Source organism: Olea europaea, chromosome 3 (assembly GCF_002742605.1).
Source record: "Olea europaea var. sylvestris chromosome 3, O_europaea_v1, whole genome shotgun sequence".
NCBI lineage: Eukaryota > Viridiplantae > Streptophyta > Magnoliopsida > Lamiales > Oleaceae > Olea > Olea europaea.
The window spans coordinates 19,065,897-19,127,788 of NC_036239.1; the positions used below are offsets into that span (position 1 = coordinate 19,065,897).

The 61,892-nt window shown below is 34.4% G+C and overlaps 3 protein-coding genes across 5 annotated transcripts; 2 read left to right on the plus strand and 1 right to left on the minus strand.

The window, feature by feature from the left end:
• The first annotated feature begins 21,172 nt into the window (after nucleotides 1-21,172).
• On the plus strand, nucleotides 21,173-25,501 carry LOC111388667 (nuclear speckle splicing regulatory protein 1-like). 3 transcript variants are annotated; one of them, XM_023013437.1, is made up of 4 exons: nucleotides 21,173-21,378; nucleotides 22,464-22,731; nucleotides 23,570-23,655; nucleotides 24,756-25,501. In XM_023013437.1, the coding sequence occupies exons 2-4, from the start codon at nucleotides 22,484-22,486 to the stop codon at nucleotides 25,322-25,324; spliced, it is 903 nt and encodes a 300-aa protein (XP_022869205.1). In that variant the 5' UTR covers nucleotides 21,173-21,378; nucleotides 22,464-22,483; the 3' UTR covers nucleotides 25,325-25,501. The 3 variants fall into 3 exon arrangements, with proteins under 3 accessions (XP_022869205.1, XP_022869199.1, XP_022869212.1); XM_023013431.1 differs by having other exon boundaries at nucleotides 21,176-21,378; nucleotides 23,595-23,655; XM_023013444.1 differs by having other exon boundaries at nucleotides 21,332-21,378; nucleotides 21,476-22,731.
• A 476-nt stretch (nucleotides 25,502-25,977) lies between these two features.
• On the minus strand, nucleotides 25,978-26,650 carry LOC111391808. The gene has a single exon (XM_023017074.1). It carries the CDS (start codon nucleotides 26,598-26,600, stop codon nucleotides 26,283-26,285), a length of 318 nt encoding a protein of 105 aa, XP_022872842.1. The 5' UTR covers nucleotides 26,601-26,650; the 3' UTR covers nucleotides 25,978-26,282.
• A 6,484-nt stretch (nucleotides 26,651-33,134) lies between these two features.
• LOC111388684 (vacuolar-sorting receptor 3-like) lies at nucleotides 33,135-43,072 on the plus strand. Its single transcript, XM_023013459.1, has 12 exons — nucleotides 33,135-33,691; nucleotides 34,305-34,997; nucleotides 35,074-35,162; nucleotides 35,281-35,350; nucleotides 35,423-35,506; nucleotides 35,595-35,671; nucleotides 35,741-35,822; nucleotides 40,365-40,447; nucleotides 40,536-40,602; nucleotides 41,393-41,521; nucleotides 41,599-41,708; nucleotides 42,539-43,072. Exons 1-12 carry the CDS (start codon nucleotides 33,385-33,387, stop codon nucleotides 42,635-42,637), a joined length of 1,890 nt encoding a protein of 629 aa, XP_022869227.1. The 5' UTR covers nucleotides 33,135-33,384; the 3' UTR covers nucleotides 42,638-43,072.
• The last annotated feature ends 18,820 nt before the right edge of the window (nucleotides 43,073-61,892 follow it).

The following is a 61,892-nucleotide window of genomic DNA, read 5'->3' on the forward strand; positions in this document are numbered from 1 at the left end:
TTATTTAGAATCTTGAATAAGTGTAGGAACTACACTTATCATATTTCATGAGACTTGCAACTTTTCAACTATTTTTTTCATCATTTTTTATTAAAATATACTAAAATTTTAATTTTAGTCCCCACCAAAAAAGGACATAGTGGAAAAAGTCTTTAGTGCTAGGGTAGATGAGAATATGAGATTAAGCCTGTTTGATCCCCATTTTTAAAACTTATTTTTCTCTTAAATTCAGTTTCTATCATAAATTTTGTGAGATTCATATTTTTTATCAACTATTTAACTATACATTTTCCCCCATTTGGTAACCATTTTTTCAAAAAAAATAATTTCATACTCATTTTTAATCACATTCTTACAATAAAATATTCTTCACATAAATCCAAAAATTTTCCTACTTTTCTAAACACTAGTCTTTGCCCATGCAATGCACGGGTTTGATTATATTGAAGTTAATGTTAGTGTGTTAAATGTGATTATTGTGAAGTACATTCTGTTTTTAAACTTTCGAAAAATGAAATGGGGAAATAGGAATAATTATAACATAAAAACCCTTATAATGAAGTAAGAAAGAGAAAGATCTTTAGCAAAGTTACATATCCTATCTCCTACATCACATGAGAATAACTGGAGCTCTTACCAAACAAAATTACTTTCACACATGGGTGGAAATTAAACTTTGTCAACAGCATTTTCTAAACTTTCTCCTCGATTCAGAATTGACTCTTGGATAAAATTGATGCAAATTGTTAAAAAGAAATGTCCAAGTGTAGAAGTCATAGGACACGATGTTTTAAAATTCCTGCATTTTAAAAAAACTTAAAAATGAATTGAAATTTGAAGATTCCAATATTGGTCAAAGGACAAAACAACCCTAAATTTACAATTACTTCAGAAACCAAAGCAATGCTAACAACAAATAGAAACTAAACAAAATTAACAACATTTATAAAATGATTCACTTAATTTACCAAACTAAACACTAACGATATCACCATTAGTTTCAATGGCCTCGAAATTAGCCTTCTCCGCTACCAATTTTGTTACCCGCATTTGCTCCTGCTTTCTCATAACCTCAAAGACCTTCAAAAACATACATAAAACTTACTTTTAGCTACTCCAATTCATCTTTATTTTCTTTAAATTTGTACAAATGACGTCAATGATGTATAAACCGTATAAAATAATAAACTAATTTACACGTTATTTGGGAAAAATAACAAATATATAGACACTTAAATAATTCACCATCTAAGATTAAAACGGATATGAGTAAGGAAGATAGAAATTGACGACATTGGATTATAATAAGCTATAGTGTATGTTGACCTAATGGTTGATTTCTTGTTTTGATTATCACAAATAAATTGCGTTTAATTCTAACAAATTAAATTTAAGTGATTGATAATGATTATTGCAAATTTATGACACGAAAGATCTAGATCAAGAATCATGCAATCTTGACACAAAACGATAAACACACAAGCAAGATTGAAGACTTACGAACGAGGAAATGGAAATCGAGCTTTCACGCACAAAATTGCATTGGATGAAGAAATTGAAGACATTAGCTATAGATGCATTTCTATACTCAAATGTAAAGGTAAAACACTTTAATATTTTGCATCGATTATAGCTCAAACAATTTTTATGCACGAGAATTATCATGACAAACTTTACTTGGATAAAAATTATTTTTAAAAGATAAGTAATTTGATTTTCGCAATTAAATCTTTATGAAATTACTTATCTATATGAGGTATATAAGAAAACCCTACAAGTAACTTAAAGAACATTTTTCACGAAAAAGGAAAAATTCGATGGGCAAAACAATTGCCCGTCCGGACGTCCGGATGGGGTGTTTAACGGTCATATTTTTTATCGTTTGGCAAACGGCTAGTTACCCATCCGGATACTAAGCGAACGTTCGAATCATTTGTCCAGATCTCCTGTTTAATGGTTATAATTACCTCCCTTTGTACCTCTTTTAAGACAAGAATTTTAGAGTATTAAAGAGAGTTATTTATTGATCTTATCTACCTTGTTTTTCAATATTTAAGAAATCAAAATATTTATTTGTTGAAAAACTTTTTGAGGGAGTAACTTTTTAAAAAATCATATATCTCAATAAAAGTTTTTCACACAACACTTGAGCCATATTCTTTGTGATTTATTGAAGTGTTGTGCTTAATTCTCTCTTAATATTCCATTGTGTTCATATCGTTTGTTAAGAGAGAAGTTTTTCAATTGTAACTTTAATTTTCTTGTTCATTAAATTGTGGGTCGTGTTGAGGTCCCGAAAAACTCAACGTGTAAAAGGATCGGCGCTCCTTAGTTGTAAGTCACTGGAAGCGTTGTAAGGGTTGGATTGTACCAGAAGTCAATCAAAGATAATGAAAAAGGTCTTACTCGTGACGGAGAGCTTGGTAACGGGGGACGTAGATCGTGATTGATCGAACCTCCTTATTACATCGTTTGCACTCTCTTTTCCTTCCTCTTATTACTTTTGTATTATCTTGTTTATTCATAATTATTTGCTTAAATTTGCGTTTATTTTCAAAAAAGTTTCAAATAATCAATTCACCCCTCTCTTGGTTAGTTGTTCTTGGGCTTTCAATTGGTATCAGAGTTTGGTACTCTTTTTTTTTAGGATTCTACAATCTTGAGTAATGGCTAACCAATTTTTTAAAAATATTGAGGGCACTCTACAAACCGGCCTCCTTTCTTTGATGGTACACATTATAATTATTGGAAGGCTAGAATGATGATATATGTTCAATATATTAATTACAATATTTGGGAAGTTATAGAATATCGTCCATATGCTCTCACTAAGACTATTAAAGTAGACAGTAGACCGGATCAAACTCTCCCCAAATCTAGAGAAGAGTACGATGATGAAGATAAGAGAAAACTATCATTAAATGCTAAGGCTAAAAATCTACTTTATTGTGCATTTGATAGAAATGATTTAATCGAATTTGTACATGTGATTCGGCATATGATATTTGGCATGTTCTTGAAGTTACTCATGTTGGCACAAGTAAAGTTAAGGAAACAAAGATAAATATGCTGGTTAAAGAATTTGAAAATTTCTTTATGAAACAAAATGAGCCTATTATTGACATGGTTACTCGTTTTATCGATATTGTAAATGGTCTTAAAGGTTTTGATCGTAAATTTACTAACAGTGAACTTGTGAGTAAAATGCATAGGTCCTTATCGGAAGAATGGAGTCCATTAAGGATGTTGATCGAGAATACTAAGAATGTAAATACATATCCTTTGGAAGAGCTCTACAGCACATTATTGACCTATGAGCTAAATAATACCGAGGTTAAGGAGAAACGAGAAAAAGGAAGGAAGAATCAAAGGAGCATCCTAAACGACAAATTGCATAAAAATCGGCAATTGAAGAAGGAACATCAAATGAAAATATGAGCGATGAAGAGCTTGATTATTTGGTCCTTCTTGTCAAAAAATGGAGAGGTTCTCGCAATAATCGAAGATTCCAAAAGAAAGAAGAAAAGGGGGAAGAAATGAGCAAAAAGGTCATTTGTTATGATTGTGATAAGCCGGGTCACAAGAGAACCGAATGTCCCAACAAAAAGAAAAATTTCAAGAAAAAGGTACTCCAAGCCTCATGGGATGATAGCGACGACGAAGAACAAAATGGGTATAATAATGAAGTGGCAAATCGTGCTTCATGGCAATCGAAGATGAGGTATGTTATTATGATGAACTTTCAAATTCATATGATGAAATGCTTGAAATTTTTGAAAAACTTGCTTTAAATCATGCTATCCTTAAAAAGAAAAAATCTATTTTAAACGAAGAGATTAAGAAGATTTCGGAAAAGCAAAAAGAAGATATTGATCAAAGTCCCTTGATAAAAGAAAACATTTCTTTGAAAGAGAAAATTAATGACTTAACAAATATTATTCATAAATTTACCGAAGGAAAGAAAAAATTTGATTTGATGCTTGGTAGTCAAAAGTGAGTTTTTGATTAAGGGAGAATTGGATATAAACCCTCTCTAAAATAAAAATTACTCAAAAATATGTTTGTTAAGGCTTCAAATACTTCTTGTAATTTTTGTAATAAAAGTGGACATGTAGCCTTCAATTGTTTAACTAAAAAGAAATTTTTCTTTGAAAACAAATACAAGTAGATAAAAGAATCCGCAAAAACTAACTACCAAGGACCCAAGTTTAAATGGGTACCAAAAATCAAAACCTAAATTGTCTTTGTAGGTACCAAAGAAAATAAAAAGCAAATGGTTCTTGGATAATGGATGTTCGAAGCATATGACGGGAGACCGATCATTGTTATCAAACTTCCAAGAAAAGGATGGAGGCCATGTGACTTTTGGAGATAATGCCAAAGGTAAAATAATAGGCTTTGAAAACATTGATAACCACTCATCCCTCTCTATTGAAAATGTTTTACTTGTTGATAATCTTAAACATAATTTACTAAGCATTAGTCAATAATGTAACAAAGGTTATAATATAAAATTCGATTCTACCAAATGGCTTATTAAAGACGCTACATCTAAAGATGTGATTTTTATAGGAAGCCGAAATAAAGATGTTTATATTATAAACATTGAATTGGAAAATAATGAAAAATGTTTACTTAACTTGAAAGAAGAATCATGGTTATGGCATAGAAGACTTGAACATGTAAACATGGATCTTCTTTCAAAAATTTCGAAAAATTGTTTTGCAAAAGGTTTACCAAATTTGAAATTTGAAAAAGATAAAATTTGTGATACTTGTCAATTTGGAAAACAAGTAAAAATCTCTTTCAAATGAAAACTTTTTTACTTCAACTACAAAACATTTACAACTTCTCCATATGGATCTTTTCGGACCTTCTAGGACGGCTAGCTTAGGAGATAAACATTATGCTTTTGTTATTGTCCATGATTTTTCAAGATTTACTTGGGTTACATTTTTAAGCTTAAAAGAAGAAGTTTTGAAAACTTTTAAACATTTTTGTAAGAAAGTTGAAAATGAAAAAGGCTATTCTATTTCAACTATTAGAAGTGACCATGGTGGAGAATTTGATAATGTTGGATTTGATGAGTTTTGTAAAGAACATGGATATGAACATAATTTTTTGGCTCCTAAAACACCTCAACAAAATGGTGTAGTAGAAAGGAAGAATCGTACATTACAAGAAATGACTCGAACTATGTTAAATGAAAATAAATTGCCTAAATATTTTTGGGCCGAAGCCGTTAATACCGCTTGCTACATTATCAATAGAGTGTTTGTAAGTAAAAGGAAAACTAAAACTCCTTATGAATTTTGGAAAAATAGAATTCCAAATATTAGTTATTTCAAAGTTTTTGGATGTAAATGTTTTATTTTGAATACAAAAGACAATTTGGGGAAATTCGACTCCAAATCCGATATTGGAATTTTCTTAAGATATTCATTGACTAGCAAAGCATATAGAGTTTTTAACAAATGAACTCTAGTCGTTGAAGAATCCATGCATGTTACTTTTGATGAAACTAACTCATTTGATCGAGAGAAAGGTAGTGATGATGATGTAGGTTTGGAAGCTCCTTTTGAACAAATGAAAATTCAAGATCAAAATAAGGAGGCACCAAATGGAGATATAGAAAAGTTAAATGCTCAAGAAAATAAAGAAAGACAAACCGGAGAACAAAGTGATCCCTTGTTACCAAAATAATGGAGGTTTGTTCCATCTCATCCTAAAGAGCTAATAATTGGCAATCCATCAAAATGTATCACTACTAGAACCTCTTATAAAAATCATTTTGGTAGTTGTGCATTTATTTCTCAAATCGAACCTAAGAATTTCAAAGAAGCTGAGTTTGATGAGTTTTGGATTCTAGCGATGCAAGAAGAATTAAATCAATTTGAAAGAAACATTGTTTGGGGGTTTAGTCGCTAGACCAAACAATCAAACCGTTATTGGAACAAAATGAATTTTTGGAAACAAAAGAGATGAAAATGGAATAATTGTGCGTAACAAGGCTAGATTGGTGGCCTAAGGTTACAATCAAGAAGAAGGTATCGACTTTGAAGAAACATTTGCACTCGTAGCAAGATTAGAATCCATTCGGATGCTCCTTACATTTGCATGTTACAATTGTTTTATACTTTATCAAATGGATGTTAAAAGTGTATTTTTAAATGGTTTCATTCAAGAAGAAATTTTTGTTGAGCAACCTTCCGATTTTAAAGATTACAAGTATTCGGATCATGTATTGAAACTTAAAAAAGCTCTTTATGGTTTGAAACAAGCTCCTAGAACTTGGTACGAAAGATTGAGCAAATTTCTTCTCTCAAATGATTTTTCGAATGAAAAAGTGGATACTACACTTTTTATAAAAACTCATAAAGAAGATATGCTCATTGTTCAAATTTATGTTGACGATATTATATTTGAAGCTACAAATATTCATCTTGTGAAAAATTTTCAAAATGCATAAGTAAAGAATTTGAAATAAGCATGATGGGTGAGTTAAAAAAATTTCTTAGCCTTCAAATTAAACAAATGAAAGAAGGAATTTTCATAAATAAAAATAAATACATATTAGACATGCTTAAGAAATTTGACATGCATGATATCAAGCCTATGAACACACCAATGAGCACATCTCTAAAGCTTGATAAGGATGAGCAAGGTACATCCGTGGACGTCACAAAATATCGAGGTATGATCGGATCCCTTCTTTATTTAACTGTTAGTAGGCCCGATATTATGTTTAGTGTTTGCCTATGTACTCGCTTTCAATCTAATCCTAAAGAATCACACTTAAAGGCTGTAAAAAGAATTTTTTGTTATCTAAGTGGTATGAGAACTTTAGGGTTTTGGTATCCACAAGGCACTCATATTGACTTAATTAATTATTCGGATGTCAATTGGGCCGGATGTAATGTTGATCGTAAAAGCACTAACGAAAATTGTCACTTTCTAGGCTTTGTACTTGTGTCTTGGTCTAGTAAGAAACAAAAATCCGTTGCACTATCCACCGCCGAGGCAGAATATATCTCGGCCGTTAGTTGTTGTGCACAAACACTCTGTATGAAACAAATTTTATGTGATTATTATTTGACTTACGATCATATACCTATTTTATGTGATAATACTAGTGTCATAAATTTGTCTAAAAATCCCGTTTTACATTCACGAACTAAGCATATTGAGATTCGACATCATTTTCTTCGTTATCATACCCAAAAAGGAGATATTGAATTAGAATTTATAAAGAACGAAGACCAATTGGCTGATATTTTTACAAAACCTCTAGCGTATGACTGATTTTCTTGTATTCGAAGAAGTTTAGGTATTCTTGACAAAAATGAAGTGAACTAAGCGTTAAATCATTTTTAATGCCTTTTTATTTTTTAAATTTCTCAATTCCATTTAAAAAATAAATAAAAATAAATAAATAAAAACTATCCGGACGCACTTAGAGTATCCGGACAAGCTTGTCCGGATTGACAGAAAACATTCCAGTATGTTCAAAATTCCGCCATCCGGACGTACGGAAAAAATACCCAGACATCCGGATCCTGAAACAATCTTTAAAATCGCGACCTATGCGTTCTTCTTCACCATTTCTTTTCTCTCTTCACAAATTTCCTTCCACAAGTTTTTCAATTTACTTTACAAAACAGCATATATTCTCTATTGCATCAAATTTCCTGGTAAAACTTGACATTTTAGCAGTCAAAAATCCGGATTTTTGCCATAGAGCTGAAACCGAATTTCAAGTTTTCGAAGGTAAGATTAACTTCACTTCCCTTGTCATATTACATTTTCTTTTGGGGATTTTTCGCCCAAATCAGATATATATTAATAGGATATCAATATCCTCTCAATACATTGAGATTCCTCTTCAAAAATTCTCGTTTTTGGCCAAAAATTTTCAAGCCCTAGAACTCAATTTTCGACTTTTTTTAGGGATTCTCCATTTTTCTCAACCATGTCGGTTCTAGACCTGGAAAACAGGGAAGAAAAATTGTACAACGACCGCCTTCACCATCAGATGAGGAGATGAATTTGGAGCCAAAGGAGCCATCGAACCCTTTTGAAAAATCGCCCATTTTAATCAGTAAGAATATTGATTTTATGGATTTTACAATCGAAGCTTCCGCTTTTCATATTGAAGAATGTTTTGAACGCATGGGATGGATAACCATGGCCACAATGGAAGAACACACTTGTCCACGCCTCATGAAAGAATTTTATCAAAAAATAAATTTTTCAACACGTTCCAACGAAATCACTTGCTTTGTTAAAAATGTTCGGTTTACAATTTCAAAAGCATTAATTCGTCAACTACTTAATCTCGAGCCTTGTGACTTAGAAGTGTTTTTACATAAGTCTCCACCAACCATAGAAGGATACAATCCTTCTGAGGCATGTCGTCGATTCACGGGGAAAGAATTCGAGAACATCACGAAAATAAGTGCACATCAATTAACACTTCCATGCAAGGTTTCGCAAAACATGATTGCTCACGTTGTTTTTCCCCGCAAAGGTCATCGAGACGAAGTCAATCACTTCGATATCTTTATTTTGGATTCTCTACTAGTCGGGCGTAAAATTGATTTTCCTACTATTGCACTTGGTCTTATGAAGCTTGTGCATGCATCACGACACACCAAAGCTTTACCTTACGAGATGCTTTTCACAAAAATCTTTAAGCATTTTAATGTTTCATTGGACGGTGAAGATTTTATAAAATTACGCCCTACCGATACTATTGACATTCAAACTTTAAAACGGATGAAGATAGTAAAGAAACATGGGCAATGGGTGGCTCATAAGAAAGGGTTCGATCCTACCTCTGGTCTATCCACTCTCCCGTTTGAAGATGAAGCTAAATCAGACGAAGAAGAACCTGAAGTTCCTGCTCCCGCATCTGACATTCCTGGCTCGAGCGTGCCTCCTACTTCTCGAGAGCGTTCCACGTTTACCGAGGAGCACTATAATTTCCTCCATGGGCGGATTGATTCTCTTACCTCATCGGTTGACGGTAAGGGTAGCCTACTTCTCCAGATGTAGGCTCAGTAGATAGCTATCTAGGATTGACAACTCAAGATGCAGCAATAGCAACTTGAGACACAGCAGTGCCAGGCTAAGATGCAGGCTCAGCAAACTACATTTTTCACCGAATTTTATGCTAGATTTCCTTCTCCGCCCCCACCTCCAGCCCCTTAGTTTACTTTTTTGCCTACTCTTATTATTATGTTAGTTGTTATCTATTGCTCTTTTATATTTTAAACGGTTGACTTCCTAAATGGTACTGTTTTTTCTTCATGCTATTTAACCTATTATCTCTTTTTGCTTATGCCAAACGGGGGAAGATGAGCAGATGATTATGCAACATAGGAACAACATAGCAAGGGAAAAAGTTATATAATGTTATATGCATGTTGATAGGGGGAATATTACTTGCAATATACAAAATTATGCTCTTGATTATTTGATACCGATTCAATTTGTTCAACATTTATATTGTAAAAATCATCTTGTTTGTCATAATCAAAAAGGGGAAAGTTGTTAACCTAATGATTGACTTCTTGTTTTGATTATCACAAACAAATTGCGTTTAATTCTAACAAATTGAATTTAAGAGATTGATAGTGATTATTGTAAATTTATGACACGAAAGATCTAGATCGAGAATCATGCAACCTTGGCACAAAACGACAAATACACAAGCAAGATTAAAGACTTACGAATGAGGAAATTGAAATCAAGCTTTCACGCACAAAATCGCATTGGATAAAGAAATTGAAGACATTCTATACTCAAATGTAAAAGTAAAACACTTTAATATTTTCATCGATTATAGCTCAAACAATTTTTATGCACGAGAATTATCATGACAAACGTTACTTGGATAAAAATTATTTTTAAAAGATAAGTAATTTGATTTTCACAATTAAATCTTTATGAAATTACTTATCTATCTGCAGTATATAAGAAAACCCTACAAGTACATTAAAGAACATTTTTCATGAAAAAGGAAAAATTTGAAGGGCAAAACAATTGCCCATTCAGACGTCCGGATGGGGTGTTCAACGGTCGAATTTTTTATCATTTGGCAAACAGCTAGTTACTCGTCCGGATACCAAGCGAACGTCCGAATCACTTGTCCAGATCTCATGTTTAATGGCTATAAATACCTATCTTTATACCTCTTTTAAGACAAGAATTCTAAAACATTAAAGAGAGTTATTTATTGATCTTATCTACCTTATTTTTCAATCTTTAAGAGATCAAAATATTTATTTGTTGAAAAACTTTTTGAGTGAGTAACTTTTTGAAAATTCATATATCTCAATAAAAGTTTTTCACACAACACTTGATCTATATTTTTTGTGATTTATTGAAGTGTTGTGCCTAATTCTGTCTTAATATTTCATTGTGTTCATATCATTTGATAAGAGAGAAGTTTTTCAATTGTAATTTTGATTTTCTTGTTCTTTAAATTGTAGGTCATGTTGAGGTCCCGAAAAGTTCAATGTGTAAAAAGATCGGTGCTCTTTAGTTGTAAGTCACCAGAAGCATTGTAGGGATTGGATTGCACCATAAGTCAATCAAAGATAGTGAAAAAGGTCTTGCTCGTGAGAGAGAGCTTGGTAACGGGGGACGTAGATCGTGATTGAATCGAACCTCCTTATTACATCGTTTGCACTCTCTTTTCCTTCATCTTATTACTTTTGTGTTATCTTGTTTATTCATAGTTATTTGCTTAAATTTGCGTGTATTTTCGAAAAAGTTTCAAATAACCAATTCACCCCCCTCTTGGTTAGTTGTTCTTGGACTTTCAGTGTATTGTTATATAATATGACATAATTTGATGCTACATCATATTGGAAAGAAGTGCAAGCATAAAAAATTGAAAAATGAAAAAGACAAAATTTTATATTTATGTAATTTTTCTTACTTATATGTGAATTTACTCATTTTTATCTCCTTATAAGTGACTTCTTACTTAGATATTTTACTAATAAGTATTTATTTTTTTTACTGAATATTTTAACTATCAAGTGCATACTTTTACATATAAGTGATTTTTCTACTTTTGCTTAATTTTTTTACTTACACATAATTTTTTCTCTAAATATTTTTGCATACAAGTGAGCTTTTTCTAAGTAAATTTTTATTTATGAACTATATTTTGGCTTGTAAATCAACTTTTTACTTACAAGTAAATATTTTTAGGAATATTTATTGGTATACAAAGAAAAATAAAATAAATTGTTTATACACTGCACAAAGAAAACTCAACAACCAACAAGAAAAAACTTGTTCTAAATAAGTAATCAAGAAAAACAAAGAAACTATAGAACAACATTTGAAAATAAACACTATGAAAGTACTTCAGTACATATACTTAAATAAGAGAAAGAATAATCGAATTTGTAAAAAAAAAAAAAAAAAAGGAGAAAAAAAAAAAAAAGAAAAAAAAATCGAATTTGTAAAAAAAAAAAAAAAAAAAGGAGAAAAGAAAAGAAATGAACAACGAACTGAAGAAACAAATCTGACTTAAAGAACTTACCCAACAAAGAATACATTGCTGCAGCTGTGAATTCCACCAAAGATAAAATACAGTTAAACACTATGGAAACGAACACAAAAAATAAAAATACAAAGGTTAGTTTGAATATACATAAAATTAAATTCTCAAATTATGAGAATTCTACAACAAAAACTAATTACTTCCCCATAGCAAATAACATCAAACGAACCGACATACCTGGGGTCAGTACACTTGAATTCTTGTAAACGTGAAAAAATGAAGAAGAAAATTAAAATTTAAATACACATTGATGAGTGCTCCATACTCATTATATTTGTACCACTTAATTCATTATTTTGCTACCATTAAGAGTGTTTTAGAACATTTTAATGTGTGCTTTGATGTTGTGATATATGTTGATGATATTGAATGAAATAAGCAAAAGTTGGCGAAATGGGAGAAAATGCCAAATTGTAAGAGATCCAAAGCTCGGGGACTAAAGTAAAAATATTCAAAAGTTGTGTCAAATCTCACGATGAAGATTCGAGAGTGTTAGGAGTCAATTGGATGAAGAAAGATATCAAAGGGATCAAATTTAGTCAAAATATCACAAATCAATTTCCAACCGAAAAATTATGCTCCGAAATTTCAGCCCCATATTTAGACCCATTTTTGACGTAGTAAACGATTGAATTTGAGAATTATATCTAAAGTAAAGTTGTAGCCTTTGAGTTAACTTTCCAACACATTTGAATCATGTCAATCAGATATCGGATGAGAAAGTTATGCTAAACATACTGAAAGATGTACAGTCTGTCGTTTTTGGTCAAAACTTGATTATAGCCAAAAACTTGATATTATGATTTGATTATGTTATAGCTACTTTTATTTAATTTTTCACATATATTTAATTGTGTCTGATTTTAATGCTTTCAACTAACTAGCCACTAATTGAATGATTTGATGTTTTCATATTCGATGTTTGAGAGAGGCAAATTTAGGTACAATCATAAGATTGACACGACATAGGTTTTATGGGTTTCGAGAGAAAGTATAGAATTTATAAAACTTACTCCATAAAAGAATCGAGACTTCAATAAATTCTTGATTTTGATTCGGAATAGAGATATTAGAATTGAAATTTAGGATTAATTTCTAGCCGGCGCTTGAGAGAGGGGGTGAGAAATACATTCGGATTCTTGTTTTTAACATGGAAAATACTGATTAGAATAACTGGACATAATTGAAATGTCATTGATAGTTAGGTGAAATCATTCCCTAGTCTTTTCAATCTTGATTTATTCGTATAATTTGCATCCTTTGAATTCGTCACCAAAATCATCGTTAGATTAGTTAACAATATTGATTTCAAATTCCATTCGTTTAGATAAAATAGAAGCTACCCAATTATAGTAATTGGTAGAAATTAAATTACAATCCATGCGGGTTTGACACTCTTACTTCAAAACTATATTATAAAACTTGACACCATACACTTGCAGTATAAATCACGTTGCATAAAATGCGTGGCAAGTTTTTGGCTCCGTTGTCGGGGATTGTTAATTTGATTTTAACTAATATTATTACCAAGTTATTTCTATTTTAATTTAGATTTTTTTTTCTAGTTTGTTAATTTTTGGTGACCCACCTTGATCTCTTTGGTATTCTTTCCAAGTACTGCTTAATAGTATATGCATGATTCCAACATTGGCAAGAGAGCAGAGCAATTGATACAAGTAATATCGAAATGGATACAAACTATGTACTTGTTGAAAATATCTTTTGTCAAATTTGCTATGGGGTGCATTACACTAAGCAGTGTTGGCATACATCCACCGACCCCCATACAGTAAAGTTTCTAGAGTTCATACATTATTTGAGATGTTGAAAAGAAGCTATTGACAAATCTGATGAAGACTACATGACTTTGGGAGATTATATACCAGTCGATTAAGATGAGGACATCATACTTATGGGAAATGGTCCGCCTCTATTGAACGAGAGGATAATTGTAAAGTATTATAATACACTTCTCAAAGGGGAAGAGCGCAACAGACCTATTGGAAATTGGAAGTACTGGAGTGAATTCAAAAGGTGGAAATACAATCCACTTGAAGGGGTTGAAAAGAAAGACTTCTCATTGTCCGTGGATCTTGAAGGTGGATCAATCAGTCAATCCGAAGAAATTTCAACGATCATAGAAGAGCTTGAAGTGAATGACAACTTGATCACAAAGGAACCAAACGAAGATGTAGAAATCAATGAAGATGAAAGCAATGTACATTCCTGCGAATTCGTTGACTGTATAGAGATTGAATTTGCGATTAAGTCCGATTAGGAGGTTAAAGTCTACATTGTTGAGTTTGAATTGGATTGTATGGAAAGATCCTATTACATTGAAAAGGACAATGACGAGGTTTGGAAAAATAACGAAGAGTGAAGCAAAGCTAATAGAAGAAAAATGGGCAGAGCATCCAAAGCTTTCCTTAAAGTTCCATGATTCAATTGACAAAGTTAAGCTAATAACTATAAACAAGTGCTTCTTGGGCGGCAACCCAAGCTTTCCTTTTCTTTTTTTATTTACTTGCTATATTTTCGATTTATATGATAGTTTAGTTTATTTTTACAATTTACTTAGGAAACATCAGCCATATCCCGTTTTCCCTTAGGTTTATTTTTACAATTTACTTAGGAAACATCAGCCATATCTCGTTTTCCCTTAGGTCTTTGAATAGTTAATTTGGTTATTAGATGTTTGAGTTAAGTAACACTTGTTTCATGTATTTCATATCTAAAATTTGATTTTTCAGGAGCATCACGTCGCTAAATAATCTAACCAACATTGATGAGGAGTAACTGGATAAATATCAAGTTTGAGGGAGAAAATAGAAGAATCATCAATCGAGCCAGCATCATAGCACCTAACCGTGATTGGCAATTCAGACAATTTAGGAAAGTTCTCCTCCTTTTCTTTTAATTTAACATTGTGGACAATATTTAGTTTAAGTTTGGAAGTGTAGCAAAAATTGTCTAATTGTCTACATATTTTATTATTATTTTGTGTGATTTGTGTGCATTTTTTTCATTTTCTTATTTGCGTGCACTGTTAAAAAAAAATCATTTTATATTTTGCATGCTTGTGTGAGTTAGATAACCTTGCCGGCAATGATGTGTACTATTGAGAGCATGTATTGGTTTATAGATTATGGATAAATTATATGTGTGAGTTAGACTTTTGCTTATCTGTGTGAAATGGAAAATATTAATGCACGAGTTGATTGTGGCATTGTACATGAGCAGGTTGATTCATATTTATTGGTTAGATTAGAGAACTTAGATATTAAACCCAAACAACCTTAACCATTATTATACCCTTAAACCAAAAATAGAATGTACGGTGATTGAGCTGTTGTAGGGAAACTTGAAGATAAATGTAGATTTCGTGTGTGCTAACTTTTTGTGTAGACTTTCTGAGACTAATATAATGAAAATTGGGTGAAAACCTTAAGTTAGAAGTCGATTTTCGAGAATATGTATTTAATAAGGGGCATTACACTAATCACTAGTCAAAAAAAGAGAAAATATCTCAATGAGGACAAATTCAATAATTTCGTTGTGAATCGTCTCTTTGTAGGCTTTATGACTCGAGTGACTAAGTTTGTAAAGGTTTAAAACCCGATACCCTAAAATCATATAATTTGGGAATCATCGACCTAAAACTCGCTATAGGAGTCATTTAGAAAGTTTAAGGGAGTGACGTCTGCACAGAGGGTGATTAAAGGATTAAATATGTAGAAAAAATTGATATCAAATACCTTGATTAAGCCCTGAACACTTGTTTTAGAGGATTAGACTTTTGATTAGGGGTTAGTAACTAGGTTGATTCCTAGAAGTTGAAACAGTAAAAAAATAGTGAGGAGAATCCTTATCTATTGATATGTTGAACTACAATTAGTAAAATCTAACCAAACTTGAGCGGTACAAGAAATTAGTATTGAAAATCCACATTAGATTACACTGTTGGGAAAAAGAAAAGAAAATAAATTTGGGTGCGTGTGAATTCCACAAGCGAAGTCAAGAAATATTTGGCTTTTGAGGTCGGGATTTGAATCAACTTATCATTGTACAATATTGCACTTAACTTCCCACGCACACACCCGTTTTGTATGGAATGTGTGAGAATTTAGCTTTGCATTCTAACTTTGAAGTGATTCATGAAATTGATGCTATGTTTTCTATCTTGTGCTATGAGGCCAAGACATCTAGCACTATTTATTTTAAGTATTTTTGTTTGTATTTATTAATTTGTGTTTGTTAGTGATTTTCTTTAGTTTGGTGTTTACTTAGGGATATAAATGAGTCGAGCCGAACCAGCTCGAGAGTCGAAATTTTAGGCTCAGGCTCGGGCTCGGCTCGAGTAAAATGATCGATCCTTTTTCCGGGCCCAAGCAGGGCCGAGTAAAAGCTCGGCAAAAAAAAAGGCTCAACCTGAGCCGAGTCGGGTAGGCTCGGTGGTTTGCTGAATTTTTTTCTATAAACATAGCAAGCTGGTTGCTGCCTGCCTTATTTAAGGCAGCTGGTTGCTGCCATGTCTTTAAATTTATTTTTTTTGTATTTTTTTTAACAAATATAGGCATGTAAGCCCGAGCCGGCGAGCCACATGGGTCGGCTCAGATTTTGCCTGGCACCCCATAATGAGGCTCGGCTCCAACTTTAGCTCGGTTCTTTCGAGCCTCGAGCAGGGCGGGCTTGAGCTTTTTTCTAGCCAAGTCGAGCCACGAGCTCGATTGCCATCCTATGTTTACTCGAGGACACACGTCCGATGGAAAAATATATATATATATATATAAGAAGAATAAAAGAACATACTGTAGATCACAAAATTTCAGTAGGATTGAAGTTGAAGAATGTAAAAGGTAATGAACAAGATGATGAATATAAAGCTTTTGATATGCTTTCGAGCAGTAAATATGAAGAATGCAGAAGATAATGGGAAAGCAAAGTACACTAATTTTTACACCATATTACCATCTACAGTAATATGCTAAAGCATCCCACTTCCCAACACATAGAGGGCCCTACACATAAAAAATTGGAAAGCAAATGTAGAAAAATTGAAAGCAATTATGCGTAGGATGAAAACTTGATTCAATTGAAAAGACTATTACGCCCTCGTTCTAATAATCAATTTATCACAATTACCCTCAAATTTATAGGTTGGCATATTTTCTTAATTATTCAAGTTAAAGGTAAGATGAGAATTAGTAAATATATATGCACACAACAATTCATATCTATTTGTATTTATTACACACAAAAAAGAAGAACTCGTTGAAAATCGAATAAGTGTGAACGCTTATCACAAATGAACAGTACTCCCCTCATCCTCTCTTTTATATAGAAGCGTGATATATTCTCCAAAGATTTATTATTCAAAAACTCGTTCTTTCCCAAAAATAAATAAATAAAATAAATTATGTCAATCTATAAGTATTTTTCACTCCTCTACCACTCATTTTATTTACTTATAATTTAAATAATTCATAAACACTCCTCAAACACATCTTTCAACTTATGGCCCGAAATAATGAACGACACATAAGTGATGAGGAACTTCTGTTAATCACTAGTGGTAATTTGCAAGTTTTTCACATTTGCATTTGTGTAATTTGAAATGTGTGTCAAAAGTGATAGGTTTACATTAGCTCATACGTGAAATTTGAAATGCGATTCTTGAATTTTATCTAAGGTCTCCACTCCGAATTGGTGAATCTTGGAAGAATTCGCGACCCATGGAGTGGTGGATTTTCACCTCATAATCTTCGTGAAACAGTGAAGTGTTAAAGTAACCATTAACATCAGTGTTGCTTAGCAAAGCTTCGAGCCTTTGTACCTTCATCATATTGGTGACCGCATCCCCAGTTGGCAAGTTACTGTAATTTTTATTTGTGAAGTACATTTTCCAGCATCCTGAAGGGCTCATTGATCCCAAAAATATTATGCCATGAATTGCAGGATGTGCATGAATCTCCTTTACGAATTGAGCTAGGTACATTACTTGCAAAAAAATAAAGTTGGACTCAATTATATGAATCATTTGTTGGAATTTATTTGTTTGTTGTTCAAAATCAAAAAAAGAAAAAAAAAATAGAGGGGCTTAACTATGCGACCGCATGCGGCCCTCCCGAGAATGGGAGGGCTGGCGAAGCTATAACCATGCGATCGCATGGTTATCAAAAAACTAACTGTTGGGTTAGTTTTTTGACCATTTTTTATTTGAAATTGGTGACTTTTCATCCTTGTTTTGCATCATTTCGTGAAAAATTTGTCAAGGCCTATAAATAGGTGATCCAAGTGCAAGAAAGAAATATTGAGTTCCATTGAAATTTATCTCCAAATTATACTTCCAATATTGAGAAAATTAATCACATAATTCTTCCTTTTTTCACTTGTTCATTGTGAAGAAACACATTTGCTTTTTGGTGTTCTTCTTGTCAATGCTTGTTTAATCCTACAAATTATTTGCGGAAAATCCTTAAAAAGCATTGAAAAGGAGGCAAATAACGTTTGAAGACAGGAAGATTAATTTTGTGTTCAAACCTACATTGATATACTTTTATAATTTTTTTCTCCATTGCCATTATTTTCCAACATCATTATTTGTCACCTGTTTGTTCAAATAACGAAGTGATAAAGATAATTGATAAGGAAAACTTCTACTGAGTCTGTCAATGAGAAATTTTACCTGTTTAAGCATGCGGGAGACATCTAGTTCTATAATGCAAATTTATAATTTTGTTGAAGCATGCATGTCGAGTGAAGCCCGAACATAAGGTAGATTTGGTGTGGCATAATCTGCTTCGAGCATAATTCCAAGAGCTCCGCGATTTTTTTGGAGAATGAGTGGTTGAGAAAGAAGGAAAATTTTTCGATTTACGTGTTGTGTTATTTTATAGAAGATTGTGTAACTGAAAATAGGAGAGAGAAAAAATGAAATTTAATTTAATGGGGGTCGAACGGGGGTTAAAAATAACATTATTTGAATAAAATAAAATAAAATCATAAAGTAAACAATTAAAAATTCAGAAAAACGTGTGATGATTCACGCATGTTTTATTACTAATCATGTTTCAATACTCAACGAACGTATATTAGATTTTTATATTTTAGAAGAATATTGGTAAGGTTATTCAACAAGTCCATTCTTAAAAGACATGAAAATAGGCTACTCAATTAATATTTTACTTTTGCGAGTACAATCACGCTAAAAAAAAATGTGTGATAGGACATGCAACATGAATTGGTAGAATTTTTAGAGATGAATATGGTATTGTACGGTGTGCTGAGCTTAACGACTGAGCTTCGAACGATATTTCGAGACTTGACATTTATAAAAGATAGAAGACTTGTGGATGTCGTCTAGCAAATAGATTTATTGGAATCCACTTTTCTACTTAAAGAAATAAATACAAGCAAAGTACAAATAAAGCCTTGCTCTTTTCGTTGTTTTGTTGAGTCTCAATATTGAGATAATGCACAAATTAAGATGAGAAAATAGTTGTTCGAACGAACTATATATGGAAGACGTGGAAGAAGAATGTGGGTTGCTCTAGATAATCCACCAAAAGTAAAAAATAATTTATTGACCTCTTTCAAAAGAGATAAGATCCGGTGAATCGAAAATAAGTAATTAAAACCTCAGTAGCTCAGTGATAGAACGGTCAACTATTAACCAATTCGTCGTAGATTCGAATCTTACTTGGATTTTGTGAGCATGGGTATACTTGCTCTTCTTTTGAAGCTAGCGAGTTTTTTTCTTCTTCTTTCGGACGTACTAAAATAAAATAATTCTTTTATCAAATGGTTCACTTGGATCTATAGGGTTAGTTGATTATTGAGTTGATCCTATTTATTAAGAATATCTATAAGAGATTCTTTAAAATTGGAATGCTCTTTATTTTAAATAACAAATATTGGAGTTAGATCTAATTAGCTCTTTAATTTTATTTTTTAAAATAGAGTGAGTTAGACCATCAATAATTTTATTTTTATTTACCGTTATTGAATTTAATAAGGGATTGTTTGAAAAATCTTTTACAAAAGTATTAACTATAGAAAAATTGAGAAATTTAGCCCCGATTTAGTTTTGCTAAAAATTAAATTTTTAGTAGGTTTTGATCAAACTTCATGAAAAATTGATAAAAATTGTGAATTCCATAAGAGGTGTGTGGTTGAAAATAAGTTTTAGAAAATGAGAGTCAAACATAAACTTAATAAAATTTACAAAACAAACACCAAAAATTGTAAGTTTCAATACCACTACTTACATATTGACATCTTCTAGCTCATTCCTGGGAGAGGAGTTACACTTTTTTTCCCCCCTATTAAATTTCAATTTTTTATTTTCAATTTTGAGCGAGCTGATGAAGAAGGAAATGCAATATGACATTTAATGGACCGTAGGTTTGGCCCCGAGGTTCCACATATCAAGGCAGCCTTCCTCTCATTCTTAAGCCAACAAACTCGAACAATTGGCATACATGAATACTATGACTAGGATGTTAGGGAAATATCCGTATGATCACATCATTAGTGCACTCTTCGGTAAAATAAGGCTCTACGCCTAGTTGTTGCCGATGCCGAATGGAGAGATAAGCATTCTCATTGCATGACATTCTTCCCATTCGAATCCGCTTATGCTCTTTTAACTGGAAGTGAGGTTCACATCAACATTCATTCCTCTCATTGCAAAAATAGTGACGACACCATTTTCATATGGACGAGCATTTATACAGTGCTCTTCGCACATATCGCCTCCGACGCAACATTTACCATATGCCTCCATAAACATTAGTCCATAAGATGGATGACCTCTAGCAGCAGTGCCTCAGTGCATGCCCAAGCAAATACACAATATTCATCTTCATACTCTGCAATGTGCGTTCCACGAAACCCCTTAAAAAGCACATAGGCGCAATCACGCAAAGCCCGGCCTTTTCGTCCTTCTTTCCCCTAGCTTCCTTCATCATGTTCCGCTAGCTTGCTGATCCGTGGCCCAAAATCTTTTCTCTTCAATAGTGCATGCCATCTCCCACAACCAACAAGGCACATTCAAGTAGTCCCTCTAGGATACCAACTTTCATGGACAGCAAGTTTGGATCCTGAAATTTCAAGCCTCAAGGCAATCTTCCCCCTCATTCTTAGGTTGACAAGCTCAAACAGTTGACATACACGCATGCTATGAGTTTGATGTTTGGGAAATACCCGCATATGATTATATAATTAGTTCAATCACTACTAAAAATAGGCTAAATGTCTAGTTATTGACGATCTTGTCGTATTGAATGGGGGAGATGAGCATTCTCACTACGTGACATGACTAGTGACCTATACTAAAAAATTCGGATCGGCTCATGTGCAGAGTGAGACACTCGGTCTACTGGTTAGAGACTATACTTGTAAATCAAATTGTAATAAGGATCAAGAATTCACTAGAGGACATTGTGGTAAATTAAAAATCGCAATTTCCCTTGTACAGATATTTTGTTGCCAGAAATTTTTTTAGATGCTGGTTTGGTCTTTTCTCTTTCTTTTTTTTTTTGGGTCAAATTGTCAAGTGAATTACAAATTCTTGCAGCATTTTTCTTTACACAGCAAAACTGATTTGAAAATATATTACCTTTGGCTTTACTCACGAGTGGCTTTTGTGAGCACCAGTGCACACTCCTGACTTGTATCTATAGACAGCTGAGTGAGTATTTTTCCCCTTTCTGCTCCACATTAACCCTCATGTCGCGTCGAGAAGATCGTAATTTCGACTCGAAACGCCATCGTTCGCGGTTCGACCGGGAACCCAGGTAAACTAAACTCCACACTTTCTTATATTTTTTTATGTTTTATATTTTCATTTTCTGCCTGATGATCTATATTTTTTCATTTTTGTCATTTGTCAAGGTTTCTGCTTTTGAAGTGAAATTAGGTTTTTTCTAGACCGATTCAAGATTTTTCTCTTGTTATCCGATGTAGGTAAACTTGGGTTTTGATGAAATAGATTCATGACAGAACTTCGGTTAAATATGTGAACTTCAAAGTTTCAGTTATTCGTAGATCTGTAGTGAAATATATGAATAGAGCTGAGTTTTTCAGAACTTTTGGATTCTTTGTTTAGGAAAAAATGACTAAAGTACGGGATAATGTCAGTGTGATAATCTCTTGGCCTTTTGTTTCACTTGTTTTGTAATTTTCACGTTGGTAATTTTAAGCTTAAGCTTATAAGCGCAAGCAGCAGTTATAAAACCAGTGGATCGTTGTGTTCTATTTATTCCCAATTTTTTTATTATTAGAGAATTCTATCGCCAGCATGTATGAGTGATTCCAGCAGCTCATTTCGTAACTCCAAAAGTTGTTTTTAAGTTGATTCTCCACGTTGATATGCTCAATAATATTGTTTAAGATGATTGTCTCATTTACATGTGCAATTATATTTTTATCAATGCCATTCATTAGCCTTGGGTTTTGGGTCCGTAGATGGCACTTGTCTGTACTACCAATCCCTTGACACGCGTTTTAGCAATTGCCTGAATAGAAAACATTTGGTTTGATACCTTGGATTTTGTTATAATTTCTACCCTTACTCTGATTATCATTTCATTTGTTCTTGCCTTGCCTAAAAGAGAAAGGAAAAAGGACCTTTCATTGCAATAGGCAGATAGGACTGTCACGGTGAGGAAAAGAAAGAAAAATTCTATGCTTGAACTTTTACTGACTGTTGCATAGTTTTGAACCTGTCTTTTCTCTTGCGCCATGCTTTATGCTCTTGATACATTCTCTGGTATGCAAATGGATTATTCGTTACATAGAATGTAGTTCAAGTATTTGGCCCTGAGTAGTGATTGAATAAATGTCCAACAACATGATCCATTCCCTCTTGCAATCCTGCTAGTCCTAAGAGATCTAGGAGGGATGGTAAACCGGGAACTGAAAGACCGCCTGCTGACATCGATTTCGATAAAGATCATTTGGACCGGGGTCAGAAGCACCAACGTCGACTGCAGGATGCATTGCCCCTTGAGGCTCCATCAGCACAGGGATCTAAGGTTGAAACTCAAGCTGTTAGCAAAGAAGCTGAAAACAAGACTAATGGACACCGTGAAGGAACCAAACATTCTTCTGACCCAACTAAAATACCTCGTTCGGAATCATACTTTCAGGTATTGTAAATAGGAATAGATACTCTTGTAGCACTATAGGAAGTTTTCTTGCATTTCCTTCTCATGCGCATATGAGCTGGTATATATGTTTATCAACTTTTTGTATACCAGCTTCTTTGAACTTTCCTCCTGCCACCATCGTTGATTATCCACTATTTTCTTGAAAGCTGGATGATTATTTGGATCTCATTTTGAAAATGGCCAGCAGTTTCATTTCTGAGGTCTGGTATTTTTTGGATAGTGTAATAATCAATTATTCTAATTGGAGAATATGGGAAGCCTCCATATTGCTGTGATGAATGAGCCACAGTTATGGCAATCTTTATGGTCAAACAGGTACGAAGGCCTCTAATCTCGCATCCAGTGGAATAATTAATCCAATCTTTTATCAGAAGTTAGTTATCAACCAAAAGTAAATGAGTAGAATTAGATTTATGGTTATTTATAAAACTCTATAAATCTTATAAATCCTTGAATCTTTAAAAGTAGTTGAACCATCTAATTTACACTCTGTGTAACTTCTCTGGCCTTTGTCTGAAACATACAAAAAGACAGGAAATTTGGAAATACCACGTAATATATGATAGATCATTCCATGCATCTTTCAGTGTTCAACTTGGTCGTTTGGTTGTTTGTTTACTCATTCTGCTAAACCTTTACCCAGGGCCGATATAATTTGGATTTTGTTTAGCCTGATGACGTCAATTACATTAGTTACTATATTTAAGTTTCTGATGGCATACCACTTCAGGTTATCTATTCATCGTTACCAGGTTTAGAATAAATCTTGGATATTGATGTTTGTAAAGAAAAACCTCAGTTTAATAATCAGAATTAGGCTTGCCTATGCATGCCTTATACAGCACGATGATCGACGCAGTGCTGGGCAAGTTGGGAGAAGCTTCAGTCGCAGGACAGATACTGGTAAGTTTTTAATGATGATTAAATCTTCTAATCTTAATGATGTTCACTCTTTGATATTTAATGGACTTCAATTATGCTTAACGGTTAGAGTCTAATATAAATAATACGAGGTAGGTGATTTCAATGTTACACGTGTATAAGATCTTATATCCAGTGAACTTGATTTTGTTATACGCATATATTTGTCTACTGAGAAGAACTCATAAGAAACTACTCCTAGGGATTTCTATTTAGCAGGGACTGTTGGGGACGTTAAACTGTTGTCAACAGCCTGTGGAATTGTTTCGAGTAAGAAAAGGCTTAACAAGAAAGTGGACAATTGTTTTTCCTTGTCCTATTGGCCACTGGAATTCTTATGGGAAACCACCAACTTAAACTATGCCAATTTATAAGCTTTTTTTCTTTCTCGCTAGAACCAACTCATATGAGCACCCACCTTACAACATGCGTCCCTGTCTTCTCTTTATGCCTTGTAATAATTTACCAGTTTTGTTCAGTTGCTGGAGGGCATCAAACTTTGGGTTGTAGTTTCTTTTATCCCTAAAAGTGGACAAGAATGTGTGATCCATTTTTGCATGCTTCCGAATTGTTAAATGTCATTCAATATTTGATAAGTAAAGCTGACCATTGTTTTTCCTGAGAGTTGGGCATCACAATGTTGAAAAATTTCCGAAATTTTTTTACCATTAGTCGCCAACCTATTGACTTAGTAATTAATTGGTTTTCAATGTTGCATTATAATTGCACAATCAAGCCCCCAATGACTGAAACTCTTCTAACCTTCGTTAAATCATCATGTGGCCCTCTAGGAAACACGCCTCACTTCAAATTTCTGGACACTGGTCCAAGTTGGGAAACAAAACCTAGTTTATAAAGCTGGACACATGAAGGGAACTCGACAATTTAGTAAAGATTTGCACAGTTTCATTCTGTGAGAACTTATTGTGCACACTGTAATGAAAGGTCGATGAAAGTTTTATGTCAAGGTTGTCAAATAGCCTTCAATTGCCACCGGCTGGTGGCTTGTAGTTAATGATCAAACTATATCTTGTTGCATGTTTCTCATGCCAAAACATAATTTAAATCATTTTTTTGTGAAGAACATGGATGGAGGAGAGATCCTAAGGAGCAGCATAGCGACAGGATGGAAAAGAAAGCAGTGTCAAGCGATAAACTGCAAAAGGAAGAGAAAGCTAAAGATAATGGGGAAGACAATCGTGTATGGCGCCATGATGGGTACTTTGAAATGGAGGCTGATCCAAAACCATATGTACGTAAACGGCCTTCCTTTAGAGAGCAAAAGATTCCTGCAGATCCTGAGAAAACTGACAAGGCAATCACAAACCCTCAAGATCTCCAAGTAGACAATGTAAGACGAGGTGAACGAGAGAATGTCTCCCGTAATTATGACAGACCCGAGAGATCATTCATGAAGGAGAGGGAGGCGAAAAGGGGTGAGGCATGGAGGGGTAACTCATCAAGAGAGAGGTACGGTAACAGCAGTGGTTTCAGGGGCAGAGATAGACTCGGTACAAGACAAAGCTATCGTCCGACTGGTGGCCGTGTTGAGAAATGGAAGCACGATCTTTACGAGGAGTCGAATAGGAGTCCGACTCAAAAGAATGAAGAGGATCAGATTGCCAAAATTGAAGCTCTCTTGGCTTCATAAACATTGAGTCGCTTTATTTTAGGATTGCATTACAACTTCTAACTTGAAGCAACATTCCTTTAAACCCCCCAAATCCAGAATCCTCTCATCAGTTTACTGTGGAGTCAAAGTTACGATTATGTTTTGAATTACAATTATTTTGTGCACCAGATTTATTGCATTTTGTTTCAATAGTGACCTGGTTGCTGCAGGCAACACATTGCATTAACTGCATATTTGGTTAAGCATAAAAAGTTTACTTTCTAAACAAATTTATTTTTCAAATAATTTTTAAAATAAAATAACATCTTATTGATAAAATTATTAATAAGTTATTTATTTTTGTATTGAATGAGTTTCTTTTAACAAAATTAATCTGTCCACTTCAATTAAAAAAGAAAAACTATTAATACGCTTGGAAATTGAAGTGGAAACTCACGTGCACATTTATCTAAAGAACAAAAATTATTTTTGCAATTTTTTTAAGGTAAAATTTGGCTGAAAGAGTTGTTGAAAAATGACTATTGCACAACTTTAAAATCATTACGCATTTTAAACAAGGATTTTGCTATTTGTACATAAAAATGGTACATAAACAGTTATCGAAAATGATTTGGAGGGAAAAGATTGAATGAAAAAGTTAATTATATTTTAAACTGACAAATGGTAGAGTGTCATGTAAAGATTATGTAATTCTTAATGTAAATCTTAATGTACATGTTGCATGGTCCTTTAAACAATATGAATCAAATATGTACTTCGTTACAAGAAAATATTACACGATTTTGTACTTCGTGAATCTAAACCTAAGCTTATTTTCAATTTTCAATTCTCCAAAGCATTTCGTCTACGCAAAGTACAATTATGTAATGATTTTTTTTGAACTCACACAATGAACAGATGGAATAATAAACACTATCAAACACATTTCTAGTACTTTAATATCTTCCTCAAATTGGCTTCCACTTACTTTTCACATTTACTTCTTGTAATTAGTGGTAGAAATAGGACCCCTATGCCTCAATCCATTATCAACATTAGAAGGAGAGGACTTATAACCTTTGCTGAAACTTTTCGTGTGGGAAAAGTGTTCCAAGCCCGATCGCTGCTCGAGGAAATTGATGCTCGGTGGCTGAAACTCCGATCGTGTTCTCCGGTGAGACGAGCCCTCGACCGACTCTCCAGCTGCAATGAGCAGGTGGTAGCTGCGGGTGGAGTTCTCGGAGAGGGACCGGTAGGAATGTTGAGGCCTTTGTTTCTTCATGGCATGAAGGAGAAATGGGATTAAGCCTTCCATGTTGAATAATTTTTTTAATACTATGTTTTGTTTTGTAATGAATGTGATGTTGAACTACTAGCTGACATCTATTTATACTAGTAATGGTCAATAGAGTTGAAAAATTAATAGAAGCATGTGGGTATTAGATATTTTATAATTATGTTTATATCCTTTCGTGACATTACAAAGGCGTAATAACATTTTCGAAACTAGAGAGTACGAACACGAACATTTCATTTTTTAGATGCATTTTGTTGCAACTCACGGCTTTCGTCTAAAAAATTGTTACGTTCGCANAAAAAAAAAAAAAAAAAAAAAAAAAAAAAAATAGAGGTTAGATCCAACCTACCTCCCTTCAGCTCCATGAGCTATAGAGGTGAGAAATTGGGTGAACTGAGTCACTTGACTCGCTCTTTGAGATGACTCACGTACAAATCAACGAGTGAAAGTGAACGAGCTAACTCACTCGAATTGCATAAACTAATAGCTGCTCGACAAGCGGTTCACCCGACTTTCCACCCCTATTGAGCTACCATTTGCTATTTGTAATTTTTTATTTCATTGTTACATGTAACTATGCAATAAATTAAACATTTTACGAATGGAAAATTTTGTTTCTAGCAATTCGAAGTAAGGGCCATTCGGTCATTGCAAAGGCAGCGTGTTTATTCAAAAAGACAGCAATTTTTTGACCAAATTCTCGTACTCATCTAAAATTGGTAGTGCCGTAAGCTGATTGAATGCGCTGTCTTTGACTTATTTTTAGGTCAAAAACTATGAAATCCCCAGCTGCCAAAATGCAAAATTTCATTTTTCTTTTTAATTCTCCAAGAACACGCGATCATTTCAACTTAAATTTATCTACAACGAGATTCACATTATATCTAAACAGTAGTTCTTATTACAAGACTTTTAGCGTGTGAAACGATTATCGTGATTTTATCAAAATATTAGTATAGTAGATTGTTGAAATTGACAAACTTAATAAAATAATTCACGATAATCCTAATTTACATGCAAGAGACTCTTTCTTGAAGTGTAGGAGATTATACTCTTGTTTAAAATTGTTCTAAGTTCACGTATTGCATTCATTCTGTTAAAGATAAGATTTAAATAATATATCGATTTTATTTAATGATTTAATTTTTAGATCAAATATTTCGAAATTGTATTAGAGCAAACAGTGGCATATATACAAGCCTTGTTTACGCATTTTATTAAAAAATGTACATGGGTAAAATGTTAATGGAAAATGAGCTCCTTACTAGACGACGTGTTGAAGGTAAATTACTTTTTGGATAAGTGTTTCGAACCCTTCACTCTCTGTCTTTTTTTGGGAGCGGCCCTGAGTGTAGGCGAAGTAGGCGATCGCCTAAGGCCCTACTTTGGTGAGGGCCCCAAATTATGTAAAGTTAATTGATTGGTTGAAGAAAAATGAAAATTATATTTATGAAATTCTGAAAATAAAATTATCGTATGCAAATATAATAAACTAATAAAAATTGAAATACAAAAAATTAATTTAATTTATATTGCTGGTTGAAATTTGACATTTTGTTAATTTTCTCTTCAAATTTGGGGCTTAGTTGTTTGTATTAGATTCTTTATAATTATATTAAGCCCTCTTTGGTATATTTTAATCTAAGTCAAAATCAACAATTAAATTTAACCACATATTTTATGGGTTTCAAAACTTTAAATTCACATATTTTATCTATTTCTATCAAAATCTAGTAAAATTTTGATTTCAGGGGTTGTTTGAGTTCCATTTTTCTTAAAAAAAAAAAATAATACATTTTGAAATAATGTTATGATGAAGAATGCATGATAAAAAAAATAAGAAAAAGTTTTAAGTTTGCATGTAATATTATTTTATTGAGAAATTGTGGCTGAAATGGTATCAAAACGCTGTTAAAGAATGTAATTTGATAAAAAAATGGGGCTTAAACAAGGGCTTAATCTTCATCGGACGGGATAAAACTCTATACAAGGAGACTCAAAATATAGGGTCTTGATTTGAAATTGGCATAAGGATCCAAAATATCAGGGTCGGCCCTGTTGGACAGGTAATTATGCTATCCTGGCCGTTGGATATGCATAGAGGATTCCATCGTTTTAACAGCATTCCCTCTATTAGGTAGCTCTCGTTTTTCTACTCAAGATCCTTCAATCACTCAGTTAGCTAATATTCTCCCTGTAGAATCTTTTCTCGATTGTTTTCTTTCTTGGTAAGACCAAAGATTCCTTTAATTCTTAAAAAATAAAAAAAAATAAAAAAATCCCAGAATTTGACTTGAATCACCCTGTTTTTTTGTGTATTTTGGATTCTACATCAAACGTTCGATCAAACCCATATCGCCATTTTCTCGTTTCTGTTTTACATTTTTGGGTTTCATGTCACCGATAAATAATCGAAGAAAATAATCCCGAATTTCACTTGAATCAGGCTGTTTTTGAGATTTTGCACTGTTCATTTACCATTTGATCCAACCCATATCAATATTTTCTCCGTTTTGTCGGTTGTTTTTTGGGTTTCATTTGATGTTTTTGATACATTGATTGTTTGCATTAATATGGCTTCTTTGAAGAATGTTGAGTTTAACACCAAACGAATTTCTCTTTATTACACAAGAAACTTGTACAATTAATTTTGTGACAAACGCACCTTTACACATCACACTAAATTCTGCTCAAGCAAGCATCTCACTATTTAATTATATCACTCCACTAACTTTTCTTTGCACTCATTCTTTTGCTCATCACAACTTATCACTTATCTCGCCACTCTTCCTGCGCTCTCTCACTCTCTATTCTCTCATATGTACATACTTGACATGGAGCTTATATTTATAGGACCTAATGTCGGATAGCAACTGTTATAAATTAGAGTTATGCTATTGTACAAATTAGTATGACAAATTTGGTTTACAGACCATGTGTTGGCAACATCTAGACCAATAATTTCAAAAAATAATTTTTGAAATCATTGAAAATCAATGGCCAACAATTAGTTTGTAAACGTAATACAAAGTTTGTACAACTAGATTATTTTCGTTTAATTAATCTAATAGGTAAATAAACAATTAATTAATATATTCTAGATTTATCCAGCTTTGGTAGCAATGGAATTCCTCTAGTTTCTTCTAGGCTTGGCTGCAATTGGGAAAATCTGGAAATCAAAATAATGTTGGAACACAAAGTCGGTGATGATTCTTCAATTTTTCCCTTTAGCATCGACTTTTCATCTGGACTCTTTTCTTATTTGTTCAGAAAGGACCATCACCAATCTTGATTTATCTTTTAAATTTGAATTAAATTTCTTTTCTTGAGCTATTCAATTATTAACGTGGTTGCCTTAATATTCTATTTTTCTTTACTATTATACTTTTTTCCTTGTTGGAGGTTTCTATATTATCTTCTATTGATTCCTTTTGTAAACCAACAATTTTTAGCATAATGATCTCGTTTTTTACATACAAAGTACGATTCATTAGTTCGTTGATATCCTTGAAGCAGCTGACATATCTTGTCGCAATGTTATTGAGCGTCCCTTGTCCGATAGCTTTCTTTACATTTATTTTCTTTTAATTCTCTATTATTTTGTTGAAATGATTGACCTCTTCTTTCATAATTATATAATGCATTTTTTTTCTCTTATTTATTGAGATTTCTAACATTTGTCTGGTCATCGCTTCTTGATCAGTCAGCAAATTTTCAAGATTGACTAGTGACGATTGCTTTGGCCAACCTTGTATGCCGTAATAAAACCTCTAATTTCCTTAGGGGCATAGCCCAGTGATGCAAAAGACAGGAGTATGGTTATCTCACGCTTTGTTGGCAACCGCAGTGTAGGGGTTCGATTCCTGAGATATGAAATTGGACTCCTTGTTGGCGCAGTGTACAGATAGCTCTAATTCTCTATCTTATTGGGGCACATCCTGCGATTTACCTCCCTCATAAAGCTCTAGGGGCAGGACGGTGATAACCTTCAAGGTTGACGTTCAACCTTTATAAAACCTCTAATTCGAGTCTCAATTCGTGTATAATTATTCTTCTATTTCCTATTTAAATATCTTTATCACCAATGAGATGCCGTTGTTGCCATTATTTCATGTTAAACATGTCAAACATTTGAAGAATTGGTTTGGTCAACTAATTCAAAGAGACCTATTGGTAAATGCTTGTATAAGTTGGTAAGTGGTCTACACTAATCTAAGGGAAAATTACAGTGTTGGTCCCTAATCTATTCTCCAAATAGCATTTAGGTCCTCAAAATTGAAGAATGAATGAGTTAATATTCAAATTTTCATTATAATTGCACGATCAATCCTCTAGAAAGTATTAAAATCTTTGTTAAATTAACAAAAACTTTCTTAATCAATATGACACTTAAAGGATCACGTGATAATTTAATAGAAACTATTTCTATCATTAAGGAAAGATTGTTCAACTATAGTAATAAGTTGAATAATAAGACTAACTTGCTCCTCTTAAAATCGGGGGTCAACTTGATTTGAAGTGTTAGTATCCCATAAAAGTTGGAGTTATTGTTTCTTGGAAGATAATTTTTGAAGTTGATTGTTAGGACAAGGGACAATAAAGGATCAAATTGACGTCTACGTATTAGTTTGATCATCTAAAATGTCAAATCGTAGCTTTATAGGCTTGTCAAATAGCATTTAAGCATATAATGCAAAATTCAGAAAATATAGCCTAAGTAACTTAGGCAATGAATTCTACAAAATTCCCATATTAAATATTTAAGCGAGTATCAATGTATCACGTGGGGTTGGTGGGAGGAATAGCATTTGTTTGGCAAAGTTGATTTGAAAGTCATTTTTCCACATATTCATTTTTAACTACACATTTTTTCAATATATAATTTTGTCATTAGATTGACTTGGGTCAATTTGAAGGGACGTTAATTTTATTTTTTATTGGCTTCGACAAGCTTAAAAATCTCACTTTAAGGGTCGGTTTAAAAAATAATTTTCAAGAAAAAAAAATTCTTGTGAACTTAACTAATTGGACCGACTCATATTAGTTTGAATCTATGTATTCCTCTTGGCAATTCAATTTTAAGTTGAAATTTCACCAAATCCAAATCGTTGTTTTGAATTTAATCCAATCCAATTTAACCCGTTTTCACCTCGATTAGAGGAATAAGGTAAAATGCTGGTATACTATTTAAAACACGTGAAACACACTATTGAAATAGATCATCCTTGGCCACATTCTTTTAATACTATTTTTTATTTTATCAAAATCTTTTTTTATTCACGAGTTATTACAAAAAGACTTCTCTCGAATCTTGATACTGCTATGATCTACCCTTTTTGAAGAATAATCACGCTACTTGTATAATCTTATTTGTACAATAATGGATGACAATCTTTGTTGGTATCATCTAATTAATCAATTTTTTAAATTATTGAAACTGTTTTTTTAAATTATGAGTTTGGATTTCACCACCTCCAACATGGTCAACAATGTTTGTCAATTAACCTTCCGGGGCACATCCCAACTGATAAAGGACGGAGTTCTTCAAGGCAGGCAGTTCAGAGGTCACGAGTTCGATTTATGGGGGCTCTTGGAAGGCAGACTTTCTCCTGGAAGGCAGAATATTTCCTGAAAGGTAGGAGTTCTCCTGGAAGGCAAGACGCATACATGGATTTGACTCGCTCGGCACTTTGACAATTCAGTTGGGAGGACTCTTGGACTCTGGGCAGTTTGAGGCACAACCCGCGGTTTACTTGGTCTGCGTGAAGAGGGGCTGAATCGTAAGCCCCAAGATTAGTCGCTGTAAGGCGGACATCTGGGTATCAAAAAAAAATGAATGTTTGTCAATTAACATTGTACAAATGGCTTAATTCTTTGAAGAAAGAAAGGAAACTTCAATTTTGCTATCTACTCTATTGTCTATTTAATTAATTCTTGATACATCATCAATTTAGTAGGTTAGTGAGAAAATTAAATAGGGTAAATTGGAGATAACATGTTAGTTATTGATAACATGTCAACAATTAATTGGATAAACAATAAAATCAGATCTTGACTGCTTAGCCTCCCCTTTAGGCTCCATCAAAATTAAATTTTGAGAAAAAATATATTTTGAAATAGTGATATTTTAGTGAATGCATGGTTTAAAAATAAACAAAAATTTTAAGTTTAATATTGTATTGTCGATGAATATATGATTGAAAATAAAAAAGAAAAAAATGTAGTTTAATAAAAATGAAGTCCAAACAAAGGCCAAATTCTCTTGTGAAGATGAATTTTATAATAGTATTTTCTAGAGAATGTATTTTAAAAAATAGAGTAATGTTTTTTGTCTTTGTCTGGCAATTATTATTTGAGGAAAATAAGGTTTTGAATAGTATAATTTGTAGGGGAATATATGATTAAGAAGTAGAAAAAATTTTGAATTTATGTGTAAAATATTTTATTGTATAATTAAAAATGAGTATGTGAGAAAAAAAGAGTGAAAATATTGATCCTCAAATAGAAGCTTAATACAGTATAAAGCATAAGTAGCATTATTATTTCAAAAAATAAGAGAAAAATCTGGAATCAGGTGTAATATTATTTTATTAAGAGGACGTACTCTGAAGAAAAACGAGAAAATAATCTGCCAAATTTGTTTATACATTTTCACTCAACTCAGATTTCTAACCCGAAACACGCACAGATAAATTTCGAGAAATTAGTCTGTTTTATTATAAGTTCACAAAGAAGGAATCCCAAAATATTACTGATTGAAAAGATCTCCACAATTTATTGCCTTTTCGGGAAATTCGAGCAAATGGGTTATTCTAGAAGATCGGAAATTGGTATCTTTCTGGTGCTTCTGTCAATTTTTGCTGAATCAGTGGTGGGTCGGTTTGTGGTGGAAAAGAACAGCTTAAGGGTGACGTCACCGGACAGCATCAAGGGTACACATGACAGTGCAATTGGGAACTTTGGGATTCCACAGTATGGAGGTAGCATGGCAGGGACTGTGATGTACCCGAAGGAAAATAGAAAGGGCTGCAAGAATTTTGATGATTTTAGGATTTCATTCAAGTCAAAGCCTGGAGCTTTGCCGTTCTTTGTCCTTGTTGACCGTGGAGGTACATGTGTTCTTTTTGTGTAATTTGAAGTTAGATTGTAGTATATGTTTCAATTTGAGCTTAATTTCTGGTTTTTTTGGATTACCCTTTTGCTAATTTTTGTCCATGAAAAATGAAATGCTTGATGAGTTTATATTTTCGAGTTTAAATGCATTATTTTTTGGGATAGCCTTTTGCCGATTTTAGTTAATGCTAGTTTGCTAGTTTGAAATTGACTTTGAAGCTGTTCGCGACCTTCTGGTAAAGCTCAATGTTATTGCTAATTTATGGATCCGGATACACTTTTGTTCAAGTCAGTTATTCACGCCAGATATTTTGCAATTTCAGCTTGTTTTGTTAATAATTATTTATTTGCACTTTTGAGTTGGATTTAGGTTAGATTGAGGTCTTGAATGAAAAGCTGTACTATGAGACTTTTGCAGTCTATACCATTATGATTTTTGATTCTGAGGTTGATTTATATTGTCATTGGTTTTTAATATACTTTTCCTTTTTTCTAATAACTGTTCTCTATTTCCCTTTAGAGCAGGATATAATTTGTTATCTATGTTTCTACCGGAAACTTTTGTAGAATTCTTTTGATGAATTTGAGCTTTATTCTTCTGCAATGCAGATTGCTTTTTCGCTCTAAAGGTTTGGAATGCCCAGAATGCTGGTGCTGCTGCAGTTCTAGTGGCTGATGATGTTGAGGAAGCATTAATAACCATGGACTCACCTGAAGAGGATCATGCATCTGCAAAGTATATCGCGAACATAACAATACCTTCAGCACTGATCGAGAAAAGTTTTGGTGAAAATTTAAAGAAAGCAATCAGCGGAGGTGATATGGTAAATGTGAATCTAGATTGGAGAGAGTCTGTCCCACACCCAGATGATCGGGTGGAGTATGAACTATGGACTAATAGCAATGACGAGTGTGGAGTTAAGTGTGATATGTTGATGGAGTTTGTTAAGGATTTTAAGGGTGCAGCCCAAATTCTTGAGAAAGGTGGTTATACTCAGTTTACTCCTCATTATATAACTTGGTACTGCCCACAGGCATTCACCATAAGCAAACAGTGTAAGTCCCAATGTATCAACCATGGAAGATATTGTGCTCCGGACCCCGAACAAGATTTCAGCTCTGGTTATGAGGGAAAAGATGTAGTTCTTGAGAACTTGAGGCAGCTCTGTGTGTTTAAAGTGGCTAGTGAGAATAAAAAGCCATGGGTTTGGTGGGATTATGCTACTGATTTTCAAATAAGATGCCCCATGAAGGAAAAGAAATACAACAAAGAATGTGCTGAGGGTGTTATCAGATCCTTAGGTAATTATTTGCCTTTCTTTTATTAATCTCAGTCACTATCGATGGACAATTACATGTCATTGTTGCTCACATGCAGGACTTGATCTGAAAAAGATCGAAAAGTGCATGGGTGATCCTAGTACTGACTCAGACAATCCTGTTCTGAAAGAGGAGCAAGATGCTCAGGTTAGTGTTTGTACTTATCTATTTTGTAAAATCATTCGAAAATGCATCATCATTGTTTCCCTTACATGATTTTATTTAAAACATCTTATGTGATGGTCAAAATGTCTGAGATTTGTAGATTGGGAAAGGATCTCGTGGTGATGTAACCATATTGCCCACCCTCGTTGTCAATAATCGTCAATATCGAGGTCTGTCTGTTTGCTAATTCATTTCTGTTGAGCAGCATTGATATATTTTTATCTGATATATGAGCTTTGCAGGGAAGTTGGAGAAAGGAGCTGTTTTAAAGGCTATTTGTGCTGGTTTTGAGGAAACTACAGAGCCATCTGTTTGTTTGGGTGGCGGTGAGTTACTTAATTCCAGAATATTGCAAATTTTGGATGATATGAGATTTAATAGATATTTATAAAGGCATCACCTTCCCAATTGCAGATGTTGAAACAAATGAGTGCTTGGAGAACAATGGAGGCTGCTGGGTAGACAAGACATCTAATATTACAGCTTGCAAGGTGCTTTATCAATAACTAGGTATTAAGTATCTTTAGTTGTTTTGATGCTTAACATTTTTACATTCTCAGGACACATTTCGAGGAAGAGTGTGTGAGTGCCCTGTGGTAAATGGTGTGCGGTTTAAGGGGGATGGTTACAGCTTTTGTACTGGTATGTAAATTATTTTGCTTTATTTGTTTTTGCAAAAGCAAATAGTTTCTTTAGAACTGTCTACTATTTGTCAGAATTTTTCTACTAGAAACATCTATTTTCTAGGAGCCTTTTACTGAGCCCATATACCAAAATAAAATATCTTGCTTAATGTAACAGACTAGAATTTCTATATGCTTGTGTAACATGTGAATTGGTTGTGGCTGGACACTACATGCATATAGTTAGTCTGCATCTGCATCTTCATTCGAATTTTGTTTAAATGATTTTTGAAACTGAAATTAGTAGAAATAGACGATAGACTGAAGTCAGCCCATTGATGGGCCCAATGCTTTTGGCTCTTCTGCAATTTAGTGCATTTCAGACTCGAAGTACTGTGGTCATAATGAACTGTGTTTCTGTGCTATCATGAATAAATAGGTGTGATTCTTTTATTTTGTAGAATATGTTCTATAATATACCAGTATGCAAATACTACAGTAGACTATTATCAAGACGTGTTCCATTTGTTTGCACCATCGGCTCAAAGAACTCTTTCACATTTACTTTCCCCCATCCCTCCCAGGCCTTCTTTCATAAAATATAGACAAAAGTATAAACGAGGTATTCTTTCATTATAATTATGCTTGATGGCCCTTTATAGTTATGTTATGGGATAATTGCAGTAGGGTTTGCAAAAATTGCAAATGGGTCCCAAATAGGGATGTTAGGTGAGGCTGCTCATGCTAGCTTTGGGGTAGCCAATCTCAGGAGTTGAGTTGCTGGTGAGAAAAAAATGGGTCCCAAATAGGGATGTTAGGTGAGGCTGCTCATGCTAGCTTTGGGGTAGCCAATCTCAGGAGTTGAGTTGCTGGTTCGGTCAGGGATTAAATTGTCCATTGATTTCAACCATGCCGTTGCCTCCTGCAATTTCATCCGTTGATTCATGTTAGCATACCCAAGTAGTTTCATCGCCATTTCTTGAAAGATATTTGGGGTTTGGAGTGCGGGCAAGATGAAGGTTTTCTTTTTGTTTTTTAAATTCTTTTCTTCTATTTTAATAAATGTTATGTATTTACTAATTTCCCTATAAAAATTTAGACATGTTCTTTTCACGCTATTAACCGCCATTTGTACTGAAACCATATAAAACCACCCTTGCTCCATGAGGTTTGAGATGGTGGTGCCAAGAAATTATGCATTGGGACCCATTTATACTTTTCACAAAGGTTAGTATAACAACCCAAGCATTTTGCCCGACTGTTCTCTTACATGCTTGTCCAATTGGTATCAAGATTCACTTTAAGTCTCTCTTAAGGGGAAGTCATGTTCGAATATTGGGGAATGTGACAGGAAGTAGTGAGGGGTAATGTAACGACCTGACCTATATGTTCAAGTCGCCATGTCATACGTACTGTCTGCTTTAGGTGGGTAGGCATCTGCCCACTTATCCCCTCTCGACTTTATATTGCTTTCCCCAGGATTCAAATTTAGGGTGGGTAGGCATCTCCTGGGGACGCAATATAAAGGCGTGAGGGGGTAAGTGGGCAGATGCCCACCCAAAGCAGACGATATGTATGACATAACGACTTGAGCATAGAGGCCGGCTTGAGCTTTTTTGTAACGATCCGTCCTATGTGCTCCAGTCATTATGTCGTATGTATGGTCCCCTTTGAGCGGCATTTGCCCATTTACCTCTCATGACTTTCTATCGCCTCTAGGATTCGAATCTATAACTTCTGCCTAAAGAGAAACTTAAGTTGAACGTTTTTTAGAATGACCCAGCCTCTATGTCCAAGTCATTATGCAATTCATACTGTCCACTTTGGGTGGGCATCTATTCACTTACCCTTTTACGACTTTCTATCGCTTCCCTCATGATTCATACTCAAGACCTCTGCCTAGTGAGGCTTGTTCAATTGGTATTAGGATTCAATTTAGGTCTCTCATGAGGCAGAGGTCTTGGGTTCGAATTCTGAGAGATACGATGGAAATCTGTGAGGGGTAAGTGGGCTTCTGCGCACACAATGTGGACAATACGTATGACATAACGGCTTAGGTATAGAGTTCGGGTCGTTACCATTGAAAAAATATATTGATTTTACCGTGCAATAATTTATATAAACAGTTGGACGAAATTTTGACTTACAAAATGAGCTGAATAAATAGAATGATAATGGTTGGGGCATGAGTTTGACTCTTTTTTCTTAAGACGATACTCATCTCCAAAGATACAATGACTAAGACTTGTAATAGCAGCACTCCAAATTAAAAGACCAGGCAAACCTACTATTGTTTTGATCCATCTAAAACTGGAGGACTAAAATGCACGAAATTAATATTCGGGACTGAAATGCTCAATATGAAATAATGTAGGATGGAAGGATTATATTTTGCAAGAGAGAAAATCACAAAAGATTTTTGGAATGAATAAAATCTGGGACATGGGGACCTATTTATAGAAGTTGAAATATTGTGTACAAAATACACGACAACTGAAAAGTTGTGTACTGAACAGACGACCATTTGGAGAGGTGGTTTTAACGGTCAACCACCAGTTTCTAGAATGCCATGTGTCGCGCACAGAAAAATTCCGGAAAATAAATAATATAAGTTGAATATATTATTTTAATTTAATAATAAAATAATATAATTCAAATGTTATTTTACGAAATATATATATACTAGCTTGGCTAGAGCCCACGACCCATGCCTGTGCTCGTGCTGTGATGGGTCGACCGGACGAATGGAGGCATCAACGCACGTGTGTGGGCTTTGACTCAACTTACTAGCATGTAGGTTCTCTTTCCGTCAAAGACTATTAATCCTTAGGGCCAGACCTAAGTCCCAGACTTGAGTAATATAAAGTGGTTTCTATTTTTCTAGTTTTCCTATGTGGGATTGACATTTTTAAATTTTCCGCCAATTTTTATTCCCAATTTATTTCAACTTCAAGTGATCATCTTTTGGCCTTAATTTCTCATTCATTCTTAATTGATTTTGAGAAAATAAATATATACATTAATCTACTCATGGAGTAGAATACACTTGGCCAAATAAATCTTTTATCCAACTAACGGGACCACTTAAATAATTGGTTAAAAGTTGGTCAAACCAACTAATTAAACTAATTTTCCAATGGTTACAAGATGGCCTCTCAGAGTGGATAGTACATAAAAGAATGGTCGGGCATGAGGTTTGGATAGTCACAAAAACACTCTAATTAGTATTAAAATTTAACTTAAGTCTCTCATTAAGCAGAGGTCTGGGGTTCAAATCTTGGTGGACGCGATAGAAATTCAAGAGGAGGTAAGTGGATAGATGTCCACAAAAAGCGGTCAGTAGGATATAAAAGCTTGAGCATAGGTCAGGTTGTTGCAACCCCTTCAAGGATTCCTATCGTGTCTTTCAAGATTCGAACCTAAGATCTTTCACTTGAGTAAGACTTAAGTTGAATTCTGGGCTTAGACTTCCCAAAGCGGATGGTACGTAAGTTAACTATTTGGACACATAGGCCGGATCGTTACAATTAGGGACACCCCCCTTTCTTTGTTTTAGATAACTTCCATCTCTCTTCTGGCGTCTTTCTGGCTTAAATAAAGAGGAGGGCGAAGTATGTAGTAATTCTTTGAAGTTCTAAAACTCTGCTTTTCGATCTTATTAAATATCGGTGGTTAATGTATAGTTATTTAAGCTTTCCTTACACCTACAGAAAGCAAGTAAATACATAAATTAAGATCAACTGAAATCTGAAAGGAAAGGAAAAACTTTCTATATGCTATTGCTCATGAATTCAATTCTTCCAGGATATCTTGACTTGGCATTCTCATCTCTTATATAAGAGTGACTATCTATGTTTAGCTATAATTTGATATTTTCTTATGTTTTCCAGTATAATTTGCACTTAGTTTATACGATTAACATTTTTCACAAATAAAAGAAAAATCTTGTATTTTTCCAAGAATTACATTAATGTTGTCTTGTACATGTCATTGTCCAATCTAAATACTTGAAGGTTTTGGTGATCTGAATAGCCTTGCTAATCAGTCAGTGAAATTCTTGTGGAAGATTCTACAGATTCAACATTAAGCATTCAGAATCTTGCAGTCTTCTATTTGTTTTCTAAATATCTAAAGAAATGCTTCCCTCTAATTTATAATGAGCTGATTGAGTTGTACGTATCATGTGCTCTATCAATTTACAATTGAATGACTTCAGTTTCTTGTTTGTTCATCCTTTAATAATGGACTCTTTACGATAGACATTTAATTCCAAAAATAGTCTTCCCTAAAGCATATGCTTTCTATGTACTTTGATTATTTGTAGTAAATCTTATTGACAAGATTCTCAGCTCAGGTAAAATTGAAATTTTTATGTCAATTCCTACTTTGTTAATTCACGTAAATTTGGTACCAGATCAAGATTCAGTTGTACATGGATCTTGCTTTGAATATATAGCAAAGTATCATGCCTCGTGTTTATCTTTGCTTTAAATAATCCTTCTTCAAGCATCTCAAGTTACTGTGATTAGACTCTATATCAACTATGTTTTCCATGGTGCAGGTAGTGGTCCTGGACGGTGCAAAATCAATAATGGTGGCTGTTGGCATGAAACCCGAAATGAAATTACTTTCTCTGCCTGCATCGTCAGTATTTATTTATTTATTTCTTTTTTTGCCTGAATTCTCTGAGATAAAATTTGTTTCTGAAAAATATCTTCAAAAATGTCAACAGGATAATGAAGAAAGAAAATGCACATGTCCTCCTGGATTTAAAGGCGACGGTATTAAAACTTGTGGAGGTCAGAGAGTTTTAGTTTGAACTGAATTATGAAAACAGTTTCATGTAGACTCACCCAATTTATTAGGATTGAGGCTTAGCTCATAATTTATATCCTTTATCAACAGTATAGCAAGTTGTGGTCAAAATCTTTGCTTAGTTCAGGCTCAGTTTTTAATTGTATATGGTAAAATCCTGTAAAAGCTGATGCCTGCCCAATTTTAGTGCTTGTTTGCTATAGCTTAAAAAGTTGCTAAGAAGTTGTGGTTAAAGTCAACAATTAATTTTAACCTCATATTTTATGGGACCAACAACTTTTATCAATTTTTCAATCACATATTTCATCAACTTTTATCAAGGTCTACTAAAACTTACATGAAATGCTTTGTCAAACAACCCCTTCTTATGCTAGAACTACCAGTCACTGGTGTCTAGGTTGAATGTGAGTTTTGGTGTAACATGACATGCGAACTTTTGGAAGAGGTATTAAGGTGATTCAAATAGTGCTATTCAAGAATTAGATAATGAACGCATGGCTACATGGTATAAAAGTGGAAATTCAAGAATAGGTGGTGAATGGATGGTTAAACAAAGTGCTTGTTTCGTATGCAGTACTCGAGGATTGGACACTATATTAAATGAGATTTCAACTTCTTTTACACCTGTAATACTGTCTAGTACTATTCATTCCTCTACCAAACAAGCCAAAGTGTTATAATACTGGTGCAAACAGATCTAACAATTCTTGATTAACTGCATAAATTTTTTCCTTATTGACTGCTGTTTTTGAATAATTTCTTCTACCCATACAGATATTGATGAATGTAAGGAAAAGAAAGCCTGCCAGTGCCCTGAATGCAGCTGCAAGAATACATGGGGCAGTTATGATTGCTCTTGTAGCGGGGACCTGTTGTATATCCGGGACCATGATACCTGCATAAGTGAGATAACATGCAAATTTTTGTTGCTTTGTATATGTTTAAACAGTGTATATCCAATATCCTATTTGCATGTGCAGGTAAGAGAGCTACTGAAGTAAAATCTGCTTGGGTTGCTGTTTGGGTTATTTTGATTGGATTGGCAATGGCTGGTGGTGGGGGGTATCTCGTATATAAATATAGATTGAGGGTAAGTTTTCTATACACAGATTTTTGCTTACTAATCATGGGTTTTGAAAAAATCTTGATAGTCACTTTCTCTATTTGGGCCGTTTAGCCTCTATTCGCTGCCTAAATATAATTAATTCTTAAACATAGTTAGAGTAAACATGTTCATAACATAATACTACTGAAACTTTCAACAATGTTCCGCAAAATTAAGGTTCTACTACAAATTTTATGGTTTCAAAATTATCAGTGTATTTCGATTCCGTATCTTCTGAAATTGAAAATTCCAAATCTTCAGATAGAAATTTCTAGGCTATGACTTTAGCCAATTTATGTGATAGAGCTTGGAAATAGCATGGAACTCTTATCTATCCTTTCGTTGGGAAGGGAGAGACCCTCTTGTTCTTTTGTTGAACTTCTGATTCGATGTTGCGAGGGTTCAAGTACAAGCTTGAAGATGCCTTCATTTTGAACTCTTGCCTGTAAATTGGCATTTAAGCTCTTATATTGCAACTTTAGCCAGTTCACCCACAATTGTTTTCATATATGTAGAGCAAAGGGACAGGGCTATCGTAAACATATGATAGAATTGATTCAATATATTTTTTGTGTACCCAATATTATTGTGCAAGCCATCTCGAGTCTCTTTCAAAATAAATTTGGGATATCAATCACGTAAGGAGGCAATTTTGCTCTTCTTTGATGTTTGTTTGTTTTTAGTTTGGGGTAGGGGAGTACATGAAAACATGTTTCTTAGTCTGTTGTACATAATTGAAGTATTTCTGCTGTTTGCTTAATCCTAAACCAATCCAAAAATTTTCTTAATGTTATTACACTGGGGTGCAATTTCAGTCATACATGGACTCGGAAATCAGGGCTATAATGGCACAATACATGCCTCTAGACAGTCAAAGTGAAGTTCCAAATCATGTTAGCGACGATCGTGCTTAAAAGCGAAGCTCCATTGTTATTCTTCTGTGAGAGTTGCACGGGGATTCGTACACCTTCCCCTTGTGTCTCCAACGAAGGTTTTGAAGGTAAAATTATGTATCTTTGTAAAATTTGTTGGAAAATAATTGAAATGAGAGATCATATTTTCCTGACATGTCTTTCAAGACGTAACGTGTGCTTACGTTTGTGTGTTGGGGAACAGTAAAAAGAAGGTTTAGGTCGAATTATGTAACTTTAACATGTGATGGATCTTCCTGGATGTATGGAAAGTCTAAATTATTAGATAGAATTAGTAGAAAGCTTGGTTCCAATGGATATTTATCGTTGCTTCAGTGCCATGCCCTTTCTTTCTTTCTTTCCTTTTTTTTTACGGCTTTCATGTAATTTTGGAATGATCCGGAAACGAATTGAATCTGTGAAAATATTTATCCTGCATTTGTGAACCTTTGCATCCCAAGAAATTATCTATGCATTGAATCTTTGAATTGGTCGAAGTTTCTTACTAGTTTGGAAACAAAGAGGGATTCTGTGTACCGATTTGTACTGTGCCTTCCCTCTCGTATGGGCATGTAAAGTGCCGAGGAGCTCCTTCAACAGGTAACATATTTACGAGAAGATGTAAAGAAAACATTTGGGGTCTGTAAATTTTTGTGTTGCTCCATTATTATGGTTCTTCAAGTAGTAAATTCATTCATTCAAAAATAAAATAAAATAAAATAAATAAATAGTGATTGCATTTTCATCACAAACCAACATGTTTCCGTCGCCCTCCATAAGCTCTTAAAGTAGTGGAGTAATGTTATTTAGCATTAGTGGTGTTATCAGTTTAAGTAACACTAGAGTTACAACTAGATGAGGATTAATGTTATCTAACACAACTGGTGTTAAAGCATCAGTTTAAGTGTTATATTGTAATATGTTTAATTAAAAGTGGAATTATATGATTCATTTAAGGGTAATTATATTCACACCGCAATTTTTATTTATTGCACTACATATTAATTGCACTTAAAAAGTTTTTAATCTTTGTTCAACATTTATGTTCATACTTCATGTTGCTCTTATTCTCAAATTTTTCATTATTTGATAAGTTTTGTATTTAATAAAATTTTTATATTTAAAAGTACATTGAAATGAGGTAAAATAATTTATTTTTGCATCATATTATTTAAAACTAAATAATAAAGGAATGAAAAAAAAAAAAAAAAAAAAAAAAAAAAAAAAAAAAAAAAGGGTAATTTTTATAATGAGGAAAGATTGAGGTGTTTAACTACAACTAATATATGTGATGTAACAAATAAAAATTATAGTGTCATGATAACCACCTTTCATTTAATTGTGTTTATCATTTAATGTCACCTAGGTGACATAAATCTACGTTGTAATGCCAGTTGTACTAAATAGCATTACTCTTAAACAAGACATTTATTTATATCTTTTATTGAGTCTATCACACAACATCACTTTTATATATATATAATCTAATGAGCATTGAGTACATCTTATGTTAAAACATTGATAATGTGTCATATTATTTCAAATGTTTGTATCCACCAAAGTTTGATCTATCAATGAATTTATAAGAAACATACTTAGCATAAGATGAATATCGATACAATTAATTTCACCAAAAAAAGTAGAACATTATAAACTTCAGGTTAACTTGTGAAAGATTTTGAATGCAAGAATCTGCTTAAGCAATGAACAAAAAACGTAATCACTGTGATTATGTTGCCCAACAAAAAAAAATCTCGTGTAATATAAAGTCGTGAATTTGATAGTTAAGACTAACTTTGTCATATACATACCTGCAAAATTGCAAATTAACTCACAGTTACCCAATGAAATGTTTGTTGGGACCAAAGGGTTGTATAGAATGAAGTTAATGACGCGATATGAATTTAATATAGATTGCAACAATATATATATATATATATATATATATATATAGGTACATATCATAGCATAAAGATGGAAATAATATAGAATAAGGAAATAATTTATTTCCAAAAAAAAAAAAATCCTCTAATTTGGGTCAAAAACCCAACAATACATGTAAAAGTTTTCAACCATATTTTTACATTAACGAGTATCACATGTCATCTAAATTTTAGATTAGGCCCTGGTAATGTTCTTTAAAATATTCGATATTTTCAAAAGTGATGTGGGTCTCTTTTTATTTTTATTTTTATGTTTTTACTGAAATGTTAAAGGAGTTCTATAACACAAGGGAAAGCATTTTTCTAATCAAAATTGTCGCATTTTGTATTGAAGCCTATGTTGCCCTCTAATGAAATTAAATACGTGAATTATAGAGGGTAAAATCTATAGTTTCGACGAACTGTATATTTACCCTACCTGAAAGAGGATATCACTATTTATAAGTACATGACATAGCATAAAGATGGAAATAATGTAAAATAAGGAAATAATATATTTCCATAAAACTTACGTGATATATAAGGAAACAAATTTTTCCATATAAAAATAAGGAAATAATCTATTTCCAAAAAAAATCCACTCTAATTTGGGTCAAAAATCCAACAATCTCCACCTTGAACAAAATTCCGGTGCAACGAATGAAATTCCAAGATTTCAAATCCGTCTGCATGCATCGAAATAGCCAATCTCCTCAACACAGTAGCCAAAACTCTCTGAACCAAACCATCTTCCTCTGCAAAGCATCTATAAGCGACACTTAAACCCAAATCCTGGATTCCCAAAATTCCACCAAAGAATTACTGTTGACTAAATAAGGTCGAAGCACACCTAGCAGATACCAAACCAAGTGCTTGATCAGAAGGTCCCTTGTCAGAATTGTCACCTTCAACGATCCCAAAATCATCACAGACATCAATAACACCACCATACCTACGCTTCATGAGTCCACCCCTGCTATTTGAACACAGTGCATCCGCTGCAATTGGTGGTAAAGTGGAATCACCAACGCTCTTCCTAGCATTGTTCTAAACCGACCCAGAGCCCGTCACAAAAAGTACTGTTCCAAACTGTATATCCACCACGGTACTGAACTTGTCCCGATGTCTCAAAATTGGTTCTGCACTTCCCTGCAATATGTACAACTGGGATTTCTTTCGTCCTTCCAGTACAACCCGAACACCTCTTCGAACCTTCAAAACTCCACCTCCGCCAGAGAATTTAGATCCTTTTGCATCCAGGATACTCAGCGAGATGAGATTTCTCTTTAGATTTGGAACATATCGAATTTGGCCAAGTGTTCTGACCCTCCCATCCTGCAACCGCAATCTGATTTGACCTATTCCAGCAATAGGGTAAGACTCGTTGTTCTCCATTACAACTCCACCTTGCTGAACAGCCTCATATGTTTGAAATAAATTCCTATCGGAACATATATGATGCGAACATACCGAATCAAGAATCCACTCCTCGTCAGGCTTAGATTCCATGTCAGAAACTACAGTCAACATCACTTTTCCGCCATCCGAAAAATCCTCGGTCACATTAGTCTCGTCTGAATTCCATGATTGCTTCCTATGATTTGCAACTAAATCACCTTTAGCCAGCAACTTCTCACAGTGCTTCTTCAAGTGTCCTCTCCGTCTGCAGTAGAAGCAATACACATTGCCGCTCTCCCTAAATCTGCCCCTTCGTCGATCACCACGAGATACAAGAGCTTCCCCATCACTTGATGTAGCTCCAACCAGATGCTTCAGCTTCTCCTTTGAGTGCAATGCATCATAGACATCGTCTATAGTCAACGTATCCCGAGCGTATAATATGGTGTCCCGAAACGACACATAAGAGCCCGGCAGCGAACATAACAGAATCAAGGCCAGATCCTCTTCGTCATATTTAACCTCCAACGTTTCCAAATCTGCGACAATTTTCTTGAACATGGCAATATGGTCTTCCAACGACCTTCCTTTCGTCATGCGATGGGAATACAACTTCTGTTTTAGAGCCAGTTTACTAGTAAGACTCTTGGTCATGTACAACTGCTCTAGTTTCAACCATAAAGCAGCAGTCGTTTTCTCCTTCAAGACATCCTGCAGAATATTATTGGATAGATGAAGATGAATCAATGACAAAGCCTTCCGATTCTTCTGTTGTTTCTCCTCCGTTGTCCAATTAGCTGGCATCTTCTCAAAACCCAGCAACACATCGTCCAAATCCAACTGCGCCAAAATAGCCCTCATCTTTACTTGCCACAACGAAAATCTTGTATTGCAATCGAGCAGCGAAATATCAAACTTCATGGCAGCCATCTCTAAAAAACTTCAACTAATCCACAGAAGACCCAAACTCTAATACTACTTGTTGGGATCGAGGGGTTGTAAAGAATGAAGTTAATGACGCGATATGAAGTTAATATATATATATATATATATATATATATCGAGGTTTAAAGTAAAGAAGAAAAGAGAGTTAAACGTAGAGGCAAGATGTATTATTAATTGACAATGTGGAGAGAATACAACGACACAACAATTTGTCTTCTACTAAACTGAAAGAGGATACCACTATTTATAGGTACATGACATAGCATAAAGATGGAAAAAATGTGGAATAAGGAAATAATATATTTCCATAAAACTCACGTAACATATAAGGAAACAAATTTTTCCATATAAAAATAAGGAAATAATTTATTTTTGAGAAAAATCCACTCTAATTTGAGTCAAAAACCCAACAATGTTGTGTAATATATACTTTTTAGGACTAATGAAAGAAAAATAAAAAATGCGAGATGAATTAGTAGTGTCTCACACCCTTATTCCAACTAATTCCAAGCTTAATTAGTTGCGATCAGAACTCTGCGGCGCCCAAAAATTCAAGTAACTATTTTGTAATTAAATAATGTCTTGAAATTTTTTCCACAAATCATATCGTATGGAAAGTCTTTAGCACACATTACACACAGTGAATATGGTTCCTCAAAAACTAACTTCATCCACATTAGGGTTTCAATACTTCAACATAAAGTGTTCCTGTTTTGACTTAAACAAGAAAAGAAAACGGCACTACAAGAAACAAGAATTTTCCCAGCTAACCAAAAAATTAGTCGGTGAAAATACTCTTTTACCGACCACTAAAAATACTTAATCGGACATATCTTTGCTGACAAACCTTTTACCAACCCATTTGAAATAGTCAATGAAAATAGTCTTTGCCGACCAAGTTTTCCCGACCAACCAAGTTTAAGCCACTAGTAATATTTACGGACCAAATTATTTTATTTGTCTGTGTAGATGAGATATATTTGTCGACTAAATAAAAATGGTCGGTGAAAATCCTAATTTTGGGCCGAAAATATTGGCAGGTATTATGCCACCAAAATAATTTTAGTTGGCTTATATTATATATTTGCTGACTAGATAAAGTTTCATCCGACAGCCGGTGCAAACGAGATATATTTGTTGACTAAATAAAAATGGGCGGTGGAAATCCTAATTTTCGGCCAAAAATATTTTGGTGGCGAGTATTGCGCCAAAATATTTACCGACCAAAATTCATTTAGTCGACTTATATTATATATTTACCGACTACATAAAGTTTTAGTCAGCGTAGACGAGATATAATTGCCGACTAGATAAAAATAGTCGCGAAAATCATACTTTTGGGACAAAATTTTGGTGGGATTATTTTGCAATATTTACCGATCAAAATAATTACTTGTCAGCGTAGATGAGATAAATTTGCCGACTAAATAAAAATGGTCGATAAATTTTATCACAAACCAACAGATGATGAATACGCAGCAGCCTTCACCCTCCTTGAGCTCTCACGCAGTGGCGAAAGTTACTGCGACCATCCAACCACCAATCCCGACACTGTGGAAGGCGTAGAATGCAAGAACCTTGCCACGGCCGCCACTACTACCACAACAAGAATGACCGCTTCAGCCTTGGGCAATGTCAAGAAGGTTGTCGAACCTTGTTCAACTTCCCTGGCCTAGTATGTGTCTTACGCTTGTACCATGTGCAGCGAGTCCTTTCCGTCCTATCAAGGTCTCGGTGGCCACAAAATCAGGCACCGTCATAGCATAGGCCGCTAATCACCACCACCAACTTCTTGTGATTCTCCGATCACGAGAAGAGAATAAAAGAGGAAAAAGAATTCTATTTCTACTTGAATAGAATTTATAACAGAGTTTACAAACTCAAAAAAACCTCTCAAAAGAGTCTCTAATCTCTCTTTCTCTCTCTCTTCTATATACTCTATTTTTCTTCCCCTCAAAGGATATTTTCCTCTCTCTTGGGGCATATAATTTCTTTTGTGACATCCCTTATTTATAGAGGAATTAGGCTACAAACCGCCTCAATTTTATGGCCAGAATTCAGCCATTTAGGTGCTTAATGGACAATCAAATTTTGTGGACTGCCTTTTTCATGAAGTAATTAGAATTGTGGCTATGTTCATGCATTAAGGAAGGTTCTAGTTGTTAACCAATCAAGAATTGCGGTTGGAGAATTTCATTTCTAATTGTCTTCTTGTATAGGTGTTTCTTCTCCATTAAACAATTGAAGTTGTGGCTTATTTTCAATTACTTCAAAAGGAAGAAACTGATCAAAAAACTAGTTGGAATTGTAACCGGAATGCGGCTGGACTTATCAATTCTCTCCCTCCAGGCGCATTTAAATCAATTGTTATTTAACAACCGCCCCAGCTATGTCTCTGCATAGCTCTAAATTTTCCCTTGGAACCACCTTTGTTAACATATCTGCTGGATTCTCATTTGTGTGAATCTTCACTAGTTTCAACAGTTGTTGATCCATTACTTTTCTTATCCAATGATAGTGGATGTTGATGTGCTTTGTCCGAGAATGGTACATTGAATTCTTACTTAAATCTAGAGCGCTTTGACTGCGACAATGTATTTTATAATCCTTTTGCTTGATCCCTAGTTCTTGGAGAAATCGCTTTAACCATAACATTTCTTTACCAACTTCTGTTGCTGCAATATATTCTGCTTCTGTTGTATATAAAGCAACACACTTTTGTAGTCTTGACTGCCATGAAACAGCTCCCCTGCAAAAGTGTAGAGAAATCCTGAAGTAGATTTTCTACTGTCAAGATCTCCCACCATATCTGAATCTGTATAACCTTCCAAGATTGGATCAACTCCCCCGTAGCACAGACATATCTTTGAGGTACCTGAGAATCCAGTTGATCGCCTCCCAATGCTCTCTTCCAGGATTAGAGAGAAAACGACTCACCATGCCCACTGCATGAGCAATATCTGGTCTTGTGTATACCATGGCATACATCAAGCTTCCAACTGCTGAAGAATAAGGTACAGATGACATCTCCTCGATCTCTTTCTTGGATGAGGAGCATGAATTTTTGCTCAACTTGAAATGGTTGGCCAATGGAATGCTAACAAGTTTAGCATTATGTATGTTGAATCTCTTGATCACTCGTTCAACAAACTTTTCCTAAGATAGCCACAACCTTTTATTCTTCCTATCTCAAGTTATGTACATTCCTAAAATCTGTTGAGCTGGGCCTAAGTCCTTCATGACGAAGGACTTGGAGAGTTCCTTCTTCAGCTGCCTGATTTTTGTTGCATCTTGTCCAACCATCAGCATGTCGTCTACATACAATAGAAGAGCAACAAAATTGCCATCCGAAAAGTGTTGAATATAAACGCACTGATCTGTAGCTGTTCTTTTATAGCCTTGACTCATCATGAAAGAGTCAGACTTTTTGTACCACTTCCTGGGTACTTGCTTAAGACCATATAAGCTCTTCTTTAGCTTGCAAACGAAGTTTTCATTCCTTGAAACTTCAAAATCGTCTGGCTGCTCCATATAAATTTCTTCGTGTAAATCACCATGAAGAAATGCTGTTTTGACATCTATCTGTTCAAGCTCTAGATTCAGACTGGTTGCTAATCTAAGGATAACACGAATTGAGACCATTTTTACAACAGGTGAAAAAATCTCGTCAAAGTCAATTTCCTTCTTCTGAAGAAATCCTTTGACCACCAAACAGGCTTTATGTTTTACCATCTTTCCGCTGCCATCTTTCTTGAGTTTGAAAACCCATTTATTCCTTAATATCTTCTTTCCCTTCGGAAGCTCAAGTAACTCATATGTTTGATTCTTCTGCAGTGACTCCATCTCATCTTGCATTGCTTGTATCCACTTGTCTTTGTCCACATGAGTTTGTGCTTCTTGAAAGCTCTTCGACTCTCCTTCGTCAGTGAGCAAAAGGTACTCTGATTCTGGATATCTCGTTGATGGAATCCGTCCTCGTTCAGATCTTCTTACCTGTGGATCGTTGATTTCAAGAGGTGCATCATCATCTGGTTGATGTGATGGTCTGACAATTTTCGATGAAGAGGATTGTGACTCGCCCTGATCAATATCTCCTTCTTCATCTACCTGTTCTGCTTCCGGCATTTCCTCATGCACATCATCATTATCTATGGTGAATTGTGCTGGTACTGGATCTGGAGCAATATTTTGGGCACCAAAATTGGAATTAGGAGATATTATGGGCTTTTCAATGTCTTCCAATGTCTGGTTTTCATGGAACACCACGTCCCTGCTTCTGATGACCTTCTTTGTCTTTGGATCCCATAATCTGTATCCAAATTCCTCATCTCCATAGCATATAAAGATGCATGGAGTGGTCTTTGCATCTAGCTTTTGTCTTAACTCCTTGGATACATGTGCAAAGGCTAAACAGCTAAATACTCTCAGGTGAGGGTAGGAGGGATATTTACCAGACCATACTTTCTCCGAAATTTCAAAATTCAACGGTACTGATGGTGAACTGTTGATCAAGTAGCAGGTGGTTCGAACAGCTTCTCCCCAAAATGGCTTTGGCAGCTTAGCCATACTTATCATGCTTCTGACCTTTTCCATGATTGTCCGATTCATTCTCTCAGCGACTCCATTATGTTGTGGAGTACGTGGGACCGTCTTCTCATGTCGAATGTCGTATCTTCTGCAATAGGCATCGAACTCTTTGGAAGTGTACTCGCCTCCATTATCTGTGCGGAGACACTTCAGTTTCTTTCTTGTTTCACACTCTACCATGGCATGAAACGATTTGAAGTAATCCAATACTTGGTCCTTTGTCTTCAAGAAATATACCCACACCTTTCGAGAAGCATCATCAATGAATGTTAGAAAATATTTGTTACCGCCTAGCGATTCAACCTCCAAGGGACCACAAACATCAGAGTGTATCAGACTGAGCAACTCTGATCGTCTTATCGAAGAGAAATTGAAGGAGACTCTATGTTGCTTACCAAATAGACAGTGACTGCAAGGATCCAGCACCGCTTCTTTGACAACCGTGATTAACTCATTCTTTGTCAAAGTAGACAATCCCTTCTCACTTATGTGACCAAGTCTCTGGTGCCACAAATTTTGAGAAGCTTCACGTTCTGCTACGTTGAGGCTATCCATATGCATTTTCACATTAGTCTTGTATAAAGTGCCACATATATGTCCTCGAGCGAAAACCATGGAGCCTTTCATCATTTTCCATGTGCCATTACTAAATTGATTGACATAGCCCTGTTTGTCAAGGACTATCCCTGAAAGTAGATTTAGTCGAAGATAAGGTACATGTCGAACATCCTTCAGGGTTATTTTACACTCCAGGTTCGTTTGAATCTGAACATCACCATTCCCACGATTTTAGAAGAACTGTTATTTTCCATCTTCACTGCACCAAAGTCGCCAGCTTTGTATGTTGTGAAGAAATTTCTGCGTGAAGTGGCGTGGTAAGATGCTGCAGTGTCTATTACCCACTCAATATCTTGGTTTGAGACATGAAGACATGTCTCCTCATGGATGGAGCAGATAGCCACCTCCCCAGAAATAGTGACTAGTGTCTCTCCTTTTTTATTTTTCGACTGCGAATTGTTCTGGCTTTGCTTTCGTAGTAATTTTTGGCAATTCTTCTTCAAGTGGCCCTCCATACCACAATAGTAGTACTTGTAAGTAGGCTTCATTCCATCTATGGATCTACCTTTAATTTTGCTTCTGCCTCTCCCCCTGCCTCGGACGCCTCCTTGCTGTCTTCCCCAGTTCACAGTGACAAGGGCATGTGATTGGTTCGTGTCTACGTCTTTTCTCCTTGCCTTTTCATTAAATAGAGCATCCTTGACCATAGACATCGTAAGTTTGCCATCAGGGACTGAGTTGCTAAGAGATACTACTAATGTCTTCCAACTATTAGGAAGAGAACTTAAAAATAGCAAGGCTTGTATTGCATCCCTAAGCGGCATCTCCACAGATGAAAATTGGTTTACCAAGCTCTGAAATTCACTGGTGTGCTCAGCAACAGAAGTTCTACTCTTTAACTTCAGATTCACCAAACGCCTCATCAACAGAGCTTTGTTTTGAGCGGTCTTGGCTTGGTACATGTCCTCCAAAATCTTCTAGAGGGTATATGTATCTGTCTATGGTGCCACATGATGAAAGACACTATGGTCAATCCATTGTCGAATTTGACCGATAGTTTTCCTATTTAGCTTCTTCCTCTAGGATCGGGGTTTTCACCTTTGGCTTCCAGGGGGTCATACAAATCCTTAAAACTGAGGAGGTCTTCCATCCGAAGCCTCCACAGTGTGTAATTGGTAGCAGTGAGCTTGATCATAGCTCCTGATGAAGATTCCTCTATTGACATCTTAGCTTGCAAAAGCTTTATCAAAAAACGAAGTTGTATCAAAAAACTACAAGGGTCAATTGATAAACCTCGCTCTGATACCATTTGTTGTGATTCTCCGATCAAAAGAAGAGAATAAAAGAGGAAAAACAATTCTATTTTACTGGAATAGAATTTACAACGGAGTTTACAAACTCAAAAAACCTTTTAAAAGAGTCTCTTTAATCTCTCTTTTTTTTTTATCTCTTCTATACACTCTATTTTTCTTCATCTCAAAGGATATTTCCCTCTCTCTTGGGGCATATAATTCCTTTTGTAACATCTCTTATTTATAGAGGAATTAGGCTACAAACCGCCTCAATTTTATGTTCAAAATTCTGTCATTTAGGTGCTTAATAGACAGTTAAATTTTGTGGGCTGCCAAAAAAACTACAAGGGTCAATTGATAAACCTCGCTCTGATACCATTTGTTGTGATTCTCCGATCAAAAGAAGAGAATAAAAGAGGAAAAACAATTCTATTTTACTTGAATAGAATTTACAACGGAGTTTACAAACTCAAAAAACCTTTTAAAAGAGTCTCTTTAATCTCTCTTTTTTTTTATCTCTTCTATACACTCTATTTTTCTTCATCTCAAAGGATATTTCCCTCTCTCTTGGGGCATATAATTCCTTTTGTAACATCTCTTATTTATAGAGAAATTAGGCTACAAACCGCCTCAATTTTATGTTCAAAATTCTGTCATTTAGGTGCTTAATAGACAGTTAAATTTTGTGGGCTGCCTTCTTCATGAAATAATTAAAATTGTGGCTCTGTTCATGCATTAAGGAAGGTTATAGTTGTCAACTAATCAAGAATTGCGGTTGAAGAATTTCATTTCAAATTGTCTTCTTGCATAGGTGTTTCTTTAAACAATTGAAGTTGTGGCTTGTTTTCAATTACTTCAAAAGGAAGAAACTGATCAAAAAACCTGCTGGAATTGTAGCTGGAATGCGGCTGGACATATCACAACTCCAAGACCCTTAAAGTCGCTGCTCTAAAACCCTAGTGGTAGGATTCACCAATGCTTCAACTGCCACAAGATTTTTACCATTGGCCAGGCTTTGGGCAGCCACATGTGGTGGCACTACGATGGAGTGGTGGCAAGAAAACAAATGTGATCACATCTAAGGGAGGCGACTTTAGCGATTCGTGATTTCGACTTGAACCTCCCCACCTCACTGGAAAGTTATTTGGTTTTTCCTCTTTACTGTAGCGAGAATTTATGAGCAGGAAGTATAAAAATCTGATTTCCTAGGAAAATTTATTGCGTATGTATTTGGTGTAGAAAAGTAATTGTAGGGTTTTTGTTGGTACATGTAATCAAACGAATTTAATTTTGTATTAGTTTGTATATTTCTTGGGTTAATAAAAATTTAGTTTCACATATTTCTTCAATTAACAAAAATTTCCTTTTATGATCTAATTTCTTATCATAATAATTTCAATATGTTCATACTACTCATTTTGTATTAGAAATTTAGAATGCTTTGAATCTTTGCTATTTGACTAGGATATGTGTTAAAAAATTCGAGATATTTCGAATTATTTGTTGACATGGACGAGTTAACGGAAAATTTATGAAATTATTTCCATATTGAATCTTGGATATATAAGAGTTCTGAATTGAATCTTTTTTGAAAAAAAAAAAAAAAAAAACTTGTGCCTCATAATAGTGTGCTTTAGTTCCCTTTGATCAGGATTGCTGGATGGTTATATCATTTAATTGCAGTTTTGAACGCTAGATAGATTTCTGGTATTTAGTAATTAAAGTAATTTATGTAAATATAATACTATAAAGTGATAAGTAAATGATTTCAAGATAAAGAATGGTGAGTTGTTTAGCTTATGCTAAGCACAATTAACATAATATATCTAGTTATTGGTGAATAAGTTTGTGGTGGACCTTAAGATTTGAATTAAATTTGTTATTCACCAATAGAATGTAGTATCACGTCATCAGTTTTTCGAATGAACACTAATGATCATCTTATGTTATGCTCGGTTGGATTGTTATATAAATTTATTAGTGGATCCTAAATTTAATTCATATGTTGAGGCCATGTTGTATTAATTCACTGATGGATTATTTCCAATGTTGAGATCTACCCAAGTTTAATTAATTAATGAATTGATAAAATGCGTACTTAGAATAAGATGAATATTGATACTCATTAGATCGTACACACATGTAATTTCAAAAGAAACATTATAAACACATATAATTGTTCGTGCACTCTCTTTCTAAAATCTTTCTCCTCTTTTTCACACATTAAACACAATGAATATAGTTCCTCAAGAATTAAATTTATCACATCAGGGTTTCAATACTTCAAAATAGAAAGTTCCCAATTTGACTTAAACAAGAAAAGAAACGCTCTCATTTTTATTGTAAACCAAAAGATGATGAATACGCAGCAGCCCTCGCCCTCCTTGAGCTCTCACGAAGTGGCGGAAGTTGTTGCGACCATCTAACCACCAATCCCAACACGATGGAAGCCGTAGAATGCAAGAACTTGTTGTAATGTTGTTCAATATCAATAAAATGGAATTGTGGAATGAAAAAAGGGATTAGGGGCCATAGGGTTGGCCCATGCGACCACATAGGCAAAATACCCTGCCGTAAATATAATCATGCGGTCGCATGGGTTTAGCCTATGTGACTACATGGGTCTAATTTTTTGGTCGTTAATGGCAGTTGAAATTTTGAATTTGGTGGCCCTTCACTAGATTTTTGGCACTGTGTGTAGAAAACCTGGACACTGTGCGAAGGAATGTAGACACCGAAAACAAAACAACTTCGAGGGTAAGGTGAATTCCATCCAAGAAGATAAACTTGTGGCCACCGTAAGCGAAATAAACGCAATCAAGGGAAAGGTTCCCGGATGGTGGTATGATACTTGTGCTACTGTACATGTATCATATGACAAATCTTTGTTCAATACATACCATAAAGTGGATGGAGATCAAAAGAACCAGTTGGGTAACGAGATTCGATCTAAAGTGATTAGAAAGGGAAATGTGGACATCATTTTCACTTCCGGGAAAACTGTTACTTTAACAAATGTGCTACACGTTTCTGATATGAATAGGAACTTGGTTAGCCGGAATCTCTTAGGAAAATCGGGCATTAAAGTGCCTTTGAATCTGGTAAACTTGTATTATTCCTTAACGGAAAATTTGTTGGAAATGGATATTCTAGTGAAGGAATGATCAAATTGTGTACTGTTGATTAGTTGAATGATAATAAAACTAATTTTGCGTATATTGTTGATTTGTTTTCTTTATGGCATGCTAGATTAGGTTACATAGGTAAAAGTACTATGAAACATATGATGAAATGTGACTTGATTTCATATGATGAAAATAATGCACATAAATGTCAAACATGTGTAGAATCGAAAATGGTTAAAAAGCCTTATCAAAGTGTAAAAATGACAATTAGTATCTTAGAATTAATACATACTGATATTTTTGAACTAAACGGTATGTTGACTAGAGGTGAAAATAGGCACTTTATAACCTTTATAGATGACTTCTCTAGGTATACATATGTGTATTAGATGAAACATAAAAACAAGGCCTTTTATATGTTTAAGGTATATAAGAATGAAGTTGAAAATCATCTAGGCAAAAAAATAAAGATATTAAGAAGTGATAGAGATGGTGAGTACTTTTCTAGTGATTTTAACTTGTTTTGTGAGCAGCATGGTATAATTCACCAATGTTCTGCACCTACGACACTGGAATAAAATGGTTTGGTTGAAAGGAAAAATAGAACCTTAGTTGCAATGATCAATGCCAAGTTTATCTATGCTAAGTTGCCATTTAACTTGTTGGATGAAGTCTTGTTGAGTGCATGTAGGATACTTAATAGGATTCCTTTAAAACATAAAAATGTTTCTTCTTATGAATTGTAGAAATGAAGAAAATCAAACATTGGATACTTCAAAATGTGGAGGTGTCTTGCTTATTGTAAGAACACAAACCCTAATAGGACTAAATTAAGCCATAGAAGCATTAAATGTATCTTTGTTTGATATGCTAGCAATATCAAATCTTATAGGTTGTTGAATTTGAATATCAATGTGATTATTGAATCTAATGATGTAGAGTTTTTTTAGAATTCGTTATCTTCGAATGATGAATTGAGGAAAAATCTTAAAAATATCCCTAACTCAAGTGGAACACAAGACGAGACATCTTCAAAAGATGTTGATGAGTTTAGTGAGCCACAAAGAAGCAAGAGAACTCGGGTTGAGAAGTCTTTGGGACCGGATGAAATTGATTATCAACTTATCTCCTTTTACTTAATAGAAGGAAATGAGGTGAATGTTGTAAAAAGTAAAAACAATTCCTTTTGTTTTTCAAGTAAAAATCGATCCTAAAACTTATAGAAATGCTATGACTTCTCGTGATTCTTTTGGAAAGATGCAATTATGGATTCGATAATGTCTATCAATACTTGGGAACTTGTTGATTATTTGCCTCCTGGATCCAAACCTATTGGATGTAAATTGGTGTTTAAGAGAAAGTACAATGTTGACGGCTCTCTCAATAACTTTAAAGCCAAATTAGTAGCCAAATGTTATCGACAAAAGGAAGGAATTGATTATTTCGACACTTATGCTCCGGTAGCTAGAATAACATCGATTAAAATATTATTTGCATTAACTTCGATACATGACTTGCATGTTCATCAAATGGATGTCAAGATCTCGATGAGGAGGTCTACATGGAACAACCCAAATGATTTGCTTTACCTGAAAATGAACATAAGGCATGCAAGTAAGTAAAATCGCTATACGGTTTGAAGCAGGCATCTAATGGTACGAGAAATTTGACTTAGTAATTATATCATTTGATTTTAAACATAATAGCGCAGATAAATATTTATATTCTAAAGTTTGTGATAATTACGTGACATTTATTTGCTTGTATGTCAATGACATGTTGATTATGAGTAATCACATGGATGGAATAGAAGAAACGAAGAAGTTTCTATCTTCCACATTCAATATGAAGGATCTTGGACAAGTGGATACTATCTTGGCTATCAAAATTACAAAAACTAGTGGGGGTTATCATCTAAGTCAATTACACTACAACGAGAATATGATAAACAAGTTCAAACATTTGAATGGTCGTGCATGATTAACATGGCTTTAGTGATGCAATAACTGATACTGGAGCAGGAGGGTCTGTTTCTCTACAATTATTGGCAGGTTCATTTGTCTCTTGAAGATGAGTTGTCAAGCAATATGAATAGGTCTGCATATTTAGCTGCTTTATGGAGAAAAACTACCCTGCTCATAGCGGCTGCCACATATTTTTCGTTTTTGTTTTTTCCGGGGTCCAAGATTTTCCACAGGATCTGACTTCTTCATCTTTGTGAGTATAAAGACATAGGTAAATGCCCATTTTGGTGATCCATATCATCCATGATGAGTGCTTTTAGCTATACTTGAGACCTTATTTTTGGGCTTTGGGATACTTATCTTGCTATTTTAGTGCACTTATATGGTCTCATTCTGTTAGCTTCATCAAAACACGTTTCTCTGTTTTTTAATGGTGGCACCTTTAGCTTCGCACAAATGTATTATCATTTCTCCATGAGTTACCTTTAACTTTCAAATTGATGACCTGACAAATAATGCTAGGCTTATAATTGCTGTCACATACAACAACCCCCCCTTAATTACAGCAGACATGCTCATGCTTCTTTTATAAATTATATGATGCACAGTGCTATCATGTATGCCAAATAGTGTGATAAAGTATCATACATTAAAAACCTCGTCCAAAAGAGAAAATAGTTAACAAGTTGTACTATTTGTAGCTTTACTTTTATTTAAAGAAAAAATGCAGCGCTACATACAACATAATATCACCATCGTATTTTAAAGTGAGGTTTTGTCGGAACAATGCATTAACTTTTTTTGTAATTCCACATTGATTTTATGGTTAATATTTACATGTTCTCGTTATTATGTTGTTGTTGTCCAGCCTGCTACCCTTGCAGCTAATGTAAGGGCTGTTTTCACATGCCTTTTAGACCGGTAAATTTGTCAGTAATTTTGCCATTTTCAGTGCTTTTCTTCAAATAGATATTTTTAATAATATTTCACATGTTGCCTGCTCCATCCTTCTGCTTCTTCAGGTCAGCCTCTATCTAACAGAAGGGCTTGAAAGAGCTCGAGACAGCTTGACTGAGGCTGCAGCTTTAAGGGAACGGCTGGTGCTAGGAACTAGTGTCAGTCGACAAGTTGCTGCTGCAGCTACTTCTGCAGGAATCATCTATCACTTTCAATTCCTAGTGTATTTAATTAGGTTGTAGTATATCGGACAAAAAATAGTGCAAGTTTCTTAATTTATAACATTTCTTTCTTAAAAGTGTCCTGCATCAGACTAGATTGGTAATATGTAGGCAGAAGCTGCTGCAGCTGCTGGAGAAAGCAGTTTCAAATCTTTCATGGTTGCTGTACAATGGTGTGGAAGTAGCGTGGCTATTGTTCAGCAAGTATGCCAGTTTGCTTTGAGTTGCATCACCTGGTGGTGTTATGAGAACTTGTGATGGATTTCACCAGGAATAAACTCTTATCTTGCAGTACTTTGCGAACTCAATCTCTCGGCTTTTACTACCTGTGGATGGTTCACATGCTGCTTCCTGTGAAGAAATGGCGACAGCAATGTCCAATGCAGAAGGTGCTGCTTACAAGGGACTTCAACAATGCATTGAAACAGTGATGGCCGAAGTTTGTGATTGAATGAATATATTTCATAATTTTTGATTGGAGTGCCGTAATAAGGATAGGTTTGTAATTGAAACAGTTATGCTGGGTTTGTAATTGAACATTTTTCCTATGTTTATCCACCATGCCTATGTACTGTTAGTGGTTGATTGCACCAATTTTCTTGTAATTTGTACGTCTCTCACTTGTATAACCTTTTCATTTACTTGGATGTTGAAGTTACTTAATCCTTGTTCTCGTAAGGTGGAGCGACTTCTATCAGCTGAACAAAAACCAACAGATTATCGATCACCTGATGATGGCTTTGCTCCTGACCATCAACCAACAAATGCCTGCACGAGGTTTGTGAAGATCCCATCCATGTCAAGTCTACCCATTTTTCCCCCCTTAAAAAAAGTGTAGGTGTCGAGATTATCAAACATAAAGAATCAAATTAAAGCATTTCTATATCTGTGGCACATTTTCATGATTTTACTAAGCAAGCATTTCTAACTCTGTGCTTGAATATGTTCTGTTTTCCTTTCCTTTTCCTTTTTAACTCTTGCCATATCAGACAAATTTTTGTACATATCATACTTCCAAAGTTCGCACCTCTTCTGGCTTACCTTTCCCGGGTTCCTGAAGCTGCTTTCACAGGCCTAGGAGGTCTTAACAAACAAGCTTTCCTTGTGTAGAAATTTTCTTTTCTGCAGTATGCGGTTCTTGTTTGATTCATGGTTTTTGTTTTTCACGTTTTATCTGGTCCAGGTTCACATAAATTTCAAGTGTTAACACAGTGGGTTTATTGATGGGAATCGCTTGCACAAGGGTCTGCTTACTCATTGGCAGAAGTTCACTTTTAATCCAAGGCAACTTCTCGATCTATGTTTCACTTGATACTTCGTATTTTCAGAACATGTAGTTTATTCCTGATTTTATGCGTGTGTTGGCATGATGTATGAGCATTACTCATATCATGTAGGGTCTTCAAATTTGCCTTTTTTATCCTTCTCTTACCCCTTCCTCGTGCAAGTATATTAGAAAAGATTAGTCTCTTAGGGTCTTCAAATTTGAAAGATTCTAAGTTTCTCTTTTCTATCTCCTCTAATTGCCTTTCCCGTTTCTGATTCTGCTGCTGTTTTAATTTGATTGCCTAATGTTTTCTTTGAATTATACTTCGACAGTGGAGGACTAAAGCTCAAGCGTGACATAATAGAGTATGGGGAATTTGTCCGCGGTTTTAATGCTCCTTCAATGATGAGAAATTCGAATTGCTGGGCATGCAAGTTAATTGTATCTGAAACATGTTACACCCACTTAACCAAGAAATGAGGACACAAAAATATATTTATAACGAATTTTCTCTTCATTTACTTACACGACCTTGCTCTCCAGCCTGGCCAATGTTCTTATTGTTGCTTCTGAAAGTCTGTCATCTCTCTTTGAGGGAACCCCGAGCATTCGAAAAGATGCACAAAGGTCATGATCATATTCACAATCTTTTACGCACTATACATAACTTTATGCCACTCTTTTCCTTAGAAATATGTTAGTTCTTAGTGAACATTAATTCGACACTTATTTCCATTCATCATCTTAGATTTTTGGCAATATGCTTTAGTTACATACCCTGCTCTTAAGGGCTTGTGCGGTTTATGCAGCAAATTTGTAATAACTTGTTAACAAGAACATTGATTCGGATGTCACGCTTCTTATAGTTTCTGATTTTTCACTATTTATTTGTTTATGAGATTGATATTTGAATTGGCTACAAATTCAGGTTTATTCAGCTCAGAGAAGACTTGAGAGTGCAAAGCTGGCAGCTAAACTCAGCTCGTTATGGCCTAGTTCTAGTTTATATAGAAATAGCTTAT

Coding starts and splice junctions, on each gene's coding strand:
- LOC111388667 (XM_023013431.1), top strand. CDS start 21,311: ATGTCGCGTCGAGAAGATCGTAATTTCGACTCGAAACGCCATCGTTCG. Junction 21,379..22,463: donor CGGTTCGACCGGGAACCCAG/GTAAACTAAACT, acceptor CAATCCTGCTAG/TCCTAAGAGATCTAGGAGGG. Junction 22,732..23,594: donor GTTCGGAATCATACTTTCAG/GTATTGTAAATA, acceptor TGCCTTATACAG/CACGATGATCGACGCAGTGC.
- LOC111391808 (XM_023017074.1), bottom strand. CDS start 26,600: ATGGAAGGCTTAATCCCATTTCTCCTTCATGCCATGAAGAAACAAAGG.
- LOC111388684 (XM_023013459.1), top strand. CDS start 33,385: ATGGGTTATTCTAGAAGATCGGAAATTGGTATCTTTCTGGTGCTTCTG. Junction 33,692..34,304: donor TGTCCTTGTTGACCGTGGAG/GTACATGTGTTC, acceptor TCTGCAATGCAG/ATTGCTTTTTCGCTCTAAAG. Junction 35,351..35,422: donor CAATAATCGTCAATATCGAG/GTCTGTCTGTTT, acceptor TGAGCTTTGCAG/GGAAGTTGGAGAAAGGAGCT.